This window comes from Oncorhynchus keta, chromosome 16 (assembly GCF_023373465.1).
Source record: "Oncorhynchus keta strain PuntledgeMale-10-30-2019 chromosome 16, Oket_V2, whole genome shotgun sequence".
NCBI lineage: Eukaryota > Metazoa > Chordata > Actinopteri > Salmoniformes > Salmonidae > Oncorhynchus > Oncorhynchus keta.
The window spans coordinates 310,224-382,312 of NC_068436.1; the positions used below are offsets into that span (position 1 = coordinate 310,224).

General features: G+C 41.5%; 1 protein-coding gene across 4 annotated transcripts; it reads left to right on the forward strand.

Annotated features, from left to right (window-relative positions):
- The first annotated feature begins 670 nt into the window (after positions 1–670).
- On the forward strand, positions 671–45,460 carry LOC118395305 (tetraspanin-5-like). 4 transcript variants are annotated; one of them, XM_035789012.2, is made up of 10 exons: positions 671–1,071; positions 6,594–6,644; positions 7,759–7,905; positions 20,614–20,784; positions 31,203–31,328; positions 33,737–33,784; positions 41,105–41,221; positions 42,441–42,502; positions 43,004–43,049; positions 43,294–45,460. In XM_035789012.2, the coding sequence occupies exons 1-9, from the start codon at positions 988–990 to the stop codon at positions 43,014–43,016; spliced, it is 819 nt and encodes a 272-aa protein (XP_035644905.1). In that variant the 5' UTR covers positions 671–987; the 3' UTR covers positions 43,017–43,049; positions 43,294–45,460. The 4 variants fall into 4 exon arrangements, with proteins under 4 accessions (XP_035644905.1, XP_035644908.1, XP_035644907.1 ...); XM_035789015.2 differs by lacking the exon at positions 41,105–41,221; XM_035789014.2 differs by lacking the exon at positions 33,737–33,784.
- Positions 45,461–72,089: the final 26,629 nt, after the last annotated feature.

Below are 72,089 nucleotides of genomic sequence, written 5' to 3' on the forward strand. Positions count from 1 at the left end.
ATTAGGCAAAGTCAAAACCAACTGCTGCGCTGTGGTATAGGCATGGACATTAAAACCAGGGTATAGGCACAGACAGAACAATGATGTATAAATGTGAAGCATCCGCTTGGCGTTTCCACTCACTATCAAATGTGATGGTGAGAAGAAGCCCAGTGGCCGGCAATGAAAGATAGATTTGTAGACTTTACCCTTTGCCAAACATTTGTTTTATAAATAAAACGTTCAGGAGTGCTAGGGTGAAACTAGTTTTTGCGTTCTCTTACGGAAATTTGCAAATACATGCTAGAACACGCCAATATGATATCGCTAGCTCGTGCTTGGCTCTGCCCACCTCCTAATTGTTCTGCCAACTTTGACTCATTTGTTCCCGTTGGAAACTACAGGCTGTGGTCTATCTTTGTTAAAGGTCTATTGTCGCGTTCAAAACAACCGGGAACTCGGAAAAATATGAGGTCAAATCATGACGTCCGTGAACTTCTGGACGGAAAATCGGAGCTCCAGAAAAAGGATTTCAGAGTTGGATGACTGTTCAAAACTAGCTGTTTCCCCGTTGTTTTGAACGCGCGGAAGTCGTAGATTTCCAAGTTTCATGTTCCGAGTTCCCAGTTGTTTTGAACGTGGCATATATAGTCATGACATGAAAGCTCTCATTGGTAGGCAGACACGTCCATCAAATAACAGCCATGTCTAGATCATGGACCAGACAGAAGAAAGGTTTTAATCTGGTTGGGCTCATATACTGTAGGTGAAATATATATATATAGGATACGACATTCGATATTTGTTTTAAAGCAGATAGTTTGTGACCCTACGCATTTCAAAGAGGAAGCAAGATGTTGAACGTTATTACACGCTGAACAATTGTCGGAACATTTCTACTGGTTGAACCGTTAACTGCGGGTTTCCGAAACGAACTGTCGAACCCAAACCAGATTGGATGTGATTTAAGCCCTATTCTGGTGGGCGACATTTGTAAATACGAGCCAAATGATGTCCGGAAAGTATTTCAAGGCTCATGAAGTCAGTTGCTGTATCAAATATTTCATATTTGGATTCAATATAATATTTTGGGTAAGTAAATCTGCTATATGACGTTTTCAGTGTCTGTCATGGCTTTATAGACTAGCCTACATCATATTGAAATGCTTTTCAACCTTGGCCTGCGTTTCACATATGGGGGAAAATGGGCAAGGAATTTGTATCATTAATGTTTTTTTTTAAGTCTTACATCAACGGATGCAATAAATAACATAATTGATCGAATTGAAATCTGAATGCAGTGCACATTAGGTTATTGGTCGACCATTATTAACATTGAATAGGTGCTTTATGAGGAGACTAACATACGGGACACCAATAATAGCCGAATCGGTGGTAAATGCGGCAATGTTGAATTAAAATAGTAGAATTATGGTTTATTTTTATAAACGCGGGGTCCGGACCTAGATAAGCAGCTTTCCTCTTGCTGCTCGTTGTAATTCTAAGCATCCATTTGTGATTACGTCATAATGTCATTTTTTTGTCATTAAATTTGTAGGCCTACTGCTCATGGCACTCCTTAAATGAAATGCAAACTATAGCAGCTTACATCTGAAAACATGCTCCCTCTATTGTTTCTATTTTGCAACATCTTGGCATCACTGTGCATGACAATTAGGTCAACATGCAGACTATTGAGAAAAATATCTACTTTATCTGATATTTAATCTTTATTTAACTAGGCAAGTCAGTTTTGAACAAATTCTTATTTACAATGACCGCCTTCCAAAAGGCCTCCTGCGGGGACGGGGCCTGAAATAAAACATAAATGCAATTTAAATATAGGACTAAACACACATCACAACAAGATAGACCTAAGACAACAACATTGCAAGGCAGCAACACATGACAATACAGCATTGTAGCAACACAACATAAAACAACATGGTAGCAGCACAAAACATGGTACAAACATTATTGGGCACAGACGACAGCACAAAGGGCAAGAAGGTCAGAAAGAGTGTCCAAGGTTGAGTCTTTGAAAGTAGAGATTGAGATAAAACTGTCCAGTTTGAGTGTTTGTTGCAGCTCGTTCCAGTCGCTAGCTGCAGCGAACTGAAAAGACCTTTGGGGACCTTTAACAGAATGTGACTGGCAGAATGGGTGTTGTATGTGGAGGATAAGGGCTGCAGTAGATATCTCAGATATGGGAGGAGTGAGGCCTAAGATGGTTTTATAAATAAGCATCAACCAGTGGGTCTTGCGACGGGTATACGGAGATGACCAGTTTACAGAGGAGTATAGAGTGCAGTAATGTGTCCTATAAGGAGCATTGGTGGCAAATATGATGGCCGAATGGTAAAGAACATCTAAGAGCACCCTTACCTATCGTTCTATAAATGATGTCTCCGTAATCTAGCATGGGTAGGATGGTCATCTGAATCAGGGTTAGTTTGGCAGCTGGGGTGAAAGAGAAGCGATTGCGATAGAGGAAACCAAGTCTAGATTTAACTTAAGCCTGCAGCTTTGATATGTGCAGAGAGAAGGACAGTGTACCGTCTAGCCAGGGGCGGCAGGGTAGCCTAGTGGTTAGAGCGTTGGACTAGTAAACGGAAGGTTGCAAGCTGACAAGGTACAAATCTGTCGTTCTGCCCCTGAACTGGCAGTTAACCCACTGTTCCTAGGCCGTCATTGAAAATAAGAATTTGTTCTTAACTGACTTGCCTAGTTAAATAAAGGTAAAATAAAATAACTACTCCCAAGCTCTAAACCCTCAAGAGGTTGTAATAACACCTGTGGGACGATGGGCATTCTTCTTACTAAACCACATTATTACCTTTGTTTTGGAGGTGTTCAGAACAAGGTTAAGGATACTGTGTTTCCTTCTGGCCGTACATCTATCAATTGCCAGTAGGCTGTAGAATGCATGAACTGAGGCCTTGCCTCCAAATCTGTGAAAATTAATGGCATTCTCCATTGAACCCTATAGCCATACTGCATACATAGGGGCCTATATGTAATTATAGCCTGGAGTAGATATACACTCACCGGTCAGTTTTTTAGGTTCATGAAAATTGATTGCTCCTCCTAGAATGATGCAACAAAAAAACAAAACAAAAAAGTCAGCGGCAGTCTTGTGGGCGAAAACAGCATGTGGTCGAAGGAGAATTGCAAGCTAGTCCAAGCTAACAGCCGGGCCACAAACAGACAAATAACAGTTCTGCACAGTGGTGTGCAGAATTGCACCTCAGAATGCACAACTCTTCGATCCTTGTCACAGATGGGCAATTGCAGCAGATGACCACACTGGGTTCCATTCCTATCAGCTAAAAACAAGAAGAAGGGGCTCCAGTGGGCATGCAATCACCAACACTGGACAATTGAGGAGTGGAAAAACATTGCCTGGTCCTATGAATCATGGTTCCGGTTGCGTCGTGCATCTGATGGCAGAGTCAGGATTTGGCCTAAGCAGCCTCAGTCCATGGACCCATCCTGCCTAGTGTCAACGGTACAGGCTAGTGGCGGTGGTGTACCACTGTCCAGCATGGACCAACATCCCTGTGGAACGTTTCTGACTTGTAGAATCCATGCCCCGAAGAATTCAGGCTGATCTGGATGCAAAGGGGGTATGACCCGGTACTAGATGGGTGTACCTAATAAACTGGCAGATGAGTGTAGGTAGGCTACAGTGTAACTGAAGTCTAGGTAGGTTTACTTGTTCCATGTACATGTTTGTGACATGCACAATGTCAAGGATATTGTTGAGTTTACAAATGTAATGTTAACATGTAATTACTCAAGTTGTAGCCTAAGGAGTCTACTGTCACAATACTGTATTATCATATTAATATTTCTCTCTACAATCATTTCATTGTGCCTGCCTACCATGGAGGCAGGTTGCCTGGTTGGACCAGTAGCTGGAAGGTTGCTGTTTCAAGCCTTGGGCCAGGCGTAAACTGGCCAGTACTGGCAGGTACCATCAACTGCATTTGTGCATCTGAGCAAGGCATTTACACTTAAACTGCTCTCCATCCAGAAGAGCTGCTCCATGGCTGACACTGCACCTTTCAACGTGTGTATATACAGCACAGTATATGGGGGCAGGTTGAGATATACAGTATACGAATGTCTGTTTCTTATGAAATTGACAATAGTGTATCTATTCTATTCGAATCTATGCTAAGGAACCATTTAAAGTGGGACCCCAAATTCATGATTGCAAATTGCCTTCACTGAAGTGACAATAGGTCGAGTGCCACTAAAGGATAAGGGGGCATGAATTACATCTATATCCAAAATAGATAGGGTATCTTTGTACATACAAATGTATTGAAGTTGTAACACATTATATCATTTTCGCCATCAATACACTCCAAAAAGACCAGAAAACAAATGCAGATATGGTGCATGCAACGTGTTTCGACTATGTCTTCTGAAGTGAACCATTATATACGTCACCCCGCTCCTCTGCTCTCTCCACTGGCTTCCAGTTGAAGCTCGCATCCGCTACAAGACCATGGTGCTTGCCTACGGAGCTGTGAGGGGAACGGCACCTCAGTACCTCCAGGCTCTGATCAGTCCCTACACCCAAACAAGGGCACTGCGTTCATCCACCTCTGGCCTGCTCGCCTCCCTACCACTGAGGAAGTACAGTTCCCGCTCAGCCCAGTCAAAACTGTTCGCTGCTCTGGCTCCCCAATGGTGGAACAAACTCCCTCACGACGCCAGGACAGCGGAGTCAATCACCACCTTCCGGAGACACCTGAAACCCCACTTCAAGGAATACCTTTAAGGGAATACCTAGATAAGATATGACTTAAATGATAAATGTAATGCATCTGAGCCCCCTCCATCCAGAAGAAAACTGATTTCAAGATACAGCACAGTACATGGGGGCAGGTTGTAAAGTGGCTGAAATTCAATAGTGTATCACTGGATGTCATTTAAAGTGGGTCATGATTGCAAACTTCACTGAAGTGAATTTGTAAAGGATAAGGGGGCATGAATTACATCTATCCAAAATAGTTAGGTATCTTTGTACATACAAATGTAGAAGTCTGTAACACATTAAATGATCTTCCAAAAAGACCAGAAAACAAATGTAAATGTAAATGTAAATGTAATTATATATCAGATTGATTGTCTGAGTCATACAGTATAACCTGGTATATAGTCTGTGATATCTGTTGACACAGTGCTTCCCATAGTCTAGTTGCCATTGTAAGATGTTCCCGTGCTGATTGATAGGTTAGATTATACATTCAGTAGACTACTGATGGAATCCTTGTCTTATAAAACAACAAAAAATCATATGAATAATTTTGGGATAATTATTTATTTTCATGTCCGGTAGATCCTCACATCTTGTACAGCATAACTTGACAGGTGAAGTGAACTTCAGGTTAAATGTACACTACGGCGCTCTAAAACACAGTGGGGCAAATCTAATTGTTACGGATGGATGTGCACTATATTAATTCAAGTATATATGACTTCTGTTGTAAGGATGTAGATCCATTGATATAAAACCTATAGGCAGGTTCACTGGACACAATTAAGCCTAGTCCTGGACTAAAAAGAGCTTTCTATTTGGCGATTCTGAGCCAGTTTCCTGAATATAAGCCTCTTGGACTAGTAATAATTTTCAATGGACAATCTCAATTTCAATATGGTTTTTAAGCCAGCACTAGGCTTAATCTGTATCATGGAAACTGGCACTTAGAGTGCTCTTTAGTCCAGAACAATTCAAGGCCTAATCTAGCCTGGTCTAAGATCTGTTTGTGCTGTTTTCCCAACTCTTGTGGTCATCGTCATATCAAAAAAGTGTCTTATATAATTTCAATTTAATTGATTTGATCATTTTACCATCTTGAGGGCAGGGAAGAGCTACAGGCAAGTGTAAGGCTTAGGTTTGAGGGCCATGTCATACTTACAATGTTATAATTTAAGATACATGGCACACCGATGACCTGTTCTTAAATCAAAGCACTGAAAGAGCAAACTGTATCTCTGCAGAAAACTTGTGCTTCCTTTATTATGCTTTCAAATTGCTTTTAAAGATTCATCCTAGTGTAGGAGGCCCTAGTGCCGTAGGAGGCCCTAGAAAGCCTCCGACACTAGGGCCATGTACATTTAAGGGTTTGTCCTGGATACTGTGACGACTATTATGTAACATAAACAGTGGTTCAGTCCATGTGCTTTAGCACAAGATGATAACCCAGTTAATGAAATGCCTGTACAGTTTCTCCCTCATCAATAGCTTTTACGGGTATCGCATTGATGGAAATGCAGGAGGCTATTGTGCTGTAGTATTTTTGCTCACATTATTTCAGGGTTATATAATTTTGCGTATTAGTCCATAGAGTTATGGCAGTTCTAAATTCCTGGCCCCAATAAATTGAGGAATCCTCCTACATAACAGCAATAATTGGTTGATGTTAACCCCAACAATATTCAGCACAGCATACCTGTGCACATTTTTCATGTCTTGATGGTTGATTAATGGTGGAATAACTTTCCTCAACCACAACTCAGTAGATAAGCCAGAGAGGATGTCTCTAGTTTTAGATTAATAAGTCATATCTAAAATACTTTCTCTCTCTCGTGGTTCACAGTTACTTGGAGTGGCGTTCCTTGGCATAGGGCTTTGGGCATGGAGCGAGAAGGTGAGTCCAGCTGAGATCCCTGGGTGTCCTGTATCTTCTAGATAACTAATGATCTGCTAGCTGACTGCTCAACGAATTCGAAACACATTGCAAGTGTCTGCAGTTATAGTGCATTATGATGCAGTTGTAATGCATTGTAAGACTTTTTGAGCATAATGTCTTATAATTATTTAATAATGATCCAGACTAAATACCAGCCAATTTGAGTCAATATAAGCCTGTTTATAACACATTATAAAGGCTCATATACATTCTTATAACAAGTTATAAAGCATTATGCTTGCAGGCTTTAAGTGTTACAGAAGAGATCCTAGTGTTATTTATTATTTTTGTTCTACCAATAAAGAAGTATCATATGCCATGGTAATAGATCACAGGTTTATAAAGTCTATGACGAGACTGACCCATATTAAAGAGTATTCCACATCCACCTGCCCTGCATGCGATCATTTCTGTCAAAAAAAAGTGAAAACACTGGAGTTTTCCTGTGGGAAGCGTGACTACACAATAGCTCCTGAATGGATTGGACATTCACAGGTTCATTTGTATTTATTAGGGATAACACAATGAAAAAATGGTTCTCTTCTTTTGGCTCATATTTCCAAGTTGTCATGCATATATGTGTGTGCGTGTACATATCCTGGTGTGGATGTGTGCGTGCATGCATGTATATGTTTTTTATTTTATTTAACTAGGCAAGCCAGTTAAGAACAAATTCCTATTTACAATGACGGCCTCCCCCGACCAAAACCAGATGACACTGGGCCAATTGTGCTCCGCCTTATGGGACTCCCAGTCACGGCCGGATGTGATTCAGCCTGGATTTGAACTAGGGACTGTAGTGACGACTCTTCAACTGAGATGCAGTGCCTTAGACCGCTGTGCCACTCGGGAGCCCAAAATGCTTGTGTCTTTGTCATGAGAGTCCTAGAGTGGAATTATTTTTGTACGTCCAATAAGGTCTCCATTGCTCAAGCTCCATGTTTCAAACTCTTTAAAACAGTTGACATGATTGACTATGAATAAAGAACATGACTAATTGACTCTTCACGAGTCAATTTTATCTAGTGATATCTCTCTCTCTCTCTTGCTCTCGCTCTCGCTCTCTCTCCAGGGTGTGCTCTCCAACATCTCGTCCATCACAGACCTGGGGGGCTTTGACCCCGTCTGGCTCTTCCTGGTGGTGGGAGGAGTTATGTTTATTCTTGGCTTTGCCGGCTGCATCGGAGCACTGAGGGAGAACTCTTTCCTTCTCAAGTTTGTATGTTCCCCTTTTTATTCGAGACCATTATATTTTACATTGATATGACATAACATTGGAAGTATTTTTCCTCCCCTTGTCAATACTTAACCCTACCCTACCAAGCAATTATACAGTTGAAGTCGGACATTTACATCCACTTAGGTTAGAGTCATTAAAACTAGTTTTTCAACCACTCCACAAATTTCTTGTTAACAAACTATAGTTAAGTCGTTTAGGACATCTACTTTGTGCATGACACAAGTAATTTTTCCAACAATTGTTTACAGACAGATTATTTCACTTATAATTCACTGTATCACAATTCCAGATGGTTAGAAGTTTACATACACTAATTTGACTGTGCTTTTAACCTGTCTAGGACTGGGGTTCCGCCTCCCAACAGCCAGTGAAAGTGCAGGGCGCCAAATTCAAAACAACAGAAATCTCATAATTAAAATTCCCCAAGCATACAAGTATTTTACACCATTTTAAAGAGGAAAGTCTCGTTAATCCAGCCACAGTGTCTGATTTCAAAAAGGATTTACAGCGAAAGCACCACAAACGATTGTTAGGTCACCACCAAGTCACAGAAAAACACAGCCATTTTTTCCAGCAAAGAGGAGTTACAAAAAGCAGAAATAGAGATAAAATTAATCACTAACCTTTGATGATCTTCAGCAGATGACACTCATAGGACTTCATGTTACACACTACATGTATGTTTTGTTTGATAAAGTTCATATTTATATAAAATAAATCTGAGTTTACATTGGCGCAATACGTTCAGTAGTTCTAAAATATGTGGTGATATTGCAGAGAGCCACATCAATTTACAGAAGTACTCAAAATAAACATTGATAAAGATACGACTTATACATGGAACTTTCGATAAACTTCTCCTTAATGCAACCGCTGTTTCAGATTTCAAAAAAACTTTATGGAGAATGCAAACCATGCAATAATCTGAGTACAGCCTTTAAACAACAAAGCAGCCAAAAAAATACCCGCCATATTGGGTAGTCAACATTACTCAGAAATAGCATTTTAAATATTCACTTACCTTTGATGATCTTCATCAGAATGCACTCCCAGGAACCCCAGTTCCACCATAAATGTTTGATTTGTTCGATAATGTCCATCAGTTATGTCCAAATATCTTCTTTTGTTCGGGCATTTGGTAAACAAATCCAAAAGCGCGTTCAGGTCTGGCCATTACAGCCCGTAGAAACATGCCAAACTAAGTATGGAATAAATCTTTAGGATGTTTTTAACGTAAAACTTCACTAGAACTCCCCATCCCGGATCCGGGATCGTGACTACGGCTCAAGCTCATTACCATAACGCACAATGTGAAAAAATATTCCTAAAAATATTTAACCTCCACACATTAACAAGTCCAATAGCTCAAATGAAAGATAAACATCTTGTTAATCTACTCAGCAAGTCAGATTTCTAAAATGTTTTACGGCGAAAACATAGCACATATTTATATAAGATAACCACCGAAACAAAAGGCAAGCGTTAAATACAATTTAAAAGTAGGATTAAAAAATAAATAATTCACTAACCTTTTGAAAATCTTCATCAGATGACAGTAATATTACATGTTACACAGTACATTTAATTTGTTTTCAATAACAATAACAATGACGACATTTCAAAAAATGCTACTCAAATGTCAGGAGAAATGATGATAGCTCCGACAGATAACGTCAGATAACAAGCAATAAACATGACTAAATATACATGTTCTACATATATTTACAAAGATACACTTCTTCTTAATGCAACCGCTGTATTACATTTATTTTTAACGTTACAGACATCGTTCACTGGGCTATAATATGAGTCAGCGCTCAGATATTAGCAGTATGTCTCCTCTACGTTTGGAGTCCACAGAAACACCAAATAACCACATAAATATTCCCTTACCTTTGATGTTCTTCCATCAGAAGACGTAGAAGGAGTCATACTTACCCAATACATTGTTTGGTTTCACGTTGTGTATCTCTGTATTAGCACATGTTAACAGCTTCGGCTGAAATGCATCCAAAATAACTTCTGGTCCAGCACTCTTGCGCATCAAAACTTCCAATTTACATATTATATGTCCACTAAACTGGTCAAACAATGTGAAAAATCGAGCTTTATGATGTTTTTAGCATGTAGAACAAAGATCAGCGCGAACAGACAATCCGGCTTCAAATGCTGGATCATGGAAAAAGACGTACTCCAAATCGGCAGCGCGCAAAAGAGTGCCTGTTTTTCAGAGGGACACGAGCAATTTCGCCCGCCAAACGTGCAGGGCTCGTGGGATTCTCACAATGAACGTGCCATTTGAAAGCTGACATCGCGCTGAACAGATAGAGACTGTTCCTGGATCCGTAGCTGCCTGGGCAGGGGGGGGGGCCATGACGTCAAAGTTGACCCAACTTTTCTCTTCACAAGAGAGAATTTGGGAGAAAGGCTGCCCTGAGAGTTCTGCTTTACATACAGACATAATTTAAACGGTTTTAGAAACTTTAGAGTGTTTTCTATTCAATAATAATTTTTATATGCATATATTAGCAATTTTGGGAAAAAATATTTTCAGTTTACTATGGGTACACACTTTCTCCAACGGGGGCAGTATAGAGGGGGAGCTCTAAGAGGTTAATGTTCCAACCGGACAATTCCTTTGTCTGTACAAATTAAGTGGGATGTAGCTACCTTTCACGTGAGCGCGCCAGACCCGAGGCTGTGGAACTCTGCCAGACCACTCACTCAAAGAGGCCTTATGAGCCCCTCCTTTAGAGTAGAATCCTCAAAACAGTTTCTAAATACTGTTGACATCTAGTGGAAGCCTTGGGAAGTGAAACATAACTAATATCACCCTGTATCTTCAATGGGGGCTGAGTTGAAAAACTATAAACCTCAGATTTCCCACTTCCTGGTTGGATTTTTTTTCAGCTTTTTGCCTGCCATATGAGTTATGTTATACTCACAGACATCATTCAAACAGTTTTAGAAACTTCAGAGTTTTCTATCCAATACGAATAAAAATATGCATATATTAGCATCTGGGACAGAGTAGGAGGCAGTTCACTTTGGACACGCTATTCATCCAAAAGTGAAAATGCTGCCCCCTATCCCAAAAAGGTTGAACAGCTTGGAGAATTCCAGAAAATGATGTCATGGCTTTAAAATCTTCTGATAGGCTAATTGACATCATTTGAGTCAATTGGAGGTGTACCTGTGGATTTATTTCAAGGCCTACCTTCAAACTCAGTGCCTCTTTGCTTGACATCATGGGAAAATCAAAAGAAACCAGCTAAGACCTCAAAAAAAAAATTCCAGACCTCCACTAGTCTGGTTCATCCTTGGGAGCAATTTCCAAAAGTATAAACACCATGGGACCATGCAGCCGTCATACTGCTCAGGAAGAAGATGCGTTCTGTCTCCTAGAGATGAACGTACCTTTGTGCAAAAAGTGCAAATCAATCCCAGAACAATAGCAAAGGACGATGTGAAGATGCTGGAGGAAACCGGTACAAAAGTATCTTTATCCACAGTAAAACTAATCCTATATCGACATGACCTTAAAGGCCGCTTAGCAAGGAAGAAATCACTGCTCCAAAACCGCTTTCAAAAAATCCAGACTACAATTTGCAACTGCACATGGGGACAAAGATCATACTTTTTGGAGAAATGTCCTCCAGTCTGATTAAACAAAAATATAACCTTTTGGCCATAATGGCCATTGTTATGTTTGGAGGAAAAAGGGGGAGGCTTACAAGCCGAAGAACACCTTTCCAACCGTGAAGCACAGGGGTGGCAGCATCATGTTGTGGGGGTGCTTTGCTGCAGGAGGGACTGGTGCACTTCACAAAATAGATGGCATCATGAGTGGGGGAAATTATGTGGATTTTTTTGAGGCAACATTAAACAAAAGTTAAAGCTTGGTCACAAATGGATCTGCCAAATGGACAATGACCCCAAGCATACTTCCAAAGTTGCTGCAAAATGGCTTAAGGACAACAAAGTCAAGGTATTGGAGTGACCATCACAAAGCCCTGACCTCAATCCCATAGAAAATGTGTGAGCAGAACTGAAAAAGTGTGTGCGAGCAAGGAAGCCGACACATCAGACTCAGTTACACCAGCTCTGTCAGGAGGAATGGGCCAAAAAATTCAACCAACTTATTGTGCGAAGCTTGTGGAAGGCTACCCGATAGGTTTGACCCAAGTTAAATAATTTAATGGCAATGCTACCAAATACTAATTGAGTGTATATAAACTGCTGACCCACTGGGAATGTGATGAAATAAATAAAAGCTGAAATAAATTATTCTCTCTACTATTATTCTGACATTTCACATTCTTAAAATAAAGTGGTGATCCTAACATTTAATCCTTACTAGGATTACATTTCAGGAATTGTGAAAAACTGAGTTTAAATGTATTTGGCTTAGGTGGATATAAACTTCCGACTTCAACTGTAGGTCCACTACAATGTGTGTACTAAACCAGAGCACACAGCTTTACGGAGCAGGTGTGTGTTTTTGTTTTGTTTGGACTGGTGAATTATTGCTCTCAATTATGTCTTTAATGATGTATTTTATTCCAATGTGATGTCTTTTATGAAGTCATGGTTAGGTCAGTTTGTTTAAGGATGTTTTTTTAACATCTTTTTAACAACCAGAAAATTATGTCTTTATCAGGTCGTAATATGGTTGAACAGATATCAACCAAAATCTTTACCATGGCTTCTTGATGTCGTCACGAAAGAGACCTTGGGTAACAGAGACCATTTGGTTGTAATCTGGTTATATCATGACATCTCAACCAGAAAACCAGTTTGGGATTGGTGGGCCTTTGATATAAATATGGTACACTCTTAGAAAAAAGGTGCTATCTAGAACCTTAAAGGGTTATTTTGTCTGACCCCATGGGAGAACCCTTTGAAGAACCAAAAATAACCCTTTGAAGAACCTTTCCACAGAGGGTTTTACATGGAACTCAAAAGGCTTCTACCTGAAACCGAAAAGCGTTATCCTATGGGGACAGCCAAAGAACCCTTTCAGAATCCTTTTTTTCCAGGAGTGTAGATGAAAGGGAGGTTTTAGACAAAAAGCTTTATATTGAGTCGTATAAACCAAGGCAACATCTCTTAGAAAATGCAATGTTGAATAGATTGGCAATGAATTGTTAGAGGTCCAGAATAGATTAATTATCTCTCTGATGGCTTGGTTACACCCCCGGGTTCTCTTGAACTGGGTGATGGAAGGGGTAGCTGATAATAGAAAGCTTGAAAACAACAACAGTGATTACTAATGTGTTTGCATAATATATTTGGTTGGCAGTGTTGATTAGCTCAGTTTTTTTATCTACAAGTTCAGTTGCTTTATCTACAAATATGTAGCATTTGTTCATGTTTCATATACTGTGATATGCTTCTATCCAGTGGGGAAAAGATGGAATGCGAAAACATAATGGCTTCATATCCTGGCTGTAAACTGGTTTGCTGGTTTTAGAGATCACATAATTCTTTCATGATGTCATAACCAAGTGTCGTGTCTGGACTATCATTAAATGTGAAGACAGTTATTTAATCAAATAAATTCTATAAGTGTAATTATCATTACGCAATTAACCTCTTGCGACAAGCAAACCCGTATCCGGGAGCGTAATCATAGCCTCAAATGCATTAGCATAACGCAACGGACATAAATACCCCTAGAAACTTTTCCTATTCATGAAAATCGCAAATGAAATAAATATATTCAAACACAAGCTTAGCCTTTTGTTAACAACACTGTCATCTCAGATTTTCCAAATATGCGTTACAGCCAACGCTAGACAAGCATTTGTGTAAGTTTATCATGGCATAATGCTATGCTAGGCTCTGCTGGCAGCAGGCAACATTTTCACGAAAATAAGAAAAGCAACCAAATTAAATCATTTACCTTTGAAGAACTTCGGATGCTTTCACTCAGGAGACCTCCAGTTAGATAGCAAATGTTCCTTTTTCCAAAAATATCATTTTTGTAGGCGAAAAAGCTCCCGTTTCTTCACCATGCTTGGCTGAGAAATCGACCGAAAAATGCTACAACTATAACGCCAAACTTTTTTCAAAATGAGCTACATAATATCGACAGAAACACGGCAAACGTTGTTTAGGATCCATCCTCAAGGTGTTTTTAACAAATATATTCGATAATATATCCCTCGAGGCAGTTGGTTTCTCATAAGAAGCGATTGGAAAAATGGCTACCTCAGTATTTTACGCAAGGTTTTCTGCGGGAGACACCATGTGACCACATGCCATATATGGTCCCTTACAGCCATTCTTCAATGGAAATGCCTAAAAAGACGTCACAATGCTGTAGACACCTTGGGGAAAAAGTGGTAAACGTAAGCTCATTCGTAGCTCATTCACAGCCATATAAGGAGTCATTGGCATGAGGCGGTTTCAAAAAATGCAGCACTTCCTGGTTGGATTTTTATAATATAATAATAATATATGCCATTTAGCAGACGCTTTTATCCAAAGCGACTTACATTCATGTGTGCATACATTCTACGTATGGGTGGTCCCGGGGATCGAACCCACTACCCTGGCGTTACAAGCGCCATGCTCTACCAACTGAGCTGTAACATCAGTTCTGTGGCACTCACGGTCAATATCTTTGCAGTTTTGGAAACATCAGTGTCTTCTTTCCAAAGCTGTCAATTAGATTCATAGTCGAGCATCTTTTCGTGACAAAATATCTTGTTTAAAACGGGAACGTTTTTCATCCAAAAATTAAAATAGCGCCCCCTAAATCCAAGAGGTTAAACTAATCATGTAAACTTTAACTAACTAGGAAGTTGGGGCACCACAGAATTTTTTTAATAGAGTATTTCCTGAATTGACTCTTCAGATATTTTCATATCTTATCGAGTACAGTCATCTATTAATGTTTATAACTCTTTACCTTTCGTTAGTCTCATTCCAAACGTTGTAAAATTATTGGTTATTTTCATGAACTCTAGCATAAATTATGAATCAGCGATATACAAATTGGCTTAATTATTTCTTTACTAACTAACTTAGTCAATCACAGAAATACATAACAAACAGTAGATATTGGTTACTAACACAATGCGTTGATAACATGATGGAAAAGTCCCTCGTGAGCTAAGCCGATATGACGGCTTGGGAGACAAAAGAAAAGGGGTGGGGACTGAGAAAGAGCGGGAGAACAGAATGGATAACTACACTCATAGGAATTGCTAATACTTTACATGAATGACCGCTCATTCAAAAATAAATAGCAATTTACATATTTACGAGTGTATGTCTTTCTTTGTGGTCGCCGGTCCATCTGCTGGAGAGAGTCAACAGAAAAGTTTCTGGTTGTGTTTCCCTGAAGATCAAAGTCATAGGTGGTTAGTATAGATACCATTTGGGAATGTTAGAATAGATGTTGTTCTGCGGTTGTCGCTATTCTCGTTCTAGGTTTATGTCATTTCTAGCTGCAGACTAGTAATTAGTTTGTCTAGAATTTCTCACTTATTCTGTAGTTATCAATAGTCTCAGAGTTGAACCATTTCCAGCCGTGTAGCCAATGCTCCGTGTGGTATGGGCTTCTGGTCTTGTAGTTTTAACCAATTTCACACATAGCTTCAGCTGCATGTTTTCTAGTCTAATGTGAATTTCATCAGGAGTGGGTTTTATACACTTCAGAGAAAAGTGGTGGTCCATGATGCTGACGTAATGTCTATGCTCACGTGGGCGTGGCCATTGATGTGGTTAACTATATGGAAACCTATATTTTCTCATTTAGAAGGTTGACATCACATTACATATTTCCACAAATAGTTTCATGTTTAATCACGTTTCACAATATTTAGATGTAAACCTGACAGCCGGGAAATGTACACTAGAAGATACAGTTATGTGTGTTTCCTGTCCCTCACCAAATGAAACAACTTTGTTCATTAAATACCCGTGGACCATTCCCATATTTCTCAAAACTAGAAATATCGTTTAATCCTCCAATTTTGGGGATTAGGAGTTGAACAAAGAGAAACTTTTTGTTCCACTGTGAAATCACCTCTCACCATACTGCATGTCCAAAGGGGGAGAGGGTTCCTTCCAGGAATTTACGACCTGTCGTTAAGTCATGAAACTGTGGAGAGGGGGGGGGGCTATGATCCTCCCCCCAGGGCACGTCATGACACAAATCAGGGAAAGACATATTTTGTTTGTAATCTGGTCAGATAACAACCAGTTAAAGGACATGTTTTTCTGGTTGCTATAATGACGTTTAGCACTGTTGGGAGATTTGGAAAGCCATAGGCAATCAGTCAACAATATAATAATACTTTTATTATAAATATTAATCTTTAATTTACAATCTGTAAGTACTAAGTGATTAGAAAGGTTCAGAATTTATGTGAAACATCACAGCACAGTTGAAAAATATATGGCACATGGAAATCATAAGTGTGGTTTACATAGGTGGGATGGACTGAGAGTAGCTGAGGGGTGGGTTATAAAGCTCATATTCCATAATAGTTATGACTGAAAACACGATATATAATGTATACAGAATGTTTTTAATTATATCCAGATATAATGTATATCAAATAACTATATTCTTGCTATGTAACTACTGTGAAAAAAGTGCCATTTATGTAAAACGTGTGTAGAATGTACATGTAACAAAAAAAACAAAAAGTTATTTTTGTCCTCTGAAGAGGGGAGATGGGACACATTTTTTTTTTAAATATGAAAATAATTAAAATACATTTACAAAAGCTCCTATCGCAACCAGTATACAACCTGCTCATTAACTTCTTATGGCAGGGGGCAGTATTGAGTAGCTTGGATGAATAAGGTGCCCAGAGTAAACTGCCTGCTACTCAGTCCCAGAAGCTAAGATATGCATATTATTAGTATATTTGGGTAGAAAACACTCAGGAGTTTCTAAAACTGTTTGAATGCTGTCTGTGAGTATAACAGAACATATATGGCAGGCAAAAACCTGAGAAAAATCCAACCAGGAAGTAGGAAATCTGAGGTTTGTCGTTTTTCAACTCTTAGCCTCTCGAATACACAGTGGGATATTGGTCATATTGCACTTCCTAAGGCTTCCACTAGATGTCAACAGTCTTTATAACCTTGTTTGATGCTTCTACTGTGAAGTGGGGGCGAATGATAGGGTAATGAGTCTGAGGTCTGGCAGAGAGCCACAAGCTCAGTCTCGTGAGCTCTGTTCCATTGCATTTATACAGACAGGAATTCTCTGGTTCCAAATCAAATCAAATCAAAATTGTATTTGTCACATACACATGGTTAGCAGATGTTAATGCGAGTGTAGCGAAATGCTTGTGCTTCTAGTTCCGACAATGCAGTAATAACCAACAAGTAATCTAACTAACAATTCCAAAACTACTGTCTTATAAAAAGTGTAAGGGGATAAAGAATATGTACATAAAGATATATGAATGAGTGATGGTACAGAGCAGCATAGGCAAGATACAGTAGATGGTATCGAGGACAGTATATACATATGAGATGAGTATGTAAACAAAGTGGCATAGTTAAAGTGGCTAGTGATACATGTATTACTTAGGGATGCAGTCGATGATATAGAGTACAGTATATACGTATGCATATGAGATGAATAATGTAGGGTATGTAACATTATATTAGGTAGCATTGTTTAAAGTGGCTAGTGATATATTTTACATAATTTCCCATCAATTCCCATTATTAAAGTGGCTGGAGTTGAGTCAGTGTCAGTGTCAGTGTCAGTGTGTTGGCAGCAGCCACTCAATGTTAGTGGTGGCTGTTTAACAGTCTGATGGCCTTGAGATAGAAGCTGTTTTTCAGTCTCTCGGTCCCAGCTTTGATGCACCTGTACTGACCTTGCCTTCTGGATGAAAGCGGGGTGAACAGGCAGTGGCTCGGGTGGTTGATGTCCTTGATGATCTTTATGGCCTTCCTGTAACATCGGGTGGTGTAGGTGTCCTGGAGGGCAGGTAGTTTGCCCCCGGTGATGCGTTGTGCAGACCTCACTACCCTCTGGAGAGCCTTACGGTTGTGGGCGGAGCAGTTGCCGTACCAGGCGGTGATACAGCCCGCCAGGATGCTCTCGATTGTGCATCTGTAGAAGTTTGTGAGTGCTTTTGGTGACAAGCCGAATTTCTTCAGCCTCCTGAGGTTGAAGAGGCGCTCCTGCGCCTTCTTCACGATGCTGTCTGTGTGGGTGGACCAATTCAGTTTGTCTGTGATGTGTATGCCGAGGAACTTAAAACTTGCTACCCTCTCCACTACTGTTCCATCGATGTGGATAGGGGCGTGTTCCCTCTGCTGTTTCCTGAAGTCCACAATCATCTCCTTAGTTTTGTTGACGTTGAGTGTGAGGTTATTTTCCTGACACCACACTCCGAGGGCCCTCACCTCCTCCCTGTAGGCCGTCTCGTCGTTGTTGGTAATCAAGCCTACCACTGTTGTGTCGTCCGCAAACTTGATGATTGAGTTGGAGGCGTGCGTGGCCACGCAGTCGTGGGTGAACAGGGAGTACAGGAGAGGGCTCAGAACGCACCCTTGTGGGGCCCCAGTGTTGAGGATTAGCGGGGTTGAGATGTTGTTGTCTACCCTCACCACCTGGGGGCGGCCCGTCAGAAAGTCCAGTACCCAGTTGCACAGGGCGGGGTCGAGACCCAGGGTACTATGGTGTTGAATGCCGAGATGTAGTCGATGAACAGCATTCTCACATAGGTATTCCTCTTGTCCAGATGGGTTAGGGCAGTGTGCAGTGTGGTTGAGATTGCATCGTCTGTGGACCTATTTGGGCGGTAAGCAAATTGGAGTGGGTCTAGGGTGTCAGGTAGGGTGGAGGTGATATGGTCCTTGACTAGTCTCTCAAAGCACTTCATGATGATGGAAGTGAGTGCTACGGGGCGGTAGTCGTTTAGCTCAGTTACCTTAGCTTTCTTGGGAACAGGAACAATGGTGGCCCTCTTGAAGCATGTGGGAACAGCAGACTGGTATAGGGATTGATTGAATATGTCCGTAAACACACCGGCCAGCTGGTCTGCGCATGCTCTGAGGGTGCGGCTGGGGATGCCATCTGGGCCTGCAGCCTTGCGAGGGTTAACACGTTTAAATGTCTTACTCACCTCGGCTGCAGTGAAGGAGAGTCCACATGTTTTCGTTGCAGGCCGTGTCAGTGGCACTGTATTGTCCTCAAAGCGGGCAAAAAAGTTATTTAGTCTGCCTGGGAGCAAGACATCCTGGTCCGTGACTGGGCTGGATTTCTTCTTGTAGTCCGTGATTGACTGTAGACCCTGCCACATGCCTCTTGTGTCTGAGCCGTTGAATTGAGATTCTACTTTGTCTCTGTACTGACGCTTAGCTTGTTTGATAGCCTTGCGGAGGGAATAGCTGCACTGTTTGTATTCGGTCATGTTACCAGTCACCTTGCCCTGATTAAAAGCAGTGGTTCGCGCTTTCAGTTTCACGTGAATGCTGCCATCAATCCACGGTTTCTGGTTAGGGAATGTTTTAATCGTTGCTATGGGAACGACATCTTCAACGCACGTTCTCATGAACTCGCACACCGAATCAGCGTATTCGTCAATATTGTTATCTGACGCAATATGAAACATATCACAGTCCACGTGATGGAAGCAGTCTTGGAGTGTGGAGTCAGTCAGGTTGGAACATTATTGAAGATTTATGTTAAAAACATCCGAAAAATTGTTTCTATACTTCGTTTACACACTGTAATATAACTTTTTGGACTTTTCGTCCGTACTTTCTGCTGGACTTGCAAGCGCGTCGTGAGATTGGATTCGTTTACCAAACTCGCTAACAAAAGTAGTATTGGACATAAATTGTGAACTTTATCGAACAAATCAAACATTTATTATGGAACTGGGATTCCTGGGAGGGCATTCTGATGAAGATTATCAAAGGTAAGTGAATATTTATAATGCCTATTTCTGACTTCTGTTGACTACACAACATGGCGGATATCTGTTTGGCTTGTTTTGGTCTCTGAGTGCTGTACTCAGATTATTGCATGGTTTGCTTTTTCGGTAAAGCTTTTTTGAAATCTGACACGCGGTTGCATTAAGGAGAAGTTTATCTAAAGTTCCATGTATAACACTTGTATTTTCATCAACATTTATGATGAGTATTTCTGTAAATTGATGTGGCTCTGCAAAATCACCGGATGTTTTTGGAACTACTGAACATAACGCGCCAATGTATACTGGGATGTTTTGATATAAATATGAACTTTATTGAACAAAACATACATGTATTGTGTAACACAATGTCCTGTGAGTGTCATCTGATGAAGATCATCAAAGGTTAGTGATTAATTTATCTCTATTTCTGCTTTTTGTGACTCCTCTCTTTGGCTGGAAAATGGCTGTGTTTTTCTGTGAATAGGCACTCACCTAACATAATCGTTTGTGGTACCTTTCACCGTAAAGCCTATTTGAAATCGGACACTGTGATGGGATTAACAAGAAGTGTATCTTTTAAAATGCTGTGAAATAATTGTATGTTTGAGGAATTTTAATTATGAGATTTCTGTTGTTTGGCGCCCTGCACTTTCACTGGCTGATGTCATATCGATCCCGTTAGCGGGATCTCAGCCATAGGATTTTTTAAATTGATTTGAACCAATTTTTCTCGCTGGGTATTCCATATTAAGTGTTGGCCAATGTCACTCTGTTCCAGTTCTCTGTGTTCCTGGGGATCATCTTCTTCCTGGAGCTGACAGCTGGAGTCTTGGCCTTCGTCTTCAAGGACTGGATAAAGGACCAGCTCAACTTCTTCATTAACAACAACATCCGGGCGTACCGGGATGACATTGACCTACAGAATCTCATAGATTTCACCCAAGAATACGTAAGAGCACTTATCTTTTCACAACTGTCTTTCTGTGTGATGAGATTAATAATTTACTGGTGCACCCAGTGGTGTATTTGGGGCTATACGCAGGTACGGTGCCTTTGGAAAGTGTTCAGAATCAATCAATCTACACACTAACCCATAATGACAAGTAAAAAAGTTGTTTATACATTTTTGAAAATGAATAAAAAATGAAATACTGAAATATCACATTTACATACAGTTGAAGTCGGCAGTTTACATACACTTAGGTTGGAGTCATTAAAACTTGTTTTTCAACCACTCCACAACTTTCTTGTAAACAAACTATAGTTTTCGCAAATCAGTGAGGATATCAACTTTGTGCATGACACAAATAATTTTTCCAACAATTGTTTACAGAAAGATTATTTCACTTATAATTCACTGTATCACAATTCCAGTGGGTCAGAAGTTTACATACACTAAGTTGACTGTGCCTTTAAACAGCTTGGAAAATTCCAGAAAATTATGTCATGGCTTTAGAAGCTTCTGATAGGCTAATTGACATCATTCAAGTCAATTGGAGGTGTACCTGTGGATTTATTTCAAGTGCCTCTTTGCTTGACATCAGGGAGATATCAGCTAAGACTTCAAAAAAAATTGCAGACCTCCACTAGTCTGGTTCATCCTTGGGAGCAATTTCCAAACGTCTGAAGTTACCACGTTCATCTGTACAAACAAGAGTATACAAGTATAAACACCACGGGACCATGCAGCCATCATACTGCTCAGGAAGGAGATGCGTTCTGTCTCCTAGAGATTAATGTACTTTGGTGAAAAAAGTGCAAATCAATCCCAGAACAACAGAAAAGGACGTTGTGAAGATGCTGGAGGAAACAGGTACAAAAGTACCTGCACTTCACAAAATACATAGCATCATGAGGGAGGAAAATTATGTGGATATATTGAAGCAACATCAATCAATCAGTCAGGAAGTTAAAACTTGGTCGCAAATGGGTCTTCCAAATGGACAATGACCCCAAGCATACTTCCAAAGTTGGACAACCAAGTCAAGGTATTGGAGTGGCCATCTCAAAGCCCTGACCTCAATCCTATAGAACATTTGTGGGCAGAACTGAAAAGTTGTGTGCGAGCAAGGAGGCCTACAAACCTGACTCAGTTACACCAGCTCTGTCAGGAGGAATGGGCCAAAATTCAACCAACTTATTGTGGGACTCTTGTGGAAGGCTACCCGATAGGTTTGACCCAATTTAAACAATTTAAAGGCAATGCTACCAAATACTAATTGAGTGTATGTAAATGTCTGACCCACTGGGAATGTGGTGAAAGAAATAAAATCTGAAATAAATAATTCTCTTTACTTTTATTTAGACATTTCACATTCTTAAAATAAAGTGGTGATCCTAACGGACCTAAGACAGGGAATTTTTTTGTCAGGAATTGTGAAAAACTGAGTTGAAATGTATTTGGCTGAGGTGTATGTAAACTTCCGACTTCAACTGTAAGTATTCAGACCCTTTACTCAGTACTTTGTTGAAGCATATTTGGCAGCGAATACAGCCTCAAGTCTTCTTGGGTATGCCACTACAAATGTGGCACACCTGTATTTGTGGAGTTTCTCCCATTCTTCTCTGCAGATCCTCTCAAGCTCTGTCAGGTTGGATGGGGAGTGTCGCTTCACAGCTATTTTCAGGCCTCTCCGGAGATGTTAGATTGTGTTCAAGTCCGGGCTCTGGCTGGGCCACTCAAGGACATTCAGAGGCTTGTCCCAGAGCCATTCCTGCGTTGTCTTGGCTGTGTGCTTAGGGTTGTTGTCCTGTTGGAAGGTGAACCTTCACCCCAGTCTGAGGTCCTGAGCATTTCTGGGGGGAATGCCCCTAGCCCTCACCCTTAGATCCAAAAGGTCCCAGACTTGCTCAATGGGATTGAGATCTGGGCTCTTCACTGGCCATGGCAGAACACATTCCTGTCTTGCAGGAAATCACACACAGAACGAGCAGTATGGCTGGTGGCATTGTCATGCTGGAGGGTCATGTTAGGATGAGCCCGTAGGAAGTGTACCACATGAGGGAGGATGATGTCTTCCCTGTAACGCACAGCGTTGAGATTGCCTGCAATGACAACAAGCTCAGTCCGATGATACTGTGACACACCGCCCCAGACAATGACGGATCCTCCAAATCGATCCTGCCCCAGAGTGCAGGCCTCGGTGTAACGCTCATTCCTTCGACTATAAACGCGAATCCGACCATCACACCTGGTGAGACAAAACCGCGACTCGTCAGAGAAGAGCACTTTTTGCCAGCCCTGTCAGGTCCAGCAACAGTGGGTTTGTACCCATAGGCAACGTTGTTGCCGGTGATGTCTGGTGAGTCTCCCAATAGCGCTGTCTTAGGCGTCACAGTACTGACATTGCAATTTATTGCCTTGGCCACTTCTGCAGTCTTCATGCCTCCTTGCAGTTTGCCTAAGGCACGTTCACGCAGATGAGCAGGGAGCCTGGACATCTTAGTTTTGGTGTTTTTCAGAGTCAGTAGAAAGGCCTCTTTAGTGTCCTAAGTTTGACCTTAACCTGTTAGGCCGCCCCATCCCGGATCCGGGATTGTGACTACAGCCTCAAGCTCATTACCATAACGCAACATTAGCGATTTCTGAAAATTCTTAACAATCCTGTCGTCTCAGATTTTCAAAATATGCTTTAGAACCAGAGAAAATCAATAATTTGTGTAAGAGTGGTGATAGCTAGCTTAGCATTTAGCGTTAGCATTTAGCACGCAACATTCACAAAAACCAGCAAAGGGATCAAATAAAATAATTTACCTTTGAAGAACTTCAGATGTTTCAATGAGGAGACTCTCAGTTACATAGCAGATGTCCAGTTTTTCCTGAAAGATGCTTGTGTAGGACACAACGTTCCGTTTTGTTACTATGCATTTGGCTACCGAAACTAACCGAAAATTCAGTCACCTAAACGTCGAACTTTTTTCCGAATTAACTCCATAATATCGACTGAAACATGGAAAACGTTGTTTGAATCAATCCTCAAGGTGTTTTGTCATATATCTCTTCATTGAAATGCCAGTCCTAGAAGCGTGCATTCTTCTCTGATTCGGATGGAAAAATACTGGGACCTGACTTTTGCGCACCAATTTCCACGCAGACACCATGCGGGACACTTGGTAATTGTAGGCTCTTATGGCCAATCTTCCAATGATATGCCTACAAATACGTCACAATGCTGCAGACACCTGGGGAAACGATAGGAAGTGTCCGTTCATTCCTGTGGCATTCACAGCCATATAAGGAGATCATGGAAAACGTGCCTTCAGAAATCCTGTTGATTTCCTGGTCACTCAAACATCTTGGTTTTGCCTGTAGATATTGTTCTATGGCACTCACAGTGAAAATCTTGCAGTTCTGGAAACGTCAGAGTGTCTTCTTTCCAAAACTATCAATTCCAAGCATAGTCGAGCATCTTTTCGTGACAAAATATCGCGCTAAAAACGGGCACGTCTTTTTATCCAAAAATGAAATACTGCCCCTATAGTTCTAACAGGTTAATTGCCTAACTGTGACCTTAATTGCCTACCGTCGCAAGCTGTTAGTGTCTTAACGACTGTTCCACAGGTGCATGTTGATTAATTGTTTATGATTCATTGAACAAGCTTTGGAAACAGTGTTTAAACACTTTACAATGAAGATCTGTGAAATTATTTGGATTTTTACTAATTATCTTTGAAAGACGGGGTCCTGAAAACGGGACATTTCTTTTTTTTGCTGAGTTTATATATGGAGACTGACAAAAACAAGGGGTAAAATGTAATAAAAGAAAGATCAGGATTTTTTTTTATCTCTCAGATACAGGACAGACACTTCAGAACAAACTTCCTTTTGATTGTTTTGGGGGGGACTATCTGTTGTTCCATTTAGGGAATCTGTTATTCAATCCGTTTGTGTCACGTGTGCTCCTTCTCCGGCCTCTAGGTCACCAGGCAGCTTGTGATGGCGCACCCCTGTCACCATCATTATTCGCACCTGCGCGTCATCACTTACCTGGACTCCATCACTTCCCTGATTACCTTCCCTATATATGTCACTCCATTTGGTTCCTTCCCCAGGCATTATTGTTTCTGTTTCTGTGTCATGTCTGTGTGTTTTCCGTGTTTCTTATTTTGTATTATGTTGTGTTTATTTATTAAAACACTCACTCCCTAAACTTGCTTCCCGACTCTCAGCGCACATCGTTCAAGAATAACCCCTCACCTAAGGTAAGCATCAGGGAGTGCTTTTTTTTGTGTCAGGTGGAATGATGTCAGGTATGGGGGCCGCTACAGGTTTTCATGCCTCAGCCAGATCGCCTGGCTTCTCTGCCTCCGCCAGCTCGTCAGGCTCTCATGCCTCAGCCGGATTGCCAGGCTCCACTGCCTCAGCCAGCTCGTCAGACTTTCAAGCCTTCGCCGGATCGCCAGGCTCCCCTGCTTCCACCGGCTCGTCAGGTTCTTGTGCCTCAGCCAGATTGCCAGGATCCCCTGTCTCAGCTGGTCTGTAAGGTTCCCGGGTCCCAGCCGGCAACAGGTTCCCGCGCATCAGCAGGTATGACCGGTCCGATCCTGATCCCCGGGATCGTCCCTTGGGTTGGCGTCCCGAGGCTGGACCCGAAGGCGCCGGGGAGGAGGTATCGTCACGTCTGCTCTCTCCGGTGCTCTAGGTCGCCATGCTCCCGCGTCTCAGCCGGCCTGACAGGTTTCCCGCACCTCAGCAGAGGTGACTGGTCCACTCCTGATCCCTGGGATTGTCATTTTGGTCAGCGTCCTGCGGCTGTAGCCACGCGTCTGGGAGGGGGTACTGTCACGTGTGCTCCCTCTCCGCCCTCTTGTTCACCAGGCAGCTCTTAATGGTGCACACCTGTCACCATCGTTACGTGCACCTGCACGTCATCATTCAACTGGACTCCATCACTTCCTTGATTACCTTCCCTATATATGTCACTCCCTTTGGTTCCTTCCACAGGTGTTATTGTTTCTGTGTCATGTCTGTGTGTTGTCCGTGTTTCTTATTTTGTATTATGTTGTGTTTATTTATTAAAACACTCACTCCCTGAACTTGCTTCCTGACTCTCACCGCACATTGTTACAGTTTGTATGGGCTAATACAAATTTTAATTAAATACGTTTTAAATATTGTTTTTTGTTACTTCAATAATATTCAATATTGTTTTTTGTTACTTCAATACTTTTTTAATATTGTTTTTTGTTACTTCAAGGGGTCTTAAAAATGAAATAGCAAAATTTGTTTGAATTTGAACAATTATTTGATGAAAAAATGGCTTTATGTCCTTGCAATTTATGATATCTATCAGTAAAAGTTAACTAAGGCAACAAAAGTTTGGTCTGGAGTCTTGGCTGAATCTTTGCGATGCGCAATTCAGACCCCAATACACCTTCCCAATTAAATGTTCACTGCAAAGTAGGCAGAATGATATCATGATGATTTGTATCAATCGGGAGGGCATTTGTTAAAGCAAAGTGTGGGCAGCGGTGACCGCTGATTGGCTGTATATCCGTGAAGCGAGTTGGTTGGAGTTGTCAACAAAGAAGCATGACAGAAACAAGTTTTTAACTACCGTTAGAAAATATATACTGTATGAAGAAATCTGTGCATTTGAGCAACAGTATAAATACACCTATTTCACTTTTGCTTGTCAAAAACCGAATGACCCTTGCTGCACATGCTGCCGCTCTTTTGAACAGATTAGATTATGCTGTTTAGAACGAGCAGCCAGCTCACAAACAACAAGTGCACCAGGGAGAACGCAACAAGCATGCAAGCATAAGTGAAAACACATGATGTAACTGGGGATAGATTGCTAACATAATGTAACAAAGCATGATTCGCTAGCCAGTTAACTTTCATATTAATTTGGAAAGACTTGAAATTGGCATGGGTGCTAGCTAGCTAGCTAGCTGATTTTTAAAGGTAGATAACTGGTTAATTTGACAAAAACATAAAAATATTTCTCAATGTTTCTCAAAATTACTGTAGCTGGCTAATTAAATAGATCATGCTTTGTGATACACCCAGTGCTTTGGAATTACAATCCGGGGCAGTTCCCCCTCATAGCAAATAGCTGGCAAAACAATCCAAGCAATGTTCGCACGGCCTATGCGCCCACAGAGGCGAAGCTGCTACTGCTGGCAGTCACTGAGGGGCAGGGTAGCCCAACAGCTTGTTTTGAACATTTACCAGACTTTTATGAGTGTTTAGAACACAATCCATGAATTATATATATTTTTTTAAATAAAAATGTTGTCACTATTTTATCACAAGTTTTTTTGTTTTTTTTTGTGGACCAATCACAAGTGGGGCACGGCTGCTAATGCCCTAATGGGTGAGCAGCCGCTGACTGTGGGCCTACATTCAAATCGAATCAAATTGCATTTGTCACGCACCGAATACAACATGTGAAATGCTTACTACAAACCCTTACCCAACAATGCAGCTCAAGAAATAGAGTTAAGAAAACATTTACTAAATAAACTAAAGTAAAAATATAATTAAGTCAAAAAGTAATACAAGAAAATGACATAACAATAATGAGGCTATATACAGGGTACAAGTACTGAGTCAATGTGCGGGGGTACGGGTTAGGTGAGGTAATTTGTAAAGTGACTATGCATAGATAATAAACAGCGAGTAGCAGCAGTGTAAAAACAAAGTGTGTGTGTGGGTGGGGGGGGGGGGGCGCAATGTAAATAGTCCATATGGCCTTTTGGTTAATTGTTCAGCAGTCTGATGGTTTGGGGGTAGAAGCTGTTAAGGAGCCTTTTGGTCCTGGACTTGGTGCTCGGGCACCGCTTGCCGTGCGGTAGCAGAGAGAAAAGTTTATGATTTATGTGACTGGAGTCTTTTGACAATTTTTTGGGCCTTCCTCTGATACCGCCTAGTATATATAGGTCCTGGATGTGAGGAAGTTTGCCCCCAGTGATATACTGGGCCGTACGCACAACCCTCTGTAGCGCCTTACAGTCAGATGCCGAGCAGTTGCCATATCAGGCGATGATGCAACCGGCCAGGATGCTCTCGATGGTGCAGCTGTAGAACTTTTTGAGGATCTGGGGTCCCATGCCAAATCTTTTCAGTCTCCTGCTCTCTTCACAGCTGTCTTGGTGTGTTTGGACTATGATGTGGACACCAAGGAACTTGAAGCTTTCGACCTGTTCCACTTCAGCCCCATCGATGTTAATGGAGGCCTGTTCGACCATCCTTTTCCTGAAGTCCACCAACAGCTCCTTACATTGTCATAGGCCTACAGTACAGAAACACCACTAGCCAAATGGTCTGTGTTCAGTTGAAAAAATATATATTTTGTATATTTTTCACTGACGTCAAAAATGGTCTCCTGATATGGTTTAAGCATTGTTGTGGACTTTAAAAAAAATAATATATATATATATATTTTTTTTTAAGTGTGATTTTAAGAGTAAAATCTAGAAAAAAGTATTCACACTCCGTAAACTTTTACACATTTTGCTGTGTTACAGCCTGAATTTAAAATTAATTCAATTTCGATTTTGTGTCACTGGCCTACACACAATACCCCTAAATGTCAAAGTGGAATTATGTTTTTCTAAATTTGTACAAATTAATAAAAAATGTAAAGCTGAAATGTCTTTAGTCAGTAAGTATTCAATGGCAAACCTAAATAAGTTCAGGAGTAAAAATTTGCTGAACAAGGTCCCTCAGTTGAGCAGTGAATTTCAAACACAGATTCAACCACAAAGACCAGGGAGGATTTCCAATGCCAAGAGACCACCTAATGGTAGATGGTGTCACGATCGTTTAGAGATTGATTGGACCAAGGTGCAGTGTGGTAGGCGTACATTTTCCTTTATTTAAATGACACTGAAAAAACAACAATATACAAAAAAAACGAACATAAAGCTACATGCAGAAAGCAACTGCACACAAACAGTCAAGATCCCACAAACTAAAGGTGGAAAAATGTCTGCCTAAGTATGATCCCCAATCAGAGACAACGATAGACCGCTGCCTCGGATTGGGAACCATACCCGGCCAACAAAGAAATAGAAAAAACTAGAATGCCCACCCAAATCACACCCGACCTAACCAAATAGAGAAATTAAAAGGCTCTCTAAGGTCAGGGTGTGACAGATGGGTAAAAATACAAATAAAAATACACTGAATATCCCATTGAACATGGTGAAGTTATTAATTACACTTTGGATGATGTATCAATATACCCAGCCACTACAAAGATACAGGCGTCCTTCCTAACTCAGTGGCTGGAGAGGAAGGAAAACGCTCAGGGATTTCACCATGAGGCTGAATGGTGACATTAAAACAGTTACATAGTTTAATGACTGTGATAGGTGAAAACTGAGGATGCATCAACAACATTGTAGTTACTCTACAATACTAACCTAAATGACAAAGTGAAAAGAAGGAAGCCTGTACATAATACACATAATACAAAACATGCATCCTGTTTGCAATAAGGTAAAACTGCAAAAATAATGTGTGTCACGTTCTGACCTTTATTTCCTTTGTTTTGTCTATATTTAGTTTGGTCAGGGCATGAGTTGGGGTAGGCAGTCTGTGTGTTTTTCTATGTTGGGGTTTTGAGTTCAGCCCAGTATGGTTCTCAATCAGAGGCAGGTGTCGTTAGTTGTCTCTGATTGAGAATCATACATGGGTAACCTGGGTTTCACTTTTGGTTTGTGGGTGTTTGTTTCCGTGTGAGTGTTTGTTGCCACACGGTACTGTTTCGGTTTTCGTTCATTTTCACATTTATTGTTTTGTATTTCATAGTGTTCAGTTTGTCTTAAAATAAATGTTATGGATCTTTACCACTCTGCGCATTGGTCCTCCGATCCTTCTCGCTACTCCTCCTCAGAAGAGGAGGAAGAATGCCGTTACAATGTGCCTAAGATATTAACTTAATGTCCTGAATACAAAACATTATGTTTGGGGAAAATCCAACACATCACGAGTACCACTCTTCATATTTTCAAGCATGGTTGTGGCTGTGTCAAGTTATGGATATGCTTGTCATCGGCAAGGTCTAGTGAGTTTTTTAGGATAAAAAGAAACAGAATAGAGCAAAGCACAGGCAAGATCCTGGAGGAAAACCTGGTTCAGTCTGCTTTCCAACAGACACTGGGAGACAAATTCACCTTTCAGCAGGAAAATAACCAAAACACAAAGCCATACACTGGAGTTGCTTATCAAGACAACATTGAATGTTCCTGAGTGGCCTAGTTACAGTTTTGACTTAAAGCAGCTTGAAAATCTATAGCAAGAGTTGAAAATGGCTGTCTAGGAAGGATCAACAACCAAAGTGATAGTGCTTGATAAAAATATATATATTGTACAATGCAGGTGTGCTAAGCTCTGAGAGACTCACAGCTGTAATCGCTCCCAAAGGTGATTCTAACATGTATTGACTCAGGGGCTGTGAACACTTACGTAAATTAGGCATTTCATTTTCAATCAATTTACAACATTTTCAAAAAACATGTTTTCACTTTGTCTTCATGGATTATTCTATGTAGATGGGTGAAAAATAAGTGGAACAAGTCAAGGGGTATGAATACTTTCTGAAGGCACTGTATAGGAAAGCATAGACTTTTTCAGACCTTTCCTTCACGGGTGGGCCATTGGGGAAATGTATACAACTTTTCAACTTTTCTCCAATGCTATAGAGCCATTACCATGTCCATCAATGCTTGAATAGAAACCTAGTTCACACCCCCGATTTTGAAGTCAACACAGTCGCTACAGTCCCATTAGTTTTCTTTTTAGCCTCGTTTGAATGTTGCGGTTGCGCACATTTGTACGGAATGGGGTGAGTTTACGTTAGTTATTTTCAGAAGCTTCTGCCTAGCATTACCTAGCTAGCTAAATAACCAAATCCACATAAAACTGTCTATGTGGATTGACAACTACCTAGGTTAATGGAAAGTAATGTAAGGGCCACACCCACTGTGATGCTTTTAGCAATTCAATTATGTGTATGCAATGTTTACCTCTCAGTAATGCTGTGTTTATATGGTATGAGGTTGATGGCAAACAATGTAATTGTTTTCAATGAGAGCATGACGGTAAATGCTGTTGAGGCTGGAGGCGAATGTCATTAGCCGCCACAGTAGATGACACTTGCCACCAGAGTTCAAATATTTCAACTTTTGGTGTGTGCCCTAGCTTTGTTTTCTACCGGATGTTGATTTGCAACATTTATTTACTGAAATCACCATAGGAACTCATACCATTGTGCTGGCTTGCTTTTGCCATCACTCATTTTCTTGCTTTCTTGTCCTACTGGTATGACGTTTTTTGCGTCCCTTGTCTGAGCTCAGCATAAGACGTTGTTGATGTCTAAACAGGATGTTGTTCTGTCTCTTTGACCTTTCCAGTGGGAGTGTTGTGGAGCCTTTGGGGCAGACGACTGGAACTTGAACATCTACTTCAACTGCACTGATTCCAACCCAAGTCGCGAGAAGTGTGGAGTCCCCTTTTCCTGCTGCACCAAAGACCCCGCAGTATGTGTTCTCTCACTTCACTGAACTATACCCACTATCTTCTGAAGTACAGACAGCTTTTATTGGAGTTGATCAGTCAGTACTTCAGTTATAAAATGCCCCATTCTAATGTTCAGCCACCAGCGTATTACATTAGTTCATACCAATACACTTGAATAGTAAAGTGGCCTGCGAACACACTTAGCAAAGTCAGTAGGTTAAAGCTCAATACCGTCCTAGTTGTTTCTCTGCCTAGTCAGAAGACATGTCGTAGACTCTCTCTGTCAAACGCACTGGCTAGATTACAGCATTCAGATCGCAGTGTTTAGTCTTCTCAGAGGCTGCCGAACAGAATGTACTATCTTCGCTCATGTCCCTTTTTAAGGGGTTAACGTCTCACAGTGGCTAACTTCACGTCGCCATAAATCATACGCATACAACACAAACAAGGAGGGACAAAACTAGCCTGTGCCGCACAGAACTCACTCATACTACAGCCAAACGGCACACAAATAGGCTATATAACCCTAGCTGAACCTTGTTTGAAGATGTTTATGATGAAATCTCTTTTTTTAGCATGCAACGAGACCAGATGGCATATATCTTCAAATTACATTTCCTTGCCTACAAGCACGTGCAAAATCGAAGTCCTTGACATTGACATTATCCATGATATTTGAAAAATAACTAATGGTTTGGCTTACTATACAGGTCGATATACAGTGGGGCAAAAAAGTATTTAGTCAGCCACCAATTGTGCAAGTTCTCCCACATAAAAAGATGAGAGCGGCCTGTAATTTTCATCATAGGTACACTTCAACTATGACAGACAAAATTAGAAGAAAACAATCCAGAAAATCACATTGTAGGATTTTTAATGAATTTATTTTCAAATTATGGTGGAAAATAAGTATTTGGTCAATAACAAAAGTTAATCTGAATACTTTGTTATATACCCTTTGTTGGCAATGACAGAGGTCAAACGTTTTCTGTAAGTCTTCACAAGGTTTTCACACACTGTTGCTGGTATTTTGGCCCATTCTTCCATGCAGATCTCCTCTAGAGCAGTGATCTTTTGTGGCTGTTACTGGGCAACACAGACTTTCAACTACCTCCAAATATTGTCTATGGGGTTGAGATCTGGAGACTGGCTAGGCCACTCCAGGACCTTGAAATGCTTCTTACGAAGCCACTCGTTCGTTGCCCGGGCGGTGTGTTTGGGATCATTGTCATGCTGAAAGACCCAGCCACGTTTCATCGTCAATGCCCTTGCTGATGGAAGGAGGTTTTCACTCAAAATCTCACGATACATGGCCCCATTCATTCTTTCCTTTACACGGATCAGTCGTCCTCGTCCCTTTGCAGAAAACAGCCCCAAAGCATGATGTTTCCACCCCCATGCTTCACAGTAGGTACGGTGTTCTTTGGGTTTAACTCAGCATTCTTTGTCCTCCAAACACGACGAGTTGGCTTTTTACCAAAAAGTTATATTTTGGTTTCATCTGACCATATGACATTCTCCCAATCCTCTTCTGGATCATCCAAATGCTCTCTAGCAAACTTCAGACGGGCCTGGACATGTACTGGCTTAAGCAGGGGGACACGTCTGGCACTGCAGGATTTGAGTCCCTGGTGGCGTAGTGTGTTACTGATGGTAGGCATTGTTACTTTGGTCCCAGCTCTCTGCAGGTCATTCACTAGGTCCCCCCATGTGGTTCTGGGTTTTTTGTTCACTGTTCTTGTGATCATTTTGACCCCACGGGGTGAGATCTTGCGTGGAGCCCCAGATCGAGGGAGCTTATCAGTGGTCTTGTATGTCTTCCATTTCCTAATAATTGCTACCACAGTTGATTTCTTCAAACCAAGCTGCTTACCTATAGCAGATTCAGTCTACCCAGCCTGGTGCAGGTCTACAATTTTGTTTCTGGTGTCCTTTGACAGCTCTTTGGTCTTGGCCATAGTGGAGTTTGGAGTGTGACTGTTTGAGGTTGTGGACAGGTGTCTTTTATACTGATAACAAGTTCAAACAGGTGCCATTAATATAGGTAACGAGTGGAGGACAGAGGAGCCTCTTAAAGAAGAAGTTACAGGTCTGTGAGAGCCAGAAATCTTGCTTGTTTGTAGGTGACCAAATACTTATTTTCCACCATAATTTGCAAATAAATTCATTAAAAATCATACAATGTGATTTTCTGGATTTTTCTGTCATCTTTTTAAGTGGGAGAATTTGCACAATTGGTGGCTGACTAAATACTTTTTTGCCCCACTGTATATGCCTATATCAAGCTCATTAACAACCCCAGTTTTAGCAGCCTCTCTACATCCATTTCTATCTACTGTTTGCAAACTTGTCGCAGGTTTGGTTTTGAGTCAATTAGGCGAATGCTGTGAATATACCGTTTAGAAATATCCTCTCGTTTTTATTGTAGGAGGATGTCATTAACACCCAGTGTGGCTACGACATTCGAGCTAAAGCGGTGAGTTTAATCATTCTTTTTGCAGAAAATATGTTATTTCCCAACAGTAACTTATTTGAGATTCCTGGAAATGCTGTGAAGTAATTAATCCAAGAGTCTGCACCTATATTCTAATTCGAAAGTTGCTGTTATTAGTGTTGAGCCGACACAGTGAGGCTGGTGCAATGCCTGAGTAGTAGAGGGGAAAACGTTCTTCAGAGACCTGCTGTCTTGCCTCTTGGATCAAAATTAATAATATTACATGGAAAGGGGGGACTTGATCCTAGATCAGCACTCCTACTCCGAGACACTTGATACAAACAGCCCCAGAATCCAACATTACGGCAGTCTGTTCACTTGGAAGCAAGCTCTGGGAGCTTTTTCCACATCATGGGATGGATTGTTTCATCAAAAGGCAGCCCTCAAAATAAAACAGTGAAATTGCGAAATAGGAATCGTAGAAAACTGTTTCCCATTAGTCATTGGCAGGTTGGTTGAGCTAGATGAGGTAATTCTTACTGCACTCCACCCAAGTCTAAGTCACAACACTGGTCTCACAGTCCATCACCACTCTCCCAGCCCCCATTTAACAACAGCTGGTTCCCTCAGTACTATGGATTGCATGGAATTACTCATGGTGGAGAAATGTGCTTTGGGCCAAGTACCATGGGAGAGAGAGTAATGTAAGGAAGGGGTGTATTTATTTTCCAAACATTACCCTCACACTGTGAAAAGCATAAATTTGGAGACTGTTTTGATAAGATTCAGTTCAGGGAAGGTATTTTAACAAAAGGACATGGTGAACTGCAGGATGTTCATGGAATGGCCATTTGGTGAGATACAGTAAGCTCCAAGAGTATTGGGACAGTGACAAATGTTTTGTTGTTTTGGCTCTGTACTCCAGCACTTTGGATTTGAAATGATACAAACATTTTTGGTTAAAGTGCAGATTGTCAGCTTAATTTGAGGGTATTTTTATTCATATCGGGGGAACCGTTTAAAAATTGCAGCACGATTTGTACATAGTCCATCCATTTTAGGGGGACCAAAAATTATTCTGACTAGGGCTGTTATGGTGACCGATGTACCGCCACACCGTCGGCCATGAGTCATGATAGTCAAATTCCACGTGACCGTTTAGTCACGGTAATTAGGCTTCTTCAAGCTCTGATGCTGTTGATGATCATTAGTAGCCTACCAAGTTTGGTACTCAGCACTCTATTGTCCCTCTAATCACTCTGACATCAATGCAAATGTTATCGAATATCTAATCAAACACTTCACGAGAGCAAATGAGCTCATGTTGTGCAACATTTCTATAGGCTATGCAATTACGTGAGAAAACAGAATGATGGCCTCTATTAAAAAGAGGAGGATCCCATCAGCTTTCTATAAGCTATGCCTACTATATTTATTTCTCAACGTTTCTAATATTAAGCACATTGCTTCTCTTTACAACAGGATGGCATGAAGATTAACAATGGGAATAGCATCCTCCATTCGCTATTTAAGTGCATAGATGACATGTATTTTTTCCTCCTGCCCCTGCTTCGAGACAGGTGCATGATAATGGTCCATTCTAAATAAATAAAAATTCACACATATATTATTTAGTATATGTAAAGACAAGATTACATCAAGAATAGTCTGATGGTTGACAATATTAGGCTATCACTTGTGATTGATATATTTGTTGTCGGGAAAATCAAGGCATTTTTTCAAATCATCATTACGGTTTGCATCATGCAGCCTTAGAATATATAAAAAAATCTAAACATATAGCCCAACGTTTGCATCTGACCATGGAGAGCCCTCGGGGTTCTCTGTGGTGTAGTGGGTCGGGGCGTGACTAGGGGGGTTTCTAGGTATTGTATTTCTATGTTGGTGTGTGTGTATGGTTCCCAATTGGAGGCAGCTGTTAATCGTTACCTCTAAATGGGGATCATACTTAGTGTGTCCTTTTTCCCACCTGCTATGGGGGATATTGTTTAGTATGAGTGCCTATGTGCGCTACGTATTTCACGATCGTTATATCTTTGTTGTTTTGGAAGTTTCACTATCATTAAAATGTGGAACTCTACTCACGCTGTGCCTTGGTCCAATTATTCATATGACGGTCGTGACAGTATCACAAATCAAGTGGCCAAATAACTTCGTAAAGTTAAGCACATTAATCTGATTTACAACAGGTGTAGAGCCCAACTGGCATACATATGCAAGCGAGTGGGTATCAAGTTTGAGTTTCAATATAAATTTAACCATTAAAATACACATTTATAATAAAAGCATCACATGCATAATTGCATTTGCTGTCACTTTTGAGGGTGGTGTTTTCTGCTAATGGAACATTTGCGCGTATAGCCTAATGCCATGGGTCATTGCTGAGCTTATAATGTGAAGAAATAGCCTAATAGTTTCGCAACATTTTAAGTTAAACGTTCTGATCTGTTGGCGTCATTACTTTAAAAGTGTTTTTGATGCTAGTGGTTGTATTATCGCATCCCACAACTGTCCCAGACTATGCTGGGAATATTTATTTCCCGCACAGAATAGAATAGGTCAACTTTTGTTCTATGGGGGATAGTAGAGTGTGCGTTTGCTGTTCTTTAGGCCTACTTCTCTTGTTGATTGACAAAAATAAATGTGGACAGTTCTTCCAATATCTTCAATTTGCGCTTTGGAGTTAGATAAGGAGGACAGTTGCGTCCCCGATGTGTCTGTCTTCACTTGTATCCTGTGAGAAAGACCCGATCAAGTGACAGAGAGTGAGAGGTTCTTCAGCGCGCCCAGCTGGGAGAAGGGAATTATAATTATTATATTCAGCCCAAGGGCACAACAGCTACTGCTTGTCAAATTTTGAAAGACTGATGAAGTGTGTACAGCCTGTGCAAAAAACAAAGCAGAGCTCATGCCTTTCAAATCATCATTAGAGTCGCATTATGCAGCCCTAGAATGTTTTAAAAATCCAAACATATAGGCCAAGGTTTGTTTCACAACTGAAGTTACAAAACTAAAGTCTAAATTAAACATATAGGAGTACCTGTTTCTTTATTAACCTCTCAACACAGAATAGCCTCATGTGCGCACTCCCCCAAATAATTTGGAGAAAATATCCTTTTTATTTTATTCAGCTATGTTCAATTGTGTTCTTCATACTGAATCCTGGCTCAGGAAGGCCACCAAAAATTCAGAGATTTCCATACCCAACTATAACATCTTCCGTCAAGATAGAACTGCCAAAGGGGGCGGAGTCGCAGTCTACTGCAGAGATAGCCTGCAAAGTAATGTCATACTTTCCAGGTCCATACCCAAACAGTTTGAACTACTAATTTTGAAAATTACTCTCTCCAGAAACAAGTCTCTCACTGTTGCCGCCTGCTACCGACCCCTGTCAGCTCCCAGCTGTGCCCTGGACACCATTTGTGAATTGATCGCCCCCATCTAGCTTCAGAGTTTGTCCTGTTAGGTGACCTAAACTGGGATATGCTTAACACCCCGGCAGTCCTACAATCTAAGCTAGATGCCCTCAATCTCACGCAAATCATCAAGGAACCCACCAGGTACAACCCTAACTCTGTAAACAAGGGCACCCTCATAGACGTCATCCTGACCAACTGGCCCTCCAAATATACCTCCGCTGTCTTCAACCAGGATCTCAGCGATCACTGCCTCATCGCCTGTATCCGCCACGGAGCCGCAGTCAAACGACCACCCCTCATCACTGTCAAACGCTCCCTAAAACACTTCTGTGAGCAGGCCTTTCTAATCGACCTGGCCCGTGTATCCTGGAAGGACATTGACCTCATCCCGTCAGTTGAGGATGCCTGGTCATTCTTTAAAAGTAACTTCCTCACCATTTTGGATAAGCATGCTCCGTTCAAAAATGCAGAACCAAGAACAGATACAGCCCTTGGTTCACTCCAGACCTGACTGCCCTCGACCAGCACAAAAACATCCTGTGGCGGACTGCAATAGCATCGAATAGCCCCGTGATATGCAACTGTTCAGGGAAGTCAGGAACCAATACACGCAGTCAGTCAGGAAAGCTAAGGCCAGCTTCTTCAGGCAAAAGTTTGCATCCTGTAGCTCCAACTCCAAAAGTTCTGGGACACTGTGAAGTCCATGGAGAACAAGAGCACCTCCTCCCAGCTGCCCACTGCACTGAGGCTAGGAAACACGGTCTCCACCGATAAATCCATGATTATCGAAAACTTCAATAAGCACTTCTCAACGGCTGGCCATGCCTTCCGCCTGGCTACTCCAACCTCGGCCAACAGCTCCGCCCCCCGTAGTTCCTCACCCAAGCCTCTCCAGGTTCTCCTTTACCCAAATCCAGATAGCAGATGTTCTGAAGAGCTGCAAAACCTGGACCCGTACAAATCAGCTGGGCTTGACAATCTGGACCCGCTATTTCTGAAACTATCTGCCGCCATTGTCGCAACCCCTATTACCAGCCTGTTCAACCTCTCTTTCATATCGTCTGAGATCCCCAAGGATTGAAAGCTGCCGCAGTCATCCCCCTCTTCAAAGGAGGAGACACCCTGGACCCAAACTGCTATAGACCTATATCCATCCTGCCCTGCCTATCTAAGGTCTTGAAAGCCAAGTCAACAAACAGGTCACTGACCATCTCGAATCCCACCGTACCTTCTCCGCTGTGCAATCTGGTTTCCGAGCCGGTCACGGGTGCACCTCAGCCACACTCAAGGTACTAAATGATATCATAACCGCCATCGATAAAAGACAGTACTGTGCAGCCGTCTTCATCGACCTCGCCAAGGCTTTCGACTCTGTCAATCACCAAATTCTTATCGGCAGACTCAACAGCCTCGGTTTTTCGGATGACTGCCTTGCCTGGTTCACCAATTACTTTGCAGACAGAGTTCAGTGTGTCAAATCAGAGGGCATGCTGTCCGGTCCTCTGGCAGTCTCTATGGGGGTGCCACAGGGTTCAATTCTCGGGCCGACTCTTTTCTCTGTATATATCAATGATGTTGCTCTTGCTGCGGGCGATTCCCTGATCCACCTCTACGCAGACGACACCATTCTATATACTTTCGGCCCGTCATTGGACACTGTGCTATCAAACCTCCAAACGAGCTTCAATGCCATAGCACTCCTTCCGTGGCCTCCAACTGCTCTTAAACGCGAGTAAAACCAAATGCATGCTTTTCAACCGATCGCTGCCTGCACCCGCATGCCCGACTAGCATCACCACCCTGGATGGTTCCAACCTTGAATATGTGGACATCTATAAGTACCTAGGTGTCTGGCTAGACTGCAAACTCTCCTTCCAGACTCATCAAACATCTCCAATCAAAAATCAAATCCAGAGTCGGCTTTCTATTCGCAACAAAGCCTCCTTCACTCACGCTGCCAAGCTTACCCTAGTAAAACTGACTATCCTACCGATCCTCGACTTCGGCGATGTCATCTACAAAATGGCTTCCAACACTCTACTCAGCAAACTGGATGCAGTCTATCACAGTGCCATCCGTTTTGTCACTAAAGCACCTTATACCACCCACCACTGCGACTTGTATGCTCTAGTCGGCTGGCCCTCACTACATATTCGTCGCCAGACCCACTGGCTCAGGTCATTTACAAGTCCATGCTAGGTAAAGCTCCGCCTTATCTCAGTTCACTGGTCACGATGGCAACACCCATCCGTAGCACGCGCTCCAGCAGGTGTATCTCACTGATCATCCCTAAAGCCAACACCTCATTTGGCCGCCTTTCGTTCCAGTACTCTGCTGCCTGTGACTGGAACGAATTGCAAAATCGCTGAAGTTGGAGACTTTTATCTCCCTCACCAACTTCAAACATCAGCTATCCGAGCAGCTAACCGATCGCTGCAGCTGTACATAGTCTATAGGTAAATAGCTCACCCTTTTTCACCTACCTCATTCCCATACTGTTTTTATACTGTTTTATTTATTTACTTTTCTGCTCTTTTGCACACCAATATCTCTACCTGTACATGCCCATCTGATCATTTATCACTCCAGTGTTAATCTGCAAAATTGTATTATTCGCCTACCTCCTCATGCCTTTTGCACACATTGTATATAGACTGCCCATTTTTTTCTACTGTGTTATTGACTTGCTAATTGTTTACTCCATGTGTAACTCTGTTGTCTGTTCACACTGCTATGCTTTATCTTGGCCAGGTCGCAGTTGCAAATGAGAACTTGTTCTCAACTAGCCTACCTGGTTAAATAAAGGTGAAATAAAAAAAATAATAATAAAACTATATAAAATAATCTAAAATAATGCCACGGAATTCAAAGCAAATCATGTCTGCTAAATGAACTAGTGTAGCCCACAGCCATATGGCATTGCCAGATAAGCCAGATAAGATCAAATAAGCCAGATAAGGATACCTCAGAGTATGCTATTCTGTTCTTCTGAAACACACTACATTTTCTTCATATCATGTTTCTTTAGACTGGTATAAAATAAATAATGGCTTTATTGTGATGGTGTAGGCTATAGTACATGGATTTCTTAGACTTTTTAAAGTGTAGATGTTCCTAAGGTCTGCATCAGTGGCTTATAGGCTATGCATGGATGCCAGTAGATGTTAAATGTGTTAATTATCGGTCAATTACCATGAGACCGGCAGTTATTAGCTTGAAATTCACCGGCTAACACAATTTCATGACCGCCACAGCCCTAATGGAGTTTAAAGTAATCAAAAGTTGAATATTTGGTCTCCTATTCCTAGCACGCAATGATTACATCAAGCTTGTGGTCTAAACACTTGTTGGATGATTTTGCTGTTTGTTTTGGTTGTGTTTCAGATCATTTTGTGCCCAATAGAAATTAATGGTAAATAATGTATTTGGTCATTTTGGAGTCACTTTTATTGTTTATAAGAATATAATGTTTCTTAACTCTTCTACATTAATGTGTATGCTACCATGATTACGGATACTCCTTAATGAATCGTGAATAATGATGAGTGAGAAGCTTTTAGGATTGGGGGAGGGGAAGCTGATCCAAGCTCTATATCTAAATGTAGGAGAAACTTCACCCCATAGTGCCCGCGAAAACACTTGAGGTGACTAATAAGGTGGCTAACAAAAGCTGACATTTAACATCTAGGCTACTGAAGCATGATTCACCTGATGTACAATTCACATAATAATATAAAAATACTTTAAAATAGCTATGCCATTTAGCAGACGCTGTTATCCAAAGCGACTTCTAGTATAGTAACAGTTTTTTGTAAATGTGGTGGTAGCATGATGCTCTAACCAACTGAGCTACTGGACTGTAAGATAAAAATGTTAGCATGAAAGGTCATAGTTTTGTTTTGTGTCGTCTCTGCTGTGTTAGGACTCGGAGCAGATGACCTTTATCTACATCAAAGGCTGTGTGCCTCAGTTTGAGAAGTGGCTTCAAGACAACCTGACAGTGGTGGCAGGGATCTTCATAGGAATCGCTTTACTACAGGTTGGGAACACATGTCTGATACATAAGCCCCAAATACACCGGAGTATGAACCCTAGTTTTACCTGTGTCTGCTTTCAGTGCATTTTTGGTTTTAAAGCTAAAGCCTGGGATTTGAGAAGCTGTTCAATGGTCATTTCAATTCTTGATATTTTACACATTGATATAGCTCACTGTATATGTATAACTTATAAATGCCTCATGAGTTTTAGCACAACTGTTTGTCTTCACCACAATCCAAAATATAAGGGACGGAAATCAATTCAAAGCTGCGTTATGGAGCACTTGACATATTCAGATCATTTCCAATAGAGCTGACATCTGGCATGTTTACCTTGGACGCGATCTCCACGTATGCGGTAACATTGGCTTTTAAAAAGGTACATTGTTCGACAACGTTCTATGGGTTGAATCCCCTCCACGGTTTCATTATTCCATTGTTTACAAACACGAAGAATGTGAACTAACGACATATATGGTTGAAACTATCATGTAGATGTCATGGACTGTCAGACCTTGCATCTAGAGTGCTGTCTAGGAATTTGAGAGGGGTTGCATTTCCCGACCCCCATCCCTCAGATGTATAATAAAACAAATAGCGGGCACCCCTTTTGTTGTTTTTTCAAATCCCAGAATGTAGCTTTAAAGGGCTGTACTTTCAACATTGTGTTTTCTCTGACATGTTGCGGGAATGGGCTGTAACTTGAAATAGTCTGTTTATTTTTTATTTGATAGTGGTGTCAATGATCAATTTCTTAAGATGTCTTGAAACATTGTTTATCTCTGCTTTTTATGTTCATAGCTGACTATGCTTGTGCATATGGTTGTGGACTTTATTTTTTATTTTTTTATTTTACCTTTATTTAACTAGGCAAGTCAGTTAAGAACAAATTATTATTTACAATAAAGGTCTAGGAACAGTGGATTAATGGCCTTGTTCAGGGTCAGAACAACAGATTTTTACCTTGTCAGCTCAGGGATTCGATCTAGCAACCTTTCGGTTGCTGGTCCAAAGCGCTGACCACTAGGCTGACCACCTGCCCCCTGAAAATGATACTAAATGATGACTTAGGCTATTGTCTGAGAATAGAATTTAGACCTAAAAAAAACTGTATTACTGATCATAAAACTGACCATGAAACACTGAAATCAACTAGATCTATCACCACAGTAGCCATTCAAAAGTATAGATGTCTCACCTAATCTTTGTGCCCTTTTTCAGATTTTTGGGATCTGTTTAGCACAGAATCTAGTGAGCGACATTGAAGTAGTGAGAGAGAGTTGGTAAGAACCACAATTGATTATTTAAAAACGTATATACTTATATATATTTTTTTACTTCCATGTTAAAGGAAAACTCCACCCCAAAACTATATTTTGGTATTTGTTTCATTAGTCCATTGATGATTTATTCCCAAAAATGTTTTGCATGTCAGCAATCAAGTTTTCAACATATGTAACTTTAAAAATAAGAAAGCTGGCCTGTATGATGCATTTTGAATCATATGATGCTGCAGAGTTCTGTATTTTGAAAGTTACATATTTTGGGGGTGGAGTTTTCCTTTAAACCAACAAAAAAAGTGTGGTTTCAGTATAGTTATGCCCACCTGGTGGTCAATAGCCAGTACTAAGGGATTAAATTCTGTTGACATTTTGTTGAATCACTCTGCGTAGAGATGATGTATTGAAAAAACATTTAAATACAACCAGGATTATAAACCCAGGATTTGGTGAGTGCACTTTTCATTTATTTTCACTTTCCTCTCTTTCCCCGTCACACATCAGTTTGTTTACCTGAAACACCTCAAGCAAACTAAAGGTTGTAACGAAGGTAAGCCCCTTTACGCTTGTTCTACAATCGTTCTAGACTCCAGAATCTTTTTAATCTCATCTATTAAAGACCAGGGAACCAATAAAACTATAGTTGCTACCACTGTATTCTCTTGATTGAAATATATGTCCTTAAGATTAACTACCATACTTTGACCTACATCTTTCATCCATACATTTAAATGAAATATTTTAATCCAGACATTTAAATGAAATATTGATTTGATTTTGTATCTCCCATGCAGATCTCTTGAGTTTTGCCACCTTCTAAAGGGAGACGATCAGGACACTTGAGAAATGTACAAAATGAAGAGTCTCGCTGCTTCCTTTATGCTCTGTATATAATACTTTTGTAAGAATTTGTTTTTAAATGTCTCACTGATGCAGTGTCAAACACTGCCTGGAAGGGTCATGTACAAAGCCATATGTATACATATGTGTATATAAGGGAGCCAGACATATGTATCTATATGGCTCTGGTCATGTACAGTATAGAGCTGAGGTCGTTCTGTAAATGCGCTGCATGCCTATTCATAGGGCATTCGTTCTCCTACCTGTATTCTTTATTGTTATAATGTCTGATGTATTGTACAGTATAAGTCAGATTCCCAGTATGGAGTGAATTGGCTGGGTAGCACTTTGCACACTTATAAAGCCTGCATAGCTGTAGCAGTAACATGTATTGTAATGTCATGCTATACTGTGTTAAGTGTCACAAATTAGTTTAGGGTCCCTAAACCATTTTGTGATACTTCACACAGTATAGCATGGCATTACAATATCATGCAGCAATTTGGGATCTTTAGTAAGTTACATTTAAATTAATGACTGTGTTTTGTGATGTCGTTGGTCAAAAAGTGACATGATGAACTATCATTAGGTAATGTGCTTGGTGTCATGTCATGGCAGAATTCATCTATGCTTCATGAAGTTTGAGTCTCGTAATTAAGTGTTCCAGTTTCTAAAGAGGGAACAAGTTTTAAAGAGAATTAGTGTTGCTAATACCACACACATCCTGTCTATTGACCAGCAATAACTTCAAGAACCATGAACTAACTCAATTTCAACCACAAGTGTTGTATTTCATTGTTGTGTTCAATATATAACAGTTGCCCCATAAAGGTGAGGTATCAAAACCCAACTAGGTTCTTTACTGAATTTTGATAGCCTTTTAGCTGTTATTGATTTATTTCTCTGTTTTGTCAGAATTTTTTCAACAGAAGAATCCCATGAGGCAAAAATTTGGCAAATGTCGTCTTAATGGCATCATTTTGTGGTTGTATGGTTGAGACTTCATAGTTCCAGATGCAAACGAACGGTCTCTGTTACAGTATAACCAGGCAATGACACCAAGAGGTCATGGCAAAGAGTAATATTTTGGTTGTTACTTGGTCAGATTAAGAGCGTTTAGGCCAGTAACTGAAAGGCCACTGATTCGAATCCTGAGCCGACTAGGTGAAAAGTATAACCCTAACTGATCTTCTAAATTGCTCTGGGTAAGAGTGTCTGCTAAATGAATACATTTTAAATAAAAAGACAATAACAAAACTTACTTATGAAACCTGACCATGTCATCAAAATGACATTGCAACCAGTTTTGCCTGCTTGGATGAGACTTCGCTGATATTCACCCACCTAATGTTCCTGGCAGGCACACAGCACATCACCAGCTGGTTAGCTTTCTGGAAGCAGATGACATTTGCACTCTCACCAGCAGATTTTAAGAGGGAACTGAGATATTTGTATTACATCTATGTGAGACCACATTGTATTGATTGAAGTAGGGTTGTGGTCAAAACCATTTAAATTTAGAATGACATGACTTACAATTCAAGATATTAAAAGTGCTATTTTGAATTTCAATAAACTTTCTGAATTGAAATGGAGGTGACCACAACCATGTATTGAAGTGACCTCTGATTTGATCTCAAATCTAGATCCTCAAAAGACGTGCAAAAGCTACATTAGACGCTGTGGCCCTTATTTCCTAAGGCAATATTTGCATTAGAGTAAAAAACAGTAGATTGGTAATAATGTCTGGAATGGAATAAATGGAATGGTATCAAACACATTTAATACCATTCCATTCACTCCATTCCAGCGATTATTATGAGCCGTCCTACCCTCAGCAGTCTCCACTGGTGTACACTCTAAGTACATCTGGCCCTATTTGGGGTATACAGTAAGAATATCACATATTCTGTAAAAACCAACTTTTTGATTTTCTTGGGGATTGCATGTAGTTTGTACTTTTCACAGCGCCATCTCACAAAACACAAAATCAAACATTTTCCCTGTGCCATAGGTGTGATCATGATGTTCTGTACTTTCATGTGTTTTAAATCATGTAAATAACTGGATAGTGAGAAGTTGTAAATATGTCAAAATAAATGTATGCTGCTTTGTATTAAAGTGGGTCTGGTAGGTGATTCATTCATGTATTTGTGTAAAAGTGTAACATGTTTGTTGACACGTTGACCATTAACCACCGGCCAATTCATCATTATTTAAAAAAATTAAATAAAAAAATCTGGAAATGTAAGAAGAGAATGGACATCGGCCTATAAGACTGTCAGCTGGCATGTTAGACTAGTTTAAGAGGCTACCAGACTGATTCAGCTTACTATTGTGCTGCTTTGGAGCTGTATTTGATCCAGATCTATCAAATAAGGGCCCTCAGTCTATCCGGAAGGCCAACTTTAGTGGCTTTAAGGAGCAGTTCTCTCTGTGGGTCTAACCCTGGAAAAGTTCTGGAAAATGGTTAAAGACCTGGAGAATAAACCCTCCTCCTCACACCTGCCCGTGTTACTTAAAGTTGATGATGTGGTTGTTACTGACAAGAAGCACATGGCTGAGCTCTTTAATCACCACTTCATTAAGTCAGGATTCCTATTTGACTCAGCCATGCCTTCTTGCCCGTCCGACATTTCCTCATCTCCTACCCCTTCTAATGCGACTAGCCCCAATGCTCCTCCCTCTTTTTGCTCTACCCGCTACAAAGTTTCTCCCTGCAGGCGGTCACTGAGTCCAAGGTGCTAAAGTAGCTCCTAAAACTTGACCCCCAAAAAACATTTGGGTCAGATGGTTTAGACCCTTTCTACTTTAAGGTTGCTTATCATCGCCAAGCCTGTCTCTGACCTTTTTTAACCTGTCTCCTCTCTGGGGAGGTTTCCATTGATTTGAAGGCAACCACGGGTTTGTCCTTTATTTAAAGGGGGAGATCAAGCTAATCATAAATGTTATAGGCGTATTTCTATTTTGCCATGTTTATCAAAAGTGTTGTAAAAACGTGTCAATAATCAAATGACTGGCTTTCTTGATGTCTATAGTATTCTCTTTGTGATGCAATCTGGTACCCGCTTAGGTTATGGATGTGTCACTGCAACCTTAAAGGTCCTCAATGATGACACCATTGTCCTTGATTCTAAGCAATGTTGTGCTGCTATTTTTATTGACTTGGCCAAAGCTTTTGATACAATAGACCATTTAATTCTTATGGAGTATTGGTGTCTCTGAGGGGGTCTTTGGCCTGGTTTGCTAACTACCTCTCTTAAAGAGTGGTGTATAAAGTCAGAACATCTGCTCTCTCAGCCACTGCCTGTCACCAAGGGTGAACCCCAAGGCTCAATCCTAGGACCCACATGCTTCTCAATTTACATCAACAACATAGCTCAGGCAGTAGGAAGCTCTCATCCATTTCAATGCAGATGATACAGTCTTACTCAGCTGCCCCCCCCCCCTGGATTTTGTGTTACATGCTCTACAACAAAGCTTTTTTAGTGTCCAACAAGCTTTCTCTGCCCTTAACCCTGTTCTGAACACCTCCAAAACAAAGGTCATGTGGTTTGGGAAGAAGAATGCCCATCGTCCCACAGGTGTTATTACTACCTCTGAGGGTTTAGAGCTTGAAGTAGTCACCTCATACAAGTACTTGGGAGTATGGCTAGACGGTACATTGTCCTTCTCTCAGCACATATCAAAGCTGCAGGCTAAAGTTAAATGTAGACTTGGTTTCCTGTATCGTAATGCCTCCTCTTTCACCCCAGCTGCCAAACTATCCCTTATTCAGATTACCCTAACATGCTAGATTACAGAGATGTAATTCATAGATTGGCAGGTAAGGGTGCTCTCGAGTGGCTAGATGTTCTTTACCATTCTGCCATCAGATTTGCCACCAATGCTCCTTATAGGACACATCACTGCACTCTAAACTCCTCTGTAGACTGGTCATCTCTGTATACCCACTTGTTGATGCTTATTTACATAACCCTCTTAGGCCTCACTCCCCCCTATCTGAGATATCTGCTGCAACCCTCATCCTCCACAAACAACACCGTTCTGCCAGTCACATTCGGTTAAAGGTCCCCAAAACCCACATCACTGGGTTGCTCGTCTTTTTTAGTTCACTGCAACTAGAGACTAGAATTAGCTGCAACAAACACTCAAACTGGACAGTTTTATCTCAATCTCTTAATTCAAAGACTCAATCATGGACTCTCTTACTGACAGTTGTGGATGCTTTGTGTGATGTATCGTTGTCTCTACCTTCTTGCCTTTTGTGCTGTTGATTGTGCCCAATAATGTTTGTACCCTGTTTTGTGCTGCTCCCATTTTGTGCTGCTGCCATGTTGTGTTTCTACCATACTGTGTTGTAATGTGTTGCTGCCATATTATGATATTGTCTTAGGTCTCTCTTTATGTAGTGTTGTATTGTCTCTCTTGTCGTGATGTGTGTCTTGTCCTATATTTGTATAGATTTATTTTTAATCCCTGCCTTATTTAGTGGTCCTTCTGTGGCTCAGTTGGTAGAGCATGGCGCTTGTAACGCCAGGGTAGTGGGTTCGATTCCCGGGACCACCCATACGTAGAATGTATGCACACATGACTGTAAGTCGCTTTGGATAAAAGCGTCAGCTAAATGGCATATATTATTATTATTATTATTATTATTATTACAATGATGGCCTTCCCCGCAGGAGTTCTTTTGGGAAGGCCGTCATTGTAAATAAGAATTTGTTCTTAACTGACTTGCCTTTTTAAATAAATCAATAAAATTAACCATTTCATCTCAGATATCATCAAAAGCCTTTCCTGCTAAATGTCTCTAGCTGCAGGTAAATTAGTGACAGTACACAAACTACATGGGTGAGGTAACCATCCAGTGACAATTGACTCAGCCAGGGCCGATTCCAGGCATAAGTGAAATCGGGCACAAGTGACATCGCCGTAACTCAGTCGGGGGTCTCAACTTACTATTGAGAGTAACAATAGTAGAATGCACCAGGTGCAATTTTGAAATGTGGTTGTGCAGAAGCAGTTTTTCTGTTGTTCTTTCAGTCACTGGCAGTCACTCAATTAGCCAGTCAGCTAACAAATTTTAGATGGAAGAGGAACAAAAGTCTGTTAGAAGGACAGCCGTCAGGAACTGCCTCCCTACCCTGCACCTCCCTCGCTACAGTCTCTATACCCCAGGACACCGTTGCGAGAATGAGCGACCTGGGGATGATGGATCCAAGCAGCCAATCCTCATTGGAGCTGGGTATCCGACTTCACGTTCTTAGACCCCAGACGGTAAGAAAACGTGAATCTGAACCAAGTGAAGAAAAGAGCCCAACAAGCCTGTCGGGGACTGAGGCGTTTAGCCTCCTGGATGTAGGCCAGGATCTTGTGGTCAGTCCAAACCGTCAAGGGATGTTCCGAACCCTCCAACCATTGCCGCCACTCCTCCAAAGCCAGTTTGACCTCAAGAAGCTCCCGATTGCCGATATAATAGTTCTTCTCTGCTGGATTGAGATGCCTGCAGACGAAGGGATGAAGCTTTTGGTCTTTCGCTGAGAGCTGAGACAGAAGCGCACCCACGCCAATGTCAGAGGCATCCACCTCTACCATGAAGGGAAGAGAAGGATCCGCATGAACTAGAATGGGGGCAAAAGAAAACCGCGTTTCAGGTCCTGGAACGCCTTCTCAGCAGCAGGGGTCCAGCTTACATGCCCAGCTGAGCCCTTGATGAGCGCAGTCAATGGTGCAGCCAAAGAACTAAAGTCTCTCACAAATCTATGGTAGAAATGAGCAAAACCCCAAAACCACTTGACTCTGCTGTGCCGTGGCCAGTTGACCACCGCTTCTACCTTTTGGGAGTCCATCCATACACAGCCCTGAGACACGATGTACCCCAGGAAGGAGATCTGAGGAACACAAAACTCACTTTTCGTCCTTCACAAACAAGTGGATGTGTTCAACCACGGACTTGGAGAAGATCAGGCTTGTCATCCCCAGCCGGAGAAACAGGAGAATCGGAAGCATCCAGACGAGCAGGGCCAGAAAGATGTGGAGAGCGTTGCTGGCAGGTGTACTGTCATGAAGGATTCCATCCCAGAACTCTTCCTGAGGGCCTGTCAATTTGAGGATTATGGATAGAAAGCCAAGGATGTCCAAGAACCAGGGGAAGCTCAGGAGAGTACACCAAATATAACTGGATAAACTCCACATGATAATACAGAACTTGTAGCTGAATAGGCCTGGTGAGTTGATTCACCTTCCCAGAACCTAAGAGTTGACCATCCAGCGCAGTGACCGACAACGTAATGCTCAGCTTAGTGAGAGGAAGCACATGTTGGCGAGCTAATGTGCGATCCAGAAAACAGCCGGTAACCCCATGTCTATAAATGCAGGAATGTCCAACTGCCCATTGTCCCACCGCAGGTTGGCCGGAAGCAAGGTGCATACCAATTCGGCAGCTGGAGACTGTATCTGACTCGTCAGTATTCTCCCAACTACTGACATTTAACATTACATTTAAGTCATTTAGCAGACGCTCTTATCCAGAGCGACTTACAAATTGGTGCATACACCTTATGACATCCAGTGGAACAGTCACTTGCATCTAAATCTTTTTTTTTTGGGGGAGAAGGGGGGTGAGAAGGATTACTTACTTACTTACCCTATCCTAGGTATTCCTTGAAGAGGTGGGGTTTCAGGTGTCTCCGGAAGGTGGTGATTGACTCCGCTGTCCTGGCGTCGTGAGGAGTTTGTTCCACCATTGGGGGGCCAGAGCAGCGAACAGTTTTGACTGGGCTGAGCGGGAACTGTACTTCCTCAGTGGTAGGGAGGCGAGCAGGCCAGAGGTGGATGAACGCAGTGCCCTTGTTTGGGTGTAGGGCCTGATCAGAGCCTGGAGGTACTGAGGTGCCGTTCCCCTCACAGCTCCGTAGGCAAGCACCATGGTCTTGTAGCGGATGCGAGCTTCAACTGGAAGCCAGTGGAGAGAGCGGAGGAGCGGGGTGACGTGAGAGAACTTGGGAAGGTTGAACACCAGACGGGCTGCGGCGTTCTGGATGAGTTGTAGGGGTTTAATGGCACAGGCAGGGAGCCCAGCCAACAGCGAGTTGCAGTAATCAAGACGGGGAGATGACAAGTGCCTGGATTAGGACCTGCGCCGCTTCCTGTGTGAGGCAGGGTCGTACTCTGCGGATGTTGTAGAGCATGAACCTACAGGAACGGGACACCGCCTTGATGTTAGTTGAGAACGTCAGGGTGTTGTCCAGGATCACGCCAAGGTTCTTAGCGCTCTGGGAGGAGGACACAATGGAGTTGTCAACCGTGATGGCGAGATCATGGAACGGGCAGTCCTTCCCGGGAGGAAGAGGAGCTCCGTCTTGCTGAGGTTCAGCTTGAGGTGGTGATCCGTCATCCACACTGATATGTCTGCCAGACATGCAGAGATGCGAGCCACCTGGTCATCAGAAGGGGGAAAGGAGAAGATTAATTGTGTGTCGTCTGCATAGCAATGATAGGAGAGACCATGTGAGGTTATGACAGAGCCAAGTGACTTGGTGTATAGCGAGAATAAGAGAGGGCCAGAACAGAGCCCTGGGGGACACCAGTGGTCATCCGTGGTGAGGAGACAGATTCTGCAGCCACGCCACCTGGTAGGAGCGACCTGTCAGGTAGGACGCAATCCAAGCGTGGGCCGCGCCCGGAGATGCCCAACTCGGAGAGGGTGGAGAGGAGGATCTGATGGTTCACAGTATCCCGTTTCCCGTCAGCTTGGGACAGAAGGCACTGAATTGTCCAGACTGTCCACAGTAAAGACAACGTTGCTCGTTAATGCTGTGCCTTCTCTCCAGAGCTGAAAGTCTGGTGCATCCCAATTGCGTCGGCTCCTCTGAAGGATATGAAGGAGAACAAGAGCCGAATTGAGAACTCTGATGACAAGCAGACGCAGCATAAGGCAGTGGAACAAATGACGAAATGGCTCTCAGTGGGACCCGAAACACTGGAAACAATTCGGAACCCATCCGTCCTCTCATGACGATGTTCCTGAAGCCGGTTGTCAATCCGGATGGCCAGAACGATAAGCTCATCCAGAGTGTCGGGGTTGTCCTGGGAATCCAGTGCATCCTTGAGAACCTCGCTGAGTCCGTTCAGAAAGGCTGAGTGAAGTGCCTCTGTATTCCATCCGCTCACAGCGGGAAGCATCCGAAAGTTAATGGCGCAATCAGTTACACTACGGCTGCCCTGCCAAAGCGCATTGAGTCTTTGAGCAGCGTTCCTGCCACTGATGGGGTGATCAAAAACCCTCTTCATCTCCTGGGTGAAACTTTTCCAATTAAAACAAATGTCTCATTGCTGCTCCTATATGGCCATGGCCCAGGCCAGAGCTCGTCCTAAGAGAAAGAAGATGACGTATGCCACTCTGGAACACTCGGTAGGAAACGTTGATGCCTGCAGCTCGAAGGCCAGGGAACATTGGATCAGGAACCCACGACACCTCCCAGGAAACTCCTCATAGCGCTCCAGTAATGGGAGATGAGGCTCCCGAAGGGAGGAAGATGCTGAACTGGTAGAGAGTGAAGGATTAGGAACACTCACAGGTGCAGCAGCCGTTGCTCCCACCTGTCCTGTCTACAGAGCAGACACAAGAGTTCTTAAATCATCCGACAATGTCTGCAGCCACGCCTCATGGTGGCCAATCACAGTTCCATGGTGGGCGAGAGCCCATGGAATATTCCTCGGATGACTGAGAAATCTCTGCTGGGTTCATTATTGGCTTAGGTCTACTGTAACAATAATGCTTGTACGAACTCGAACCCAGGCGCAGAGAAACACAGCAAGCAGACGTAAGGGTAAATCCAGATCTTTTACTTAGTTTTAACAGAAACATGGCAACCGCACAAGAACACACTAATAAAACATGAGACCAAAGCAAAGATACAGGCCAACTGAGGAACCTAAATAACAAGGCAACCAGGTGAACAAAGAAGGTAATTAAACACAGGTGAATCCCATAAGTAATAATCAGTGGAACCTGCAAACTAGAAAACAAGGTAAGGATGCCCTCCAGTGGTAACCCAAGGAAACAACAATCAAATTAAACAGAAACTGTGACAAATCCCAACCAGTGGCAATATTACCATGTAAATATTGGTGGGGCAAAAATAAAAACTTTGTGGGATGAATGCCAGCAAAGCCACTACACAACACTAAACAATACATTAATTGCACTATATTGGTGACAAACAGTGCCCACAAACTGTTTGGGCCTACATAAAGCTGTCCCAACAGGAGTCTGAACATCTTACCACTTGTCACATTGGTATGAATGAGTCGGGAGATAGGTGCAGGAATGCGTAATGCGTAATAGTTTTTTTTATTACACCCAAATTATGGCGTGTTGTGTAAAGGCACGGGGACGAAGACCAAACGAACTGTATACAAAACACAGGGTAGAAATCCAAACAAAAGAGCGAGGAGTTCCCTCAAATAAATAACAAGTGCACAATGATTAACACACGGGACGAGACCCGTTGTAAGGGATTTCTTCCATTGACGGAGAGGCGGACCAAAGCGCAGCGTGGTTGTTTTGATTCATGTTTTAATAAATCACTTCACATGAACAAACTAACAAAAACAAGAAGGCAATCCGTACACTTTTGATTAAGACATTAATGAGCGAGCTCGGACGGACAAAGTCAATATAACTATTTGTTTTGCACTTTTGAAATGTACAGCGACAGAATTCATAACATGGGCCGTTCTTAAAGTATTCTCCTTGTACACCAAGTCAGAACCATAGGATAAATAAACGGGGCACATAAGCAGACAATGAAAGCTCTTACAATGATTGATGATTACATTTCTCTAAAGCAGGTTATAGGCTACGTGTGCACCACCAAGTCAGAACAGTAGACGAAATTAAGAGGTGTAAATAGACCAAATTATTAGGGTGAAGCACATGGGCTACTAACATCTTACTATACAATATACACTTACTATTACTTTCATAGCTTCAGTATACATATCTCCCTGGCATATTGCATAATTTATGCAGCAGCCTACAATAAATTTTTGGACTCACTTAAATGTAATGTAAATGTAACTAGGTGGCACAGCGGTCCTTCGTGGGCAAATTTTGTCATCAAAGTCTGTCATTCTCTGGATTTATGGTGCTTTCAAAACAACTGGGACATATGAAAAAAACAAGATCGAATCATGATGACGTCATTGATTGTCAGCTCGTGGCTCTAGAAAGAGGCCAGATTTACAATTCCATGTTGGATGACAGTTCAAAATGTATTTTCCCATGACCAATGTTGAATGTTTATTATTTTAACTTGATCCCAGATTTGGGACCACACAGCAGTCCTCTGAATAGCAGGCTGGTGATCGCTTTGCAATGCTTGCAGTTAGCCACTGTCACTGATTCTGTCCAAACCACTCATTGTTGAATTTGCAATTTCAAACTTGTTGTGTAATGTTAATGTTTATATCCAATGGCTGATGAGCACCGAATCTATAATTTATCTTCATATGACAAGGATTAAAACGGATTTGCCAGTAGATTGTCGACTTGATTCATGATGATGACTGATAGCTAAGATTTTCAAAGTATGATGTTGACATGATCAGTCCAATCAACGTGATTTGACATCATGTTATCTGTGGCCAATGACCTTGAGCCTTCTTGGATGGGCACTTCTAATGTAACTCTAGGGCAGCACCCAAGGGGCTAGAATTTTCTAGCTCTACCCTTGGACTTGGCTGTGACGTAGTGTCCCCATGAGTGGCAGAACACTGAGCCATTTTTCTGCTGGCTTGCCCCACCACCACAGAAAGCACTGAGCTAGGAGCTGCCTTACAAACATGGTCCCTTTTTTGTTTTCTTGAGTATGTGGCTTTATTAACTCATTGAGATATTAGTTTAAAAATGTTTTTTTTACATTGTTTGCAAACTGATATGTGACAAGTATTAATACAAAAAAGACAAGCCCCCCAACACATGTGGGGCTCTGCCCTACCTACCCTGAATTACGGGTCGCCACTGACCCCAACACATGTTCATGTCCTTATTACTATTCAACTGCATTACAGTTTTTTTCAAATGACTTTGACTACCAATAGCCGGTGACTGCAATAGCCAGCAAATTGTAAGCATTTTATGTTCGTTTAAAACACACAAGTCCAGGATGGGAAGCAACGCTCCATCGCTCTTGGGAACCAATAAGTACCGGTCTTACCACCTGCTCTGTACTTCTGAAGGGACGACCGGAATAGACTGATTTTGAAGGACAGAGGAAACCATTGACGTAATGATACCACATAAAGGAGGAGGGCTAGCTGCGTACACTACAGATCCTGGTTCGATCCCCGGCTGTGTTGCAGCCGGCCACGACTGGGAGACCCATGGGGTGGCGCACAATTGGCCCAGCATAGTCCGGGTTAGGGGAGGGTGTGGCCAGCCGGGATGTTTTTGTCCCATCGTGCACTAGCAATGTCATAGTGACCATTAAGTTCTTGGTCACCTCCCTGACCATGGCCCTTCTCCCTAATTTCTCAGTTTGGCCGGGCGGCCAGCTCTAGGAAGAGTCTTGGTGGTTCCAAACTTCTTCCATTTAAGAATGATGGAGGCCACTGTGTTCTTGGGGACCTTCAATGCTGCAGACATTTTTTTTGTCGTTTTTTTTGGTAGTCCTAATATTGAGTTTCACCCACCCCCCCGTTCGCCTTCAGAACAGCCTCGATTCGTCAGGGCATGGACTCTACAAGGTGTCAAAAGCATTCCACAGGGATGCTGGCCCATGTTAACTCCAATGCTTCCCACAGTTGTGTCAAGTTGGTTGGATGTTCTTAAGGTGGTGGAATATTCATTATACACACGGAAAACTGCATGAAAAACCACGCAGCATTGCAGCCCGTGACACAAACTGGTATGCCTGGCACCTACTACCATACACCATTCAAAGCCACTTAAATATTTTGTCTTGCCCATTCACCCTCTGAATGGCACACATACAAAATGCATGTCTCAATTGTGTCAAGGCTTTAAAACTACACTAATGGAAGTGGATTTAAAAAAGTAAAGGATCACAGCTTTCACTGGGATTCACCTGGTCAGTCTATGTACACTCAGTGTATACTTCCATTCAGACGACTCTTGTGAGGCTTGTGGGCGTCCTAAAGCAAATACAACCAACATGTACGTGTTCATGAGAGTAAACAGTTTCCATAGAGGGGCCATATTAATGTGTAGCCCAAACTGTTCGGACACCACAGACAGAAGTTGGCATATCGGCGGTACCGACTTCAGACGATTCCCATGATGCTTGTGGGGGTCATGGAGCATAACGGAGAACACCATCGTGTTCTTGACAGTCTCACCTTTACTTTTTTAATTTTAGGAGACCTGTAGGTTAAATATGAAAAAATGATTTGATAAAATATTAAATTTGATCTTTACTACAATAGCCCATAGAAACACATTGAATAACACATTATTAAATGGCGAAACACAGAAGAAGAAAAAAATCAGGTTTTGAAGTGTCTGTCCTACACTATACAGTATATACAGTATGTGGACACCCCTTAAATTAGTGGATTCGCTATTTCAGCGACAACTGTATAAAATTGAGCACACAGCACTGCAATCTCATTAGACAAACATTTGCAGTAGAATGCCCTTAATGAATAGCTCATTGACCTTCAACGTGGCACCATAAGAAGATGCCACCTTTCCAACAAGTTACTTTAATCAAATTCACTTTTAATAAGGCACACCTGTTAATTGAAATCCATTCCAGGTGACTACCTCATGAAGCTGGTTAAGAGAATGCCAAGATTGTGCAAAGCTGTCATCAAGGCAAAGGGTCGTTACTTTGAAGAATCTAAAATCTAAAATATATTTTGATTACGATTCCATATGTGTTATTTCATAGTTTTGATGTCTTCATTATTATTCTACAATGTAGAAAATAGTCCAAATAAATAAAAACCCTGATGAGTAGGTCTGTCCAAACCTTTGACAGATACTGTACGTATCCCAACCAGAAGCCATAGGCAACAATTGCAGTGAGCTAAAGGCTAGAGCTGCCGCTTTAACACTGGCTCTGGCACTTGTCGCTTGTCGGATTTGGGAAGGGATGCAAACTTTCACGGATTACAAAGGGAAACCTAGCTGAGAGCTGTCCAGTGATGCAAGCCTACCAGACGAGCTACATGCTTTATATGCTAGCTTCGAGACAAGCAACACTGAACTGTGCATGAGATCACTATCTTTTCCAGATGACTGTGTGAGCACACTCTCTATAGCCAATGTGTGTATGATCTGCAAACAGGTTAACATTCCCAAACCTGCAGGGCCAGATGGAATATCAGGACGCTTACTCAAAGCATGGGCTGACCAGTTGGAAAGTGTCTTCACTGACATTTTCAACCTCTCCCTGACTGAGTCTGTAATACCTACATACAGTACGTATTTCAAGCAGACCACCATAGTCCCTGTACCCAAGAACGCCAAGGTAACCTGTCTAAATGACGACCGCACTGTAGCACTCACATACTGTATGTATCCATGAAATGCTTTGGAAGGCTGGTCATGACACAAATCAAATAAAATACAATTTTATTGGTCATATACACATATTAGCAGATGTTATTGCGGGTATAGCGAAATGCTTGTGTTTCAAGTTCCAGCAGTGCAGTAGAACCCAACAGTTCACAACAATACACACAAATCTAAAAGTAAAATATTGGACTGAAGAAATATATAACAGTTAGGACAAGCAATGTCTGAGTGGCATTGACTAAAATACAGTAGAATAGAATACAGTATACACATTTGAGATGAGTAAAGCAGTATGTAAACATTATTAAAGTGATTTGTGTTCCATTATTAAAGTGATTCCATGTCTATGTATATAGGGAAGCAGCCTCTAAGGTGCAGAGTTGCGTAACCAGGTGGTAGCCAGCAAGTGATGGCTATTTAACAGTCTGATGGACTTGATATAGAAGTTGTTTTTCAGTCTCTCTGTCCCAGCTTTGGTGCACCTGTACTGACCTCGCCTTCTGGATGAAAGCGGGGTGACGGGTGTCTCGAGTGGTTGATGTCCTTGATGATCTTTTTGACCTTCCTGTGATATCGGGTGCTGTAGGTGTCCTAGAGGGCAAGCAGTTTGCCCCCGATGATGCGTTGGGCAGACCGCACAACCCTCTGGAGTGCCCTGTGTTTGCGGTGCAGTTGCCGTACCAGGCAGTGATACAGCCCGACAGGATGCTCTCAATTGTGCATCTGTCAAAGTTTTTGAGGGTCTTAGCCAAATTTCTTCAGTCTCCCGAGGTTGAAGAGGTGCTGTTGCATCTTCTTCACCACACTATCAGTGTGGGTGGACCATTTCAGGTTGTCAGTGATGAAAATGCTTAGTGAAAATGCTGTTCATAGACTACAGCTCAGCAATCAACACCATAGCGCCCTCCAAGCTCATCACTAAGCTAAGGTCCCTGGGACTGAACCTCCCTCTGCAACTGGATCCTGGACTTTCTGATGGGCTGCCCCCAGGTGGTGAGGGAAGGCAACAACACATCCGCCTCGCTGACCCTCAACACGGGGGTCCCTCAGGGTGCATTTTAGGTCCTCCTGTACTCCCTGTTCACCCACGACTGTGTGGCCAGGCAAGACTCTAACACAATCATTACATTTGCAGATTAGACGACGGTGGTAGGCCGGATCACCAACGACAGCCTATAGGGAGGAGGTCAGAGACCAGGCAGTGTGTTGTGTCAGAACAGAAATGACAAGATTATGTTATAATACTGTTATTGCATCAAATGGTTGTTTTATGCAACAGAATATAGATAGTTTTTAGAACACTCTAATCTGTGTGTGGACTGAAAGTGGGCCTCTGGGAGATTTAACACTGACAGTGGATTTACAATGGATTGGTGATAAGACAACATTCCATTCCATGATTAGAGTCTGTGTGCCTGTCTGTGGTGACAGGGAGAACCCGTCTCCAGTTTCTTTAAAGAATGGTTTTAATATTGTACGTTCTAGGTTTAGTATTCTAAATTCTCTCATCTGTGATTTGTCATGAACATCCAGGAGGATAGAATTTGCTATAAAATGCTGTGGCTTAGTCCTGCTGGTTGGGCTCTTAAAGAATCACCTACGGCAGAGTTTGTTGACAGGCTCCATTACTGCAAAAGTGAAATAATAAAGTTGACTTGTTTTGAAGAAATATGAAAGTCTCTCCTTTTGACTTCGATGATTCCACGACAATTTTGGCGACGAGGATGTGACGATAAACGTCATATTTCTGATTGTTCCCAGTGAAACCCAGGTTTGCTGTGCACGGGGAGTTGCATTAGATGCAGCTGGGGAAAGCCACTCTTCACTATTCGGAGCAGATCAGATCCCTACCTGGCTGGGAGCTGAATGGATACATCATTTCGAACAGAATTGGTGTCACGCCCTGATCTGTTTCACCTGTCCCTGTGATTGTCTCCACCCCCTCCAGGTGTCGCTTATTTTCAATTGTGTATTTATCCCTGTGTTTCCTGTCTCTCTGTGCCAGTTCGTCTTGTAATGAAGCCCTTTTGTGGGGTAAATAACTAATTCTGGTTGGCTGGGCCTGGCTCCCCAGTGGGTGGGCCTATGCCCCTCCCATGCCCACCCATGGCTGCGTCTCTGCCCAGTCATGTACCATCCATGAATTAGGGCCTAATTTATTTATTTCAATTGACTAATTTCCTTTTATGAACTGTAAGTCAGTAAAACTGTTGAAATTGTTGCATGCTGCGTTTATAATTTTGTTCAGTGTAGAAAGGTGAACGCAGCGATCAGGTTACTTCCACCAGGCTAATCTCATAACCACCATTGATAATGTAATCAGTGGTGTGTGTGTGTGTGTGTGTGTGTGTGTGTGTGTGTGTGTGTGTGTGTGTGTGTGTGTGTGTGTGTGTGTTGTGACTGGCCAGCAGGGTTGGGTAGATTACCTTCTAAATGTAATCTGTTAGTTACTAGTTGCCTGTCCAAAATTGTAATCAGTAACGTAATTTTTGGATTACCCAAACTCAGTAACATAATCTGATTACATTGTTACTTTTAGATTACTTTCCTCTTAAGAGGCATTAGAAGAAGACAAAAATGTATGTTACCAATATAAGTACATCTATTTTAAAAGGTTACAGGGCAGGTTATATAGATGTTACATTTAACATTTATGGGTTGGTTATGTAGGCTTCTTCTCAACGCTTTCTACTAAAATTAAAACCAAATCTCAGAATTTCAGTCATTCCAATAAATGTTATTCCACTTGATCTTCAAGGATAGGACTTGGAAATATGGAAGTATAGATTAGCCAAATTGTTTTACGTGAGCATAACCCCAAAACTAAGGACTTATTAGCCAGCCCTATTCTGTTGTTTATGAGTGGGCTCATTGATTCAAGTTGAAAAATAAATGCTGCGCTCATGGAATGGCATGCTTTGAGCACTACTGAAAAGTGCTATTTACATGTGAAGAATGAATGCCATATGCTGCATTTTATATAGCCCTATTGCTTAACTTTTGTTATTGATAATTTGATATCTTGATAATATGTAGCTGTTTAAAGGGAGATGGGTCGCCCCACCTCTGTTTTGGTAAAAACTGAGGCATGGGCCGGGAGAAATGTAACCACTCTCAGATTAATAGACAGAGCTATGGATGCAAGGACTGTCACGTTCTGACCATAGTTATTTTGTGTTTTTCTTGTTTCAGTGTTGGTCAGGACGTGAGCTGGGTGGGCATTCTATGTTGTGTGTCTGGTTTGTCTATTTCTATGTTTGGCCTGATATGGTTCTCAATCAGAGGCAGGTGTTAGTCATTGTCTCTGATTGGGAACCATATTTAGCAGCCTGTTTTGTGTTTGGTTTGTGGGTGATTGTTTCTTGTCTTTGTGTCTATGCACCAGATAAGACTGTTTTCGGTTTTCACGTTTATTGTTTTGTAGTTAGTTCATGTTAAGTGTCTCTTATTAAATAACATGAACTCTAACCACGTTGCGTTTTGGTCCGCCTCTCCTTCCCAGGAAGAAAGGCGTTACAAGGACTGACCATTCATGATAAAACATGTTTTAACCATGTTATGAGGCTATACAGTGTTTGTTTACATTTACAATGTTTACAAACATTGGAGAAAAACAAGCTTTATATTTTGGATTCTTATTGTCGTCTCTTTGGCTATGCCGGATTAAGTCATATGACATGCTATTCTATAAAATAATTTATCCGTAATTAATATTACCTGATTGAGCTAATGAGGGTCGGCAACAACATCTCCTCCCCGCTGATCCTCAACACGGGGGCCCCACAAGGGTGCGTTCTGAGCCCTCTCCTGTACTCCCTGTTCACCCACGACTGCGTGGCCACGCACGCTCCAACTCAATCATCAAGTTTGCGTCTGACACAACAGTGGTAGGCTTGATTACCAACAACGACGAGACGGCCACAGGGAGGAGGTGAGGGCCCTCGGAGTGTGGTGTCAGGAAAATAACCTCACACTCAACGTCAACAAAACTAAGGAGATGATTGTGGACTTCAGGAAACAGCAGAGGGAACACCCCCTATCCACATCGATGGAACAGTAGTGGAGAGGGGCAAGTTTTAAGTTCCTCGGCATACACATCACAGACAAACTGAATTGGTCCACTCACTGACAACGTCGTGAAGACAGCGCCTCTTCAACCTCACGAGGCTGAAGAAATTTGGCTTGTCACCAAAAGCACTCACAAACTTCTACATATGCACAATCGAGAGCATCCTGGCGGGCTGTATCACCGCCACGGCAACTGCTCCGCCCTCAACCGTAAGGCTCTCAGAGGGTAGTGAGGTCTGCACAACGCATCACCGGGGGCAAACTACCTGCCCTCCAGGACAACACCACCCGATGTTACAGGAAGGCCATAAAGATCATCAAGGACCGAACCACTGCCTGTTCAGCTATCATCCAGAAGGCGAGGTCAGTACAGGTGCATCAAAGCTGGGACCGAGAGACTGAAAAACAGCTTCTATCTCAAGACCAGCCACTTTAATAATGGGAATTGATGGGAAATTATGTAAAATATATCACTAGCCACTTTAAACAATGCTACCTAATATAATGTTTACATACTACATTATTCATCTCATATGTATACGTATATACTGTACTCTATATCATCTACTGCATCTTTATGTAATACATGTATCACTAGCCACTTTAACTATGCCACTTTGTTTACATACTCATCTCATATGTATATACTGTACTCGATACCATCTACTGTATCTTGCCTATGCCGCTCTGTACCATCACTCATTCATATATCTTTATGTACATATTCTTTATCCCCCTACACTTGTGTGTATAAGACAGTAGTTTTGGAATTGTTAGTTAGATTACTTGTTGGTTATTACTGCATTGTCGGAACTAGAAGCACAAGCATTTCGCTACACTCACATTAACATCTGCTAACCATGTGTATGTGACAAATAAAATTGAATTTGATTTGATTTGAAAATCCCCAGAATAAATCTAAGATAACTCTGTAATGAATTTTGACGTTTTTGCCGAGGATGTTTTAGTTGAGATATTTTACATCCAAGTAAGGTGTTTGGTACAGTATTTATCAAGTAAAAAAATGTGTCACATGTTGTTTTCTTTTTTTAAACAAATCTAATAATAATCGGACCTGCTGGACAGGCCTGTCTCACTGTCTATGCAGTTGGATAGAGAGCAATCACCGCAGCTGTTCACCCCATGTTAGTGCGTAAATGGACCTTGTCAAATCAAAACCCAACCTTCTTTTATTTACCTGTTGTGACACATGGATTTTCCAAACTCCGCTTTTGACTAGACTGACTTTATGACAAAAATTGTCCTTTTTTACATTTTGTAGTCAATTTTGACTTATATCGAAGACAAAGAGGCAGTTTTCAAAGGAATTCATTGCTTTTGAAAGGCCGTCGCTGTTTATTAAAATTAAATTCGGCTTTATACTCGTAGCCCTTATTTAGGGAATCTCTCATGCTATACAATAATTTGATGTTACTATAAGCTATGGCAATGTTTTTCATAGATGCAGTCCACCCAATATAAAAGTGCACATTTACTTCCATACGTTTTTTTTACTAGCATGTAAGATCAACATACACAATAATACATGAATAAATAATCAAATAAATTAAATATCCTGTCTTGTAAGGTTAGCTAACATTAGCTAATGTTATAGCAGTGTTTTAGAGATGGGCGGATGTTAAAATGGAATGGCATCCACATCTGAAGAGCGGAAGTAGATGGCAAATTCCTGTGACTTTGAAAAGGTAGGGAACGTTTCACTGATGAATTACTTTATTGACACAATTCTAAAAGGATACTGATTAATTAGGTTATGATGGGTTATATTTTGTGATCGAGTTGCATTGGGTCTGTCGGTTGTCTATGTGTGCTGGCTTTACACAATACACATTGTCAGCTAGGACACATTAATAAGGCACAAAAACAGGTGCTAGTGAACACCACTTCTTGCATGTAGTGGCTTTTTCTTTGGTTGTGATTGTCATCTTAAAGGCTATAGGCTCAATGTGCTACTTTCTGTTAACTCATTTAGACAATATTTGTATATTTCCCACTAGATCTTTTGATTCTTCAAAATGTCAGAGACCAATTTTCAATCCTTTCAGGGACAATAAGTGAGTATTCTATATACATGTATCTGTCATTCATGTAGCCTACTGGATTTTTACTGACCTACTTTTAAAATTGTCTTTTGATTCCTAAAATGTTGTTACTTTTAGCTATTTACGGCTCATGGTTGTTATGAATATTCAGAACGTGATCTCAAGGCCATGTTACAGTAACACAATCATTTTCCTGTCACACTCAAGATTAAATTCAAATAATGTAGATGGTAGGCCTATAGCATACTAAGTAGATGGATGAGCAATAACACACCCTCTTCTCTTGTTGCTTTACTGCCAATTTAATCCAAACCAATCAGTCAGTCCCATCAGTTAATAGTAGCCTATATAACATTTTGTATTACAGTTTTTTCGGAATGCTTAAACACTAACGGTGATTCTTGAAGCACTATTTTCACTTTTTTCAAAACTGTAAAAACAACTCACTGTTTTACTCAGTTTGCAATTTAATGACACACTTATAGCAAAACTGTAAACATTGGTCTACATTGCTACACTATTTCGCCAATTGCCTTTCCACATTGACACATGTGAAAAAACTTTTAGATAATGAGTTCACTTACAAATCAGAGTTTGAGCACTATACAGTGAGGGGGAAAAAATATTTGATCCCCTGCTGATTTTGCATATTTGCCCACTGACAAAGAAATGATCGATCTATAATTTTAATGGTAGGTTTATTTGAACAGTGAGAGACAGAATAACAACAACAAAAATCCAGAAAATAATTATTCGACCCCCTCTCAATCAGAAAGATTTCTGGCTCCCAGGTGTCTTTTATACAGGTAACGAGCTGAGATTAGGAGCACACTCTTAAAGGGAGTGCTCCTAATCTGTTTGTTACCTGTATAAAATACACCTGTCCACAGAAGCAATCCATCAATTAGATTCCAAACTCAAAATCAGCAGGGGATCAAATACTTTTTTCCCTCACTGTAAATAGGCCACAGGTAAACATTTGGTTGGACAACAATGGAGGCCAATATTGGACATAGTGTAAGAGGGGTGAGAACTAGAGGAGGAGGAGGTGAACAAGTAAGAGGAAAAGGAATATGAGGAGGAGGAGAAGGAAGAGGTGAAGTAGGATGGGGAGGAGAAGAAGACTGGGAAGAGAAAGAGGAACGGGAGTCAGGAACACAATAACTTATGAAATCAGAGTGACTGTGGTTGACCATGTTGTCAACCATGGGATGAGCATGAGGGAGGCTGGGCAACGGGTTCAACCAAATCTGAGCCACTATACTGTTGCAGGTATCATCCGAATATTTCGATATGAGAAGTGCTGTAGTCTTACTGGTACAGTAATATGTACTGTACTTTCATAATGAGAAGGATCTATCGCGAAAACCATTCAAATGTTTTTACAGAACTGCAAGAAAAACAGTATCTGGTGGAAGAGGTCGACTGTTCACCCCAGAGCAGGAGACCCACATTGTAAATACGGCCATTGCAAATAACTGCATCAGACTCGAAAGACCTGCAGGACCACATAATGGCAGATAACATCATATTCCAAAACGTCAACAGAGTGAGTCTCTCTGCAATGTCTTGTCTACTGAAACGCAATACAATTAGGATGAAGCAGCTGTACAAAGGCCCTTTTGAAAGAAACTTTTGAAAGAAACTCTGAGATATGAATATGTAAGCTATACTATCCTATCATTGGTGTTGGATCCGGAAGTGTATGGTGCTACATCATATTGACTGATCCCTGTCTTTCGTACTGGGCTACATTGTTTTGTCTTGTCTCTTTCAGAGTCATATATGTGGATCAAGGCAGGTTTCAACCTTGCATAAACAAGCGGCTGTAGCAGAAATATCATTGGACACTGTGCCATCATCAACGTCCCAGAACAACATGGTGGCATCCTTCACCATCATGCAATCCTAGGCCCATACAACACCGCACACATTATCACATTTCTGGACACCCTCCACAACAGACTAATCCCTAATGACCAGGGGCCAGAGCAGCCCAGGTACGTTATCAACAGGGACAATGTTAGTTTCCACCGGGCTGCTGTAGTCTGCAATTGGTTCACAGGTCACCCACTTTTCATCGCACTCAATCTCCCTCCATACTCTCCGTTCTTGAATCCTGTTGAAGAATTCTTCCCTGAATGACGTTGGAAGATGTATGATCGCCAGCCCCCCCGCCAGCCCCAGTATCCCTTCTACAGGCAATGGAGGAGGTTTGTGGAGACATCGATCAGGGGTCATGCAAGAATTGTTTGCTTTAGCAAGAGATGTATAATGTTTTGCTGGTTGATGTAAGGTTTTGTGGTTAGTGTGTAGAGTTTTGCAAAAATAGCCTATAGTTTCAAAGATAGTGCCTAAGCAATTAAATTGTTTTTTAAAAATATCACGAGCAGCAAAACAGTCAACAGGCATTCCCGTTCAGCTTCTGTAAAAAGTTTGGACTCGTTAGGCCTATGTGCGATGCCAATTGAATGAAAGATGTCAGTGTTCCCAAACAGACTTCCTACAGTCACTAAGTTATTACAATAGACGTCTTATTGTGTCTCCTTTATCATAAAAAAATGACATATTCCACTTTCATCTGTTGGACCTAACTGTCAAATCATGGGAATTCCTATCGCTGTCCTTGGTGCTGAATCTCCTTGTAGCCTAGGCTATTTTTGTTTACCTTTTACGTTGCAAAGTCACTAACAGGCCATATCAGGTGAGGATGGTAGGTTAATCTTATTATAACGTTTGGGCAATGTGAAATTGTCCATGGGTCTAACATGCAGTGAATTTCCGAAACGCGAATGCAGTGTATGTCAATGAATATTTCCATGTTAAAGCCAATAAAAACTAGATTAGCTAGCTACAACATGTTTGTTATAACTAGGCCTATCTTAGGGTTAGTGTACACCATTTAACGATATTCAATGGATAAGACAAAACATCTATATCTCCTTCCAAAGAGCCCTTAGGCCTACGTGCACACACATTGCCTATTGCCTACCCCAAAAGGTCCCAGTTACATCACAAATGGTCCTTTTGTTCGATAATGTCCTTTATATCCATAAAAACTCAGTTTAGCTGGCGCGCTTCAGTCAATAATCCACCCAGTTTCCCTCCATCAAAATGCATACAAAATGAATCCCAAACGTTACTAATAAACTTTTCCAAACAAGTCAAACAACGTTTATAATCAAACCTTAGGTACCCTAATATGTAAATAAACGCTAAAATTTAAGATGGAGAATCGTTATTGTCTTTACCGGAGAAAAATACTAAAGAACTCTCTTCCACGCGCTTGGAAACACTACAGCCAAAATGGGAGCCACCTAGAAAAACCACAACTTCTGGCTAATTTTTTCCAAAAACCAGCCTGAAACTCTTTCTAAAGACTGTTGATATCTAGTGGAAGTCTTAGGAACTGCAATCTGGGAGGACTTTGCCTTATAATAAAAGTGGTTGAAAATTGTGTTAGGCCAAATTTATTTTGCATATCCTAGCTTCTGGGCCTGAGTAACAGGCAGTTTATTTTGGGCACGCTTTTCATCCGGACGTCAAAATACTGCCCCCTACCCAAGAGAGGTTAACCATGCCCACGTGAACACAGCCATTGTGGCAATGTGATGGAACCGCCTTCCAAGGCGAGTGCATAAAAGGACTGCTAATGAAATTTACATTAGACCAGTACATTGCCCGGTTGCTACTGGCATGTAAAATTGTTTAAAACTACTATGTTACGAAATGGTAAAACCCTCTGAAACTCAACAGAGAATAAGAAGACTAGACTAAGACATGCACCGCCTGCAGCTCTGCATGTAATGTAGTCTAGGAAACTTGACCGAAGAAGAGAAAAGAGGAACATTTCCCTATCAAACGACCATTGCAATGTCTGATGTATCCAGTCTAATGAACACTTTCAGAACAAAGAAAGCCTATTAAGAAAACTATTAAACTAGGACATTGTGATCTCTGGTGGACAACCAGAGACTTACACAACCAGAGACTTTCTGTTGAATTATTCGTCACAGACGGATCAAGGGGTTTCAACAGAGCGACGACAAAGACATCTAAGCGTAAATTGATGGTGCATTTCTAAATCCGAATGAGCGGTTGTTAGGGTGCTAAATATCCATATTTACGATGAGCATATTATTCAACTGTATGTACGATAGTTGAATTCATTTGTCTCTCCTTTTCCCGCTCTTTTGTTCCCCACCCCTTTCATTGTGTAACAAGCCGTCATAAGGGGGTTCGTCCACGCGGGACTTTTCATTGTATTATGTTAGTAATCAAAGTATAATCTATCCTGTGTGTATGTAATTCTGCTTGATTATTTAGTTAGTAAATAAATAATTAAGCCAATTTGTGTATTGCTGAATCATCATTTAGACTAGGGCTCGTGCAGATTTGAAGTCATTCATGACGTTCAGAACGAGACTGATATGAGGTAATAATTATTAATGGAGGACTAATATGATAACGATATTGTAAGGGATTTCTTCCATTGACGGAGAGGCGGACCAAAGCACAGCGTGGTTATTTTGATTCATGTATTAATAAATCACTTCACATGAACAAACTAACAAACTAACAAAAACAAGAAACGTGAAAACCCAAAACAGCCCTATCTGGTGCAAAACACAGAGACAGGAACAATCACCCACAAACACACAGTGAAACCCAGGCTACCTAAGTATGATTCTCAATCAGAGACAACTAATGACACCTGCCACTGATTGAGAACCATACTAGGCCGAAACATAGAAATACCCCAAAACATAGAAAAACAAACATAGACTGCCCACCCAACTCACGCCCTGACCATACTAAATAAATACAAAACAAAGGAAATAAAGGTCAGAACGTGACAGATATATTCTTGAGTTAATTCAGGAAACGGTAACTCATTAAACAAACTTTTGCTGTGTTGCCCCAAGATTACTGAGTTCCTTGTTACATGATTAATTTAATCACGTAATAATTAAACATAGTTATTTGCCAGGATAGGCCGAGGGGGCTTTACTTGGCTCACTTGGCTCATACTTAGGTAGCCTGGGTTTCACCTCTATCGACTCCTTGTGGCGGGCCGGGCACCTGCAGACTGACCTCGGTCGTCAGGTGAACAGTGTTTCCTCTGACACACTGGCTTCCGAGTTAAGTGGGCGGGTGTTAAGAAGCGCGGTTTGGCGGGTCATGTTTAGGGGAACGCATGAATCGGCCTTCACTTCCCGACCTTGTTGGGGAGTTGCAGCGATGAGACAAGATCAAAACTGGGGAGAAGAAGTGGGTAAAATACCCACAAAAGAAACGTGTGTTGTTATAGATGCCCATTCTGTGTCTGGTGAAAACAATTGTTGTTTGGTTTGAGGTTTAGGTTTAGTTAAGAGTTAGGGTTAAGATTAGAGTTAAAATTAGGATTGTTGGTTGTTACCCCATTGCCCTCGGACCTCCAGGCAGTGGTGTCCCCTTCTTCCCCGAGTCCAGCTGTGTGTCAGCCCTCGGGGGTTCTAGAGATGACAGAGAGGGGAACCTTAAACTACAGCTGATGGTGAGCACTAGAGTTCTTCATGTTTGAAAACAATTCCAAGGCACTTCCCACTGGGCAGACATCAATTTAACATCTATTCCATCTTGGTTCAATGTCATTTCATTCAATTTTAATGTATTTTTTTATGTTGGCATACTATATATCCGCGAGGAATGTTAAAAACAATTGCAACTTGCATGTTTCAGTTATAGGTTGCCTTCATGATGGCCTTTGAGTTACAGCTTGTAACATGTTATGACATAGTTTGTTAGTCTCCCCAATGGTGGAACACACTCCCTCACGACGCCAGGACAGCGGAGTCAATCACCACCTTCCGGAGACACCTGAAACCCCACCTCTTTAAGGAATACCTAGGATAGGATAAAGTAATCCTTCTCACCCCCCTTAAAAGATTTAGATGCACTATTGTAAAGTGGCTGTTCCACTGGATGTCATAAGGTGAATGCACCAATTTGTAAGTCGCTCTGGATAAGAGCGTCTGCTAAATGACTTAAATGTAAATGTATATATTGTAGGTGATTGATATGTTGTGTCAGATACTGCAGACTGAGTCTATATGGGATGTCCAGCAATGGATTCTGACAGCTGGTCAAAGAGGTAAGTGCACTGGACTGCACATATACACCAATCCATTTAGCATGCTGTCACTGTTATCTAGAGCCCTTTTCTAGTTGTTGAAATCCAGCTGCAGAGCATAGTGAGGGAAAGACAAGATTAGATAGATAGTTCTTTATTCATACCCCAGAGTAAATGTGAGAGCATCAGCCATATTAACAGTAACAAAATGGTACATTATCAAGAAACATTCTATCACAACATTAAAGTGAGACTCAGCTATTAGCATTGCCACAGGCAGAATGAACCAAGAGTATTGCAGATGAGCGAGATGCACTCACACAAAGACTTTAAAAGTCCCCAAAATAGTCTTTATTGGCAGTGGTGTAAAGTACTTAAGTAAAAATACTTGAAAGTACGACTTGTAGTTTTATGGGGTATCAGTACTTTTACTATTTATATTTTTGACAACTTTTATTTTTACTTCACTACAATTCCTAAATAAAATAATGTACTTAAAAAAAAAAAATCTTCCCTGACACCCAAAAGTACTCTGTAAAGTCATGTGTGTAGGTGGCAGGGAAGTCAGGCGCAGGAGAATCGAACTTGGTAAATGGAGTAGTTTAATAGTCTTAACAAAACTCCAAAACCAAAGTTACATAATAAATAAAAGTGGACCAATACATAATACACGAACATACAAGAAAAACTATCTTTGACAAGGACATGATGGGAAACAGAGGGTTAAATACACAACATGTAATTGATGGGATTGGAACCAGGTGTGAAGGAAGACCAGACAAAACCAATGGAAAATGAAAAATGGATCAGTGATGGCTAGAAGACGTCGGCAGTGACGTCGACTGCCGAACACCGCCTAACAAGGAGAGGGACCGACTTCGGCAGAAGTCGTGACATACTCGTTATATTTTGAATGCTTGGTAGGACAGGAAAATTGTATAATTCACATACTTATCAAGATAACATCCCTGGTCATCCCTACTATGTCTGATATGACGGACTCACTAAATACATGCTTAGTTTGTAAATGATGTCTGAGTATTGGAGCGTGTCCCTGGCTATCTGTAAAATAAAAATAAAAATGGTGCCGTCTAGTTTGCTTAATATAAGGAATTTGAAATTATTTATACTTTTACTTTTGATATTTAAGTATATTTTAGCAATTACATTTACTTTTCATACTTAAGTATATTTATAACCAAATACTTTTACTTTCACTCAAGTAATATTTCACTGGGTGACTTTCACTTGAGTCATTTTCTGTTAAGGTATCTTTACTTTTACTCAAGTATGACAATTGGGTACTTTTTCCACCACTGTTAATTGGGACCATAATCCCAAGCCCCTACTAATATCCATCAGGATGTAAACATTGATCTGTTATGCCTTTGACCTGTGGTGGTATTTACTTTTATCCAGAAAAGGACCAGGTTCTAAGTCTGCTGTGTTCTGCCCTGGCCAAGGACCCTGTCTCAGCCTATGAGGCTCAAGGAAGAGAGCAGCTGACAGTGAAGGAGGTTAAAAACCTCCCTCCTGCCTCCAGAATGGCTTTGATCAGTGAGAAGGATACCACCAGGTTAGTGTTTCCAACCAGAAAAGTACGTCATTGTTTGACTTCAAGACACCTATGCCAAATGTTGTTAGCTAGGAGGATCGATTGTTGAAACCATGGTTGTGTTTTAATTGTTGGGTCACTTGAAGATGGCAAACACTTTTAGTGGATCACAGATAATAAAAAAATTATGTTTTGGAACCATTGTACCTTGCAAGTTGGCTGCACACTTCACAGCATACAGGCCTGAAAAGTAATTGATGATGTGTGGGGAAAAATCCTAGTTCTTAGAGAAATCTATTTGAAATTGGATGAATGATGATGCACTGCCCTGGAGCATGAAATCACCATGCTACCAAGAAATAGTACATCGAGCTATAACTATTTTCTTGCCCCTTGAATCATGTCAATATCTGGCTGCCACTTCCCCCTGGACAAATACTGTAAGTTGTGCACCCCTGCAATAGGTGCTGTATATCAATACTGCTACCCACTGGCCAATACATTTGCCTATGCAAAAAAGGACAGCCTGTAATGCAGTTACAAAATGTATTATCTTTACACTTCACAGAGATCATTCCCTAGAAATTATGTCAAACTGTGACTCAGGTGAGTCTCCAAGGTTATGTGCTGACAAATAATATAATTAATTTACCTAGTAATTGATACGTTGATTGATTCACTCAACATCTGGAGTTCTGTCTATCTATAATGCACCATTCCCAGGTAAACTGGAGGATGCAGACACAGAGAGAGCAGAGTCCAAGACCCCCAGGGAGAAGCATAGCGCCAGACCCCTGAGTACCCAGAGGACCCTGGATAGACCCACCGTGTGTCACCTCAACCAGAAGGTGGTCCTACGGTGCACCAAGTGGGCCCTGATGCCTCACACACAACCTGAAGTGTTCCAGGCCGATTGGCCCAACTATACCCAGCAGGCACCTGGCTCACTTGTGACAGAACAACAAAGTTGCAACGTCACTGAACGTTCAGATAGAAATGTATGATGTAGAATAGATACCATTGTCATGTTGAATAGGTTATTGTATCCGCTCTAGTGATTTTATTTCTATCTGCAATAGTCTGAACGTTGTGCTCTAATAAATGAACCCCTCCTGTGCATCTCAATACATGCCTTACTCAGCAATTGGTAGTCATTCAGGTTGTCATTTTGTTCTGATTGGGTTTGAATTAGATTTTGAATGAGTGTTTGATTGAGTTGGAAAGGGAGTTAAAATGGGACTTGAAATTGTGATAGACAACAAAAAATACTCCGACTTGATTGATGTCTTCTAGTTTTACTCCCTATAGTGCCCTTATTACTGTGTAATTTGTTTTATGTCATTACAGTCTGAGTATGGTTAATTACTCATTATTACGCTCTACTTACTTTGGGTTAGGGGTAG

Excerpts from the sequence above, each read along its gene's own strand:
- LOC118395305 (XM_035789012.2), top strand. The coding sequence starts at position 988 with ATGATGTCCGGAAAGTATTTCAAGGCTCATGAAGTCAGTTGCTGTATC. Across the intron at positions 31,329-33,736 it reads GCTGCACCAAAGACCCCGCA|GAGGATGTCATTAACACCCA; the intron begins GTATGTGTTCTC and ends TTTTTATTGTAG. Across the intron at positions 41,222-42,440 it reads TAGGAATCGCTTTACTACAG|ATTTTTGGGATCTGTTTAGC; the intron begins GTTGGGAACACA and ends GCCCTTTTTCAG.